This window comes from Triticum urartu, chromosome 3 (assembly GCF_003073215.2).
Source record: "Triticum urartu cultivar G1812 chromosome 3, Tu2.1, whole genome shotgun sequence".
Classification (NCBI taxonomy): domain Eukaryota; kingdom Viridiplantae; phylum Streptophyta; class Magnoliopsida; order Poales; family Poaceae; genus Triticum; species Triticum urartu.
In genome coordinates this window covers 436,257,021-436,329,109 of record NC_053024.1, presented here as the reverse complement: position 1 = coordinate 436,329,109, position 72,089 = coordinate 436,257,021, and positions in this window count along the sequence as shown.

Below are 72,089 nucleotides of genomic sequence, written 5' to 3'. Positions count from 1 at the left end.
GCCGCGTCATACGCTTCTTCCTCCAGTCGGGGTAGCAACCTGCACTTTGGGTAACTCTTGGAGGGGCGCTCGAGTTTATATTCCTCGGCAGCGAGGACTTCAGTCCATCTGTCAGCTAGCAGATCTTGATCAGCTTGAAGCTGCTGCTGCTTTTTCTTCAGGCTATTTGTCGTGGCCATAAGTCCGTGCTTGAAGCGCTCTTGTTCGATGGGATCCTCTGGCATAGCGAATTCGTCCTCACCGAGGCTTGCCTCGTCTTCGGAGGGGGGCATGTAATTATCATCCTTCGCCTTTCCGTCTGCCGCTCTCTCAGGAGGGCTGGCTCCTCCATCCTCCCGCTCTAAATCTTGCTGGAGGGGATTGTCTTCGGCATTGTCCGGGGTGTTATTATCTCCCGTGCAGGTATCACCGTTTTTGCTTTGGCGGGACTTAGAGCGGCGCCGCTGACGCCGATGCTTGGGTTGCTTCTTGGAGGGGCCATCCTCCGCTATTTCGTCGCCATTGCCTTCTTTGGGTGTATCCACCATGTATATATCGTATGATGAGGTGGCTGTCCAGTGCCCTGTGGGCAGTGGTTCCTCTTCATCTCCCGCATCGTCATCCATACCGTCGATGTATTCGGAGTCGAAGTCGAGTCAGTTAAGTCATCGACAGTGGCTACTAAGTTGGTGGTGGGTGGGTCACGAATTTCTTCGTTGTCCGCATCCCAGTCCTGCCAGACATAGTTTGGCCAGGATCCTCCTGACATGGAGAGAGACCTTAACGAGTTCAGTATGTCGCCAAAGGGAGAGTGCTGAAAAATATCCGCGGAGGTAAACTCCATGATCGGCGCCCAATCAGATTCGATAGGAACGGGCGTGGGCGGTTCGGAGTCCGTGGCCGGAGAAGGATCTGGCAGTTTATCAACACGGCTCTCGTGCAAGGTAAGGTCGATATTCGGCTCGATCGCCGCTGAGGGTAGGGCCTCCGTGGCGGGGTCCATCCACCCATCCGCGGAAGGCGCAACTGGCTCCGAATTGAGGGTCGGAGCGGTTGCTGGTGCGATTTCCTGAACACTGTCCGATGGTAGAGCTAAATCGTACTCATCATGACCGCGTGACGCACAAGGCAGAGGCTCGAATCCGTCGAAGATCAAGTCTCCGCGGACATCGGCCGTGTAGTTTAAGCTTCCAAACCTGACCTGATGGCCAGGGGCGTAACTTTTGATCTGCTCTAGATGGCCAAGCGAATTGGCCCGCAGTGCAAAGCCGCCGAACACGAAGATCTGTCTGGGGAGAAAAGTCTCACCCTGGACTGCATCGCTATCGATGATAGTAGGAGCCATCAAGCCTGACGGCGACGACACAGAGGAACTCTCAATGAAAGCACCAATGTCGGTGTCAAAACCGGCGGATCTCGGGTAGGGGGTCCCGAACTGTGCGTCTAGGCCGGACGGTAACAGAAGGCAGTGGACACGATGTTTTACCCAGGTTCGGGCCCTCCTGATGGAGGTAAAACCCTACGTCCTGCTTGATTATATTGATGATATGAGTAGTACAAGAGTAGATCTACCACGAGATCAGAGAGGCTAAACCCTAGAAGCAAGCATATGGTATCATTGTATGTTGTAATTGTTGTGTCCTACGGACTAAAACCCTCCGGTTTATATAGACACCAGAGAGGGTTAGGGTTACACAGGGTCGGTTACAAAGGAGGAGATATCCATATCCGTATTGCCTAGCTTGCCTTCCACGCCAAGTAGAGTCCCATCCGGACACGAGATGAAGTCTTCAATCTTGTATCTTCATAGTCTAACAGTCCGGCCAATGGAGATAGTCCGGCTGTCCGGAGACCCCCTAATCCAGGACTCCCACAGTTAGTCTCACAAGGAACAAACAAGGATATCCATAGACATAGAGTGAAGTACACACAAGATGATGTCCATAAAAGGATTAGGTTACCTTGTCCCTTGTCTTACCAACAAGAGGGTTTGTGACTCCTTGAAATAGCGCAAGATGTGGAAGTTGTTTGCACTTGTCCTTGCCAAAGGTGAACATGAGTGAAATATGTTGGCGGAGTCACCCTCAAGAACTCTCTAGTTCTTCTTCTTCGGGATCCACATCATCTTGATGGGAATCCTTGGAGTTGTAGTCGTACTTGATGAAGTAGAACTTGATGTAGTCTTGGGAACCCACTTGACCAAGGCCTTGGGAGCTTCTTCAAATGCATCAATTTCCTCTTGAAGCTTGTCCTTGCCTTTTTTCTTGTGGTCTTGTGGTGGAAGATCATCTTGAGCTTGTGTCCCCTTGAGGGAAGTAGGATCATACTTCTCTTGTTGAGGAACAAACTTCGTCTTGGGGTATTGATCTTCTTCCCACTCAACTCCATTGGCATTGAACTTTTGTTCAAAACCAACACCTTGATTCTTCCGGTGCCTTCCTTGCTTGCGTACAATTTCCTCAAATTGTTTACTTCCGGCAAGGCTCTTGTAAACACCTTTGTCTATAATTCCCTTCAATAAGCTATTTTCTTGCTCAAGTGTAACTTGGCTAAGAGAATCATTAGTGGAATCAAGTGAACTACTAGAAGCAACAACATTGGATTTAGCATTATTATTGTTACTACTAGAAGAAGAATCTTTCTTACTCTTGTTGCTAGATTTTACTTGTGGCATGTAAGTAGAGAAGAGTAAACGCTTGGGAATATAAGAAGAACTTTTCTTACGAAGATCATCATTGATTGCTTTTAAGAACCCATGCTCTTGCTCTAGGTTGAGCTTTTCAAAGCGTAGCTTCTCATGATTCTTTAAAAGTTCTCGATGATCTTCTAAGGTAGTTTCATGAGCTAACTTAAGAGTTTTTAGTTCTTTAGTTAGACACTAGCTCAATCACCTTCTTATCATCGTCATTCGTTTTATCTTGATTAGCATGATTAATAGCAAGTTCATCATAGTTTTCATCACTAGAGTTTTCAACAAGTAAATCATCATCACCTAGCAAATCATCTTCATCACTATTGAAATCAACATGCTCGGGGTGTGATACCTGTGTGTCTTTAGCCATGAAGCATCTTCCAATTCCTTCATTTGGTGAGTCAAATATGTCATAGGAGTTGGTTGACACAAGTGCTAGACCGGCCACACCTTCATCTTGAGTATATTCAGAGTTGGAGTGATAACTTCTCTAGGAGTGGTGGTCGGAGTCAGAGCCGGATACCCATTCACCACTACAAAAAATAACTTCTGTGATGATACGTGTTTGTCACAGTAGGTGACGTTTTCTGTCATGCATGTACATCCATGACGATTATATGACAGAATCAAGATAGTCATGCCTATGCTGTCGTAGAAGTGTTCCATGACATTACCAAAATTATTATCATGGAAGTGTACACTTCCATGATGATAAATCACGCATCATAGAAGTGCTTTCATCAAGGGTGACCGACACGTGGCATCCACCGCAACGGTCCGCCGTTAAGATATCAGGTTCCAGTTTGGATCCGATAACTCGTTAACAGCCCGGACCAATGGGGATTTTCCACATGTAAAATTATCATTGGCTGGAGGAAACACATGTCGGCTCACCGTTGGGACATATGTCATCCACTCATTGGATAGAATGCGCCAATGATATGTCGACACATGGCACGACCCAACAGAGGCCCATTCCTGTGAAAAGGCCGGCCCATTAGACTTGGTCAAAAGATAGCGGGCCGGCCCACGGAAAGCATGTTCGCACATAGCCCATTTACATCCCGCTAACCCGTGGCCTATTACGGTCTATCCGAATTAGGCCCAGTAGCGTCATCTGGGCCGTCCAATATGATTCCATCCCGTTGTAACTTCCAGCCCATGTCTGGCCCATGATGACTTTCGGTCCATATGAGGCACTTCGTAACTCTTGGCCCATTAACAACCCGTGGTGAAACCGACCCGTAATGAACAATATATCGCCTTATACCCATTAACAGCCCATTATTCCATTGGGACGTTTCAAGCCCATGTTATCTTTCGGCCTTCTCAGGGCCCATTTATTATTGGGCTCATTTCTAGCATTCAGTTACTTATGGCCTTTTACTGGCCTTTTCTGATTGTGGGCCAAATTCAGCCCGTGGTTACAGTCGGCCAGTTTGTTGCCTGTTAATCCGTTGGGCTGTTTTCATAGCGTCATCAAATATGGCCGATTAACGATGGCCCGTTATGGTCGGCCCATGAACGGATGATTCCAACTCTAGCCCTTTTAAGGCCCATAATGCGGTTCGCTGTTGGCCCATGTTTGGCCAATCGATCATACGACCCGTAGAAGGCCCATTGTTTCTACGGCCCGTAGGAGGCCTAGGGTCACTATAGTAAATATGTAGCCCGTGGTTATTGTGTCCTAGTTTCAAAAATAGGTTATTGCGGCCACTAGCAAACCGTGGAAAAAGAACTACACTGACTACAAGCAAACAAATAAACAAGATAACAAAGAAATAAATAAGCAAGCAACTTACGCTAGGCTATCATGACTATTACACATATTACATCCACTGGGCATCAAAGTTCGCCACCAGTGCAAATATAGGTAACAAAGCAGCATACCACATACACTGGTTGTCAAAGTTGGCGACCAGTGCAAATAAACATCGTAGCAAAACAAGTCCAGAACTGAAACCACTTCAGAAGAGCTCAAAAAACAATATCCTGGGTATCCATAATGCTGGCAAGATGCTTAGCAAGCTAAATAACTTTCTCTTGTTTGGCGCTTAAATCCTCCAGCGCTTGCTGTTGCACAAGAAAGTATGCATCTGAATTCTGCAGGGACTTCCTCAGTCCTTCGGCTTCTTGCCGTAGCACAGCTGACCGACACCTTTCATCTTGCAGCTGAGACTGAAGAAGCCGAAGTGATTCAGGCAATGAGTTCGAAGAGCTTGTGCCGGCGGTACTGGCTAGTAACTCGAACACTACATCAACGCAGGACTATGGAGTTTTCTCACTGTTAACAAGATCATTTTTATCACCTTTCTTGGAGACCAATAGGGTTGTCTCACTATATTAAACCTTGTCTGCATTACTTTCTCTACCATTGCATAGTGGGGTGCTCTTCTCCAATATTATGTCCGCATACTACAAAAGAAACAAGCAGACACATCACAGGTTTAGCATGTAGTATACGAAACTCATTTTGGTAAACCGGTTCAGTAGTAAGGTGGACATGATAACAACATGAAACAAACATATATCTATGTACTATGGTCACTGTATTGTCCATATCATTCTAGTTTATGTTGCCAAATCAAGACAGAGACATAGTTCAACTCATAAATTTTAAAGACACAACGGCATAGACAGAATATAAGTGTGAGAAACTACACATCATTGGCAACACTTGTAATGTGCATCACATGAGAATATAACTGTTTATACAACTGAAACTGAAATCAACATAGAGCAATAAGTTAGAACAACAATCCAGTTAAAGAAATAGGTTTAAAGCATACATGTTGCACCATTGGAATGTCAACTGGATCCTTCAAATTCGAAAGTAGTTGGTATGACTAAATACATTGATGCAACAACAAAGGAGTATGGACCATAGCTATGGAATCTGACCTGAGAACAGTTGCTCTTCCGCTTTAAACATGGAGTTTGGGTTAGCTATGGTGGTCTTCGTGCTTTGGGCACTGTAGTTGCTTTATAAACTGCTCATGTGGGGGGTACTCTGTGGACATGGTGCTTTGTCAACTAGAAGTGGGTTACTATCCACTGGGGTTGGGGTTAGATGGGTTGCAGCTGGTTCTCTGCCCAATGGTGCAAGTGTGCAATCTGGAAGAATCTTGATTATGTGTGGTGGGGCTAGTTCGTGGGCTAGCACAACCCTGGTTCTATCTGCATCAACGGGTAGCACTTTCTTTTGTGAAGAACGGGCTTTTACTCCCTTAGATACTGCCATCACCCGTGATACGTCTCCAACGTATCTATAATTTTTGATTGTTCCATGCTATTATATTATCTATTTTGGATGTTAATGGGCTTTATTTTACACTTTTATATTATTTTTGGGACTAACCTACTAACCCAAGGCCCAGTGCAAATTGCTGTTTTTTGCCTATTTCAGTGTTTCGCAGAAAAGGAATATCAAATGGAATCCAAACGGAATGGAACCTTCAGGAGAGTTATTTTTGGAACAAACGTGATCCAGAGGACTTGGAGTGGACCTCAAGCAATCAACGAGGAGTCCATGAGGCAGGGGGCACGCCTACCCCCTGGCAGCGCCCTCCCCCCTCGTGGCTCAACCGACCTACTTCTTCCTCCTATATATACTCATATACCCTGAAAATATCCAGGAGCACCACGAAACCCTATTTCCACCGCCGCAACCTTCTGTACCCAAGAGATCCCGTCAACAAGTTATTTTCTGGCACCATTCATTTTGCAATCTTTACTTTCAATTATATCATAAAAATACCAAAAATATCTATCTTATCATAATTATCTCTATCAGATCTCACTCTCGTAAGTGACCGTGAAGGGATTGCCAACCCCTTTATCACGTTGGTTGCGAGGTCCTTATTTTTTTGTGTTGGTACGAGGGACTTGCGTGCGGCCTCCTACTGGATTGATACCTTGGTTCTCAAAAACTGAGGGAAATACTTACGCTACTTTGCTACATCACACTTTCCTCTTCAAGGGAAAACCAACGCATTGCTCTAGAGGTAGCAAGCCCTCCAATTCAAATGGCTAATAAACAAGAAAAGAAATTGAACGTATAGACATTGTATGATAGACAGATGTGGTAATTCTCATATATGTTGTCTAACAAACAGGACATCATGACACAATTTCACATATATGATGCCTAACTAAACATCATAGCATGATACAGTTTCAGATATATGATGGATAACTTAACATGATATCATGGCATAATTCAACATATGATGAGTATCTAAACATGATGACATGACAAAACTATATGATGTCTTTCTGAAATAGGTTGGGATGAAACAATTCACATACATGTTGTCTAAGTATACATGATGGCATGATATAATTGACATAATTGATTCGTATACTAAGCAGCTGGCACTCGCATGTATGATCTCTAAACTAATCAGATGGAATTCAATATTGTGCACAAGATGTCTAAACTAAGCAATGCAAGACACCATATGCATGATATGAGAAATATAAACATTGGAACTTAGAGCATACACCTAAGGTGGGATATAGGACTGGTCATCTATCTCTGAATCCTCCTCTGAGGAGCTTGATACGTATCCAACGTATCTATAATTTTTGATTGTTCCATGCTATTATATTATCTGTTTTGGATGTTAATGAGCTTTATTTTACACTTTTATATTATTTTTGGGACTAACCTACTAACCCAAGGCCTAGTGCAAATTGCTGTTTTTTTTGCCTATTTCAGTGTTTCACAGAAAAGGAATATCAAACGGAATCCAAACGGAATGAAACCTTCGAGAGAGTTATTTTTGGAACAAACGTGATCCAGAGGACTTGGAGTAGACATCAAGCAACCAACAAGGTGCCCGCGAGGCAGGGGACGTGCCTACCCCCTGGGCACGCCCTCCCCCCTCGTGGCTCAACCGACCTACTTCTTCCTCCTATATTTGTTCATATATGCCGAAAACATCCAGGAGCACCACGAAACCCTATTTCCACCGCCGAAACCTTCTGTACCCAAGAGATCCCATCTTGGGGCCTTTTTCGGAGCTCCGCCGGAGGGGGCATTGATCACGGAGGGCCTCTACATCAGCTCCATGGCCCCTCTGATGATGTGTGAGTAGTTTACTTCAGACCTTCGGGTCCATAGCTATTAGCTAGATGGCTTCTTCTCTCTCTTTGAATCTCAATATTAAGTTCTCCTCGATCTTCTTGGAGATCTATTCGATGTATCTCTTTTTGCGGTGTGTTTGTCGAGTTCCAATGAATTGTGGGTTTATGATCAAGTCTATCTATGAACAATATTTGGTTGTTCTCTGAAATATTTTATGTATGATTGGTTATCTTTGCAAGTCTCTTCGAATTCTTAGCTTGGTTTGGCCTACTCGACTGATCTTTCTTGCAATGGGAGAAGTGCTTAGTTTTGGGTTCAATCTTGCGGTGCCCGATCCCAGTGACAGAAAGGGAAACGACACGTATTGTATTGTTGCCATCGAGGATAAAATGATGGGGTTTATATCATATTGCTTGAGTTTATCCCTCTACATCATGTCATCTTACCTAATGCGTTACTCTGTTCTTATGAACTTAATACTCAAAATGCATGCTGGATAGCGGTCGATGTGTGGAGCAATAGTAGTAGATGCAGGCACGAGTCGGTCTACTTGTCACGGACGTGATGCCTATATACATGATCATGCCTAGATATTCTCATAATTATTCACTTTTCTATAAATTGCTCGACAGTAATTTGTTCACCCACCATAATACTTATGCTATCTTGAGAGAAGCCACTAGTGAAACCTATGGCCCCCGGGTCTATCTTTTATCATATAAGTTTCCAATCTATTTTATTTTGCAATTTGTCGGATTTCAGGTTCCGGCGCACCCCTACCTGGCGCGCCAAATGTCGGATTTCGGTTTCCGGCAGACCCTTGAGGTTCGAACACTGGGGTGCGCGCGGAGATTTCGCCTTCTACCTACCCGCACCCCTCCGCCTCGCTAAGATCTAAGCTATGGAAAGAACAGCACAAGAGACACAGGCTTTATACTGGTTCGGGCCACCATTGTGGTGTAATACCCTACTCCAGTGTGTGGTGTGGTGGATTGCCTCTTGGGCTGATGATGATGAGCAATACAAGGAAGAACAGCCTCGCGAGGGTCTGTTCTTGGCTGGGGGGATGAACTGCTAGGAGGAGTTAAGTCACCCTACTCTCTCTCTCTCTCTGATCGATCTCCTCTCGATCTCTCTCTGATCGATCTCCCACCCCCTCTACCCTGGGGGTGGCTAGTCCTATTTATAGGCAAAGGCCCTGGGCCTCTTCCCAAATATTGAGCGGGAAGGGCGCCAACAATTGGCCATTTTGAAGGGGAACATCTGGTACACTTATCCTGACTAAAGTTGGTCCTCGCCTACCAAAGGCTCTGGTGGTGACGCTGGCTTGGGCTCCACAATGACTTCCTCCCTGCCGTTGGACTGGTCTTGGTCTCGTTGCACGGAAATGGGTGCCTTTGCTTGATGCTCTCGCCTGCGCTTGCCCCCTTTGCACCAAAGAGGAAAGGAGGACACTGCGCGGCTGGCGCCCACCTGGCGCCTTTGGTCGTCATGGCTTGCGTCACGGGCACCTCGTGAGGTACCCCACCTTGATCTCTCCGCCTCCTCGCGAGCCAGCCTGATGAGGCCGTGCCTGAGGAAGCTCCGTGTCGTCCGCCCCGCGAGGCTTGGCCCCTCGCGAGGGTCTTGGGTCTGTGTTGATGAAGATGGGCCGTGCTGGGCCCCCCTTTGAGCCACGCCGCAGGTCGCAGGCAGGCAAGTCTGGGGACCCCCGTTCCTAGAACGCCGACAGTAGCACCCGGGCCCAAGGCGCGCCCGGACTTGGCCTTGCAGGGAGGCGGAAGGGCAAGAGCGAAGCGCCGCGCGCCCTAACAGCCTGCGGCCTTGGGCGCCGCGTGGCGGTTGATTGGACGTGAGCGCCTTAGCAACCGCGTGAGTTGATAAAGGAGCGGCATTTGCCTAAGCTTTGCTTTTTTGCTTTCTCCGGTTGCTGCTCAGATTCCCTTTCTTGCGCCTCTCCTTCCTTCCTCCAAAATTTCCAGATCTACTCCGACCGCGTGACCTAGGAAGCCATGGCGCCTCGTCAGTCCCCGGCCGGAGCTTGGTACTCGTCTTCCCTGGACTCGCCGAACGTGTCGGAGGCGAGCCTCGCCCGGATGCGCCGGATGGCGGTGGCGCGGGGCATCGACGGGGCAAAGGTGTTCAAGGTCGGCTCCGCCACCCCTGAGGGCCAAGGGAGCACCTTCTATCCGTTCTTCGTAAGCGCCATTGCTGCTGGCCTGGTGCCTCCCTTCTCCGAGTTCTTCTCTGTCCTCCGCCATTATAAGCTACAGGCTCTGCATCTCCACCCCAACTCCGTCCTTCTCCTGGCAATCTTCGCCTATTACTGCGAGGCTCACGTAGGGGTGTAGCCCTCAGTGGCCTTGCTGCGCCACTACTTCTACCTCCGGACCTCTCGCGGTCCTCCTTCCGCGTGCGCGAGCTTCATCGCGTACGGTGGCGCCATTGCCATTTCGAACCCCGGGAAAAGGATTGAGGGCTTCAGGAGCAAGTGGGTCTTGGCAGATGCTGGGCGCATCCACCCTCGGCTGATCTTGCCCACGGAGCAACCCACGAGCTCCAGCGATTGGGGTCGAGAGGAGCTCGTGGACCCCCGCGCGAAGCTGGTGTTGGAGAAGATGGACGCGGATCTGAGGCCGGCCAACACGGCGACGGCGAAGCTGACCGGCGCGTCGCTGCTGAGGGAATTCCTGGAGCACCAGCTGGCTCCGCTTCGGCAGTACTCACTTCCGATGTGGAGGCCCCATCCGAGCCCCGCGGCCTTGGCCGACGGAGATCTGGCTGCGGTCCTCCAATCCCTGGTCGGGGGCGATGTGGCGAGGTTGGAGGGCGCTCCTACGCGCTTGTTCCTCCGCGACGATTGGGAGCAGGTAGTGGAGTCCATGCCTGTCTTCAACAGGGATGGGCCCGTGCCCATGGAAACTCCCGAGGAACCGGTGGACGTGCCCTCCGACGACTCCAGCGAAGAGGAGGAAGGAGGGGAGCGGGAAAAAGGGCCTGACTCCGAGGCGACTGACGGAGAGTCGAGGGCTCCTCTCTCCCGGCGCAGGCCCCGCGTTCTCCGCCTCTCTCCGAGCGATGACGACGAGGATGATGACGAGCAGGACGGCGGGAGCTTGCCCCCGATCCCGAAGAAGGACAGGACTGGGCTGATCTCCCGCGGGTCTGCCCCGGCCCCGAGGCGGACCGCAGACGAACCTTCCGCTTCCAAGCTTCCCGAGGTTGACCCTTCCAGCCGGCTTTCGGGCTTCAAATTTGGCCGGAGGCCGCTTGAGCTCACTGGCGACGACCCGTAAGCGCTTGATTCTTGTCTTTATTTCTTGTTCTGCTTCTGAGGCTTGACGTCCCCATCTCTTGGATAGGCTGGCGCCCACAGCAAAGAAGCCGAAGGGAACTCCTGAGGTTCCATCCGTGGCAGCGCCTCTGCCCGCAAAGGAAGATGACCGTGACGCACGGGCTTCTCCTGCCCGGTCGTCCTCGCGAGGCCTGGCTGAGCCGGCTGGGGCGAGCTCAGCCCCCATGGCCCAAGTGACTCCCGAGGTGCCTTTGCTTGCTGCCCCCACTACAGCCGTTGGGGCACAGCAGGCTCCGCCTCGGGATGCTGTGGCCGCGCTGCCGCCTTCTCCTTCTACTCCATCGACTGCTGTCTCTCCGACTCCTCCTGCCGTTCTGGATCGTGCTGCTGCTGAGCTGGACCAGCTGCGGCAGGATCTTCTTGGCGCCGACCCTCGCTTTGTGGCCGGGCGCTTGGAGCTGGCTTCAGGATGGATTCGCTCTGACGCTTCGATTCGGGCGGCGCTGGTCCAGGCCTCGATGGCTTGCAATGAGGAGAAGCAGGTCGTCCTTGAGGCGAAGGCTACTCATGACGCAGCCCTGGGGGAGGTGGTCGACGTCCGTGGTCGCTGCAAGGCGCTGGAGGATGAGCTGCAAGGCCTGCGGGACCAGCTCGCGAAAGAGGTCCGCCTTCGCCAAGAGCAGGAAGAAGGCGTGAAGGCTCGCGAGGCGGCTGTCAAGGAGAGGGAGGTCAAGCTCAGGAAGCGCCGCGACCGCCTAGGCGCGCTGGAGCAGGAGTTGGGGGCGAGGAAGGTCGAGCTGGACGACAAGGCGAAGATGGAGGCGAAGGCTCGCTCCTCGCTGAGGACGCTTTACGGCAGCGGCCTGGAGAGCCCGCTGGCTGGCGCCGAGGATGGCCCCGCCAAGCTGCTTCCCTTCCTGGTTCGCGCTCTTGAAGATGTCGCCCTTGGCCTTGGCCCCACGGCCGAGGCCGAGGCGTGTGTCCTGTCTTCTGTAGCACTGACGCGGGTCCTCACCCACATCTACCTTCGCGATCCCGGCGTCGACCTCGACAGCCTGCTGGAGCCAGTAAGCGGCGAGCATGCCGCTGCCGCTGCCGAGGCCGTGAAGGGTCACGCGGAGGCTCTGCTGGGGAAGTTCCGGGCCTTCAGCACCAAGCCAAAGCAAGGCGCTGCCGACCCCACTGCTCCATGAGGCGAACCCACTCCGCGCTGCTCCACCGCCGACAAGTGACTCCGTTGCGGCTCCTGTCCTGCCTTTAATTCCTGCACATGTATCATGCCTCGGGGAGGCGTTTAAACTTGCGTTTGGCATTGAGATAACAGTGTGGACTGTAATATTTGCTTTTGAATTCCTTGAAATTTATGCTTTTCCTTCCTACTTGCTTATGTTCTACGCCGGCAGAGCCCGGCCCCGTGCATACCTCAGCCGCCGTTAGCCCTGACCGGAAACCAGGACGGGACCAAGGAGTGAGGGGCTACGTGACAAGTTAGGCTCCTGAGTCGCGATGCTCAGGAGTCCCCCTTGGCGCACGAACAGCAAGTAGGGAGGTGTGATGTGGGTGGATCTACCGTTCTACGTCTACAGAGCCTGGCCACGCGCATACCTCAACCGCCGTTAGCCTTTCGGAACTAAGGAGTGAGGGGCTACGTGACCAGTTAGGCTCCTGAGTCGCGATGCTCAGGAGTCCCCCTTGACGCTCAAACGGCCTTCGTACCTTGGCTCCGCTCGGGGAGAGACGCGCGACGAACCAGGCCCGGGGGGCCTGGCTGGGCGGCGTGCGTCTGGGCGTGACCCAGGCGTAGCCCCCGTGCCCAGCCCCCTTGCGCGGCACTCCTGAGGGGAGGCGTTACGATGAGGCTAGACACTGAGCCCTGGGCTCCCTGAGGTTAATGCGGCCCGAGGGCCACCCTCAGTTGTTTATCACCAGCACGGAGCATAGCGCTTCCGTATGTGTACGGGCATAGCCGCTCCTCGGCAGTGTCGTCAGCCAGCGCGGAGCATGGTTCTTCCACTGGTACGTGGGAGGGGGCTCCCCTCCGGGAGGAGCCCCTGGGGGGTGTACAGCCCCGCCCTGACACGTGGCTGGCACGGTAGGGCCTGTCGAGGTGTATCTGGGCACCCGTGAGCCAGCACGGGACTCACGGGGCCCTACCTCTAGGCGGGTTGCGCCTGGCACTGGGCCTTATCTTGTGATGTGTCGTTGCAAATTTGGTTAGATGCCGGCACTCTACGTCCTCCGGTCCCGGCCCTCGAGCTGGTCTCAGCCGTCGCTGGTATGCCAGGTCGCGATGCCGTGGACAAAGCCAAAGGGTGAGGGCTGGAGAGCCAGTAAGAGCCCCGAGTCGCAATGCTCAGGTACCCCCCCCTTTAACGTGCAAGTGGTCGGCATGGAGAAGAAGAGGTGCCGTGGACAGGCATCAAATAATCAAGCATGGTGGGTCGAACGCATAGCCGGAAATAAACGCAAAAGGGATACATGCCGCAGGGTCTAGCTCGAGCGACTTGGGGGATGATGCAGCCCGAGGGGCGCCCCAACAAGATAAGCTAACAACATGAAATAAAAGGGATACATGGCGCAGGGACGGACCCACGCGGCCTGGGAATAATGCAGCCCTGGGGGGGCGCTCCCAGCTGGAAATGAAACTTGAAAGATGTCACCTGATGATGTTGAGGACGAAGGAGTGTTGGTGTAGCAGACTCGGTGGGCTGCGGAAGCCGATCCTCACGAGCCCCCAGGCCTAGGGGCCTCGGGAGGCTCCGGATGCGCTGGTGGCTCCTCACGGACCATCTCCATCTCCGCCAGGGCTGCAGAACTGCCCAATCGGGGCCGTGGAGCTGTCAGGGAGGCGGACCTGCCCAATCGGGACCGTGGAGCTGTCGGTGACTCCGGAGAAAGGCTTGGTTGGCTGAAGCTGGCTGTAGGGCACTTGGAGATTGTTGAATGTTTCCACGGACAAGACATTGAGCCCTGCCCCGCCATCGATGAGGGTCCTGGTAACCACCACGTTGCTGATGATTGGGGAACAAAGCATCGGGAGGACTCTAGCTGTAGCCGCACACTTGAGCTGATCTGCTGAGCTAAACGTGATGGCACACGCCGACCACCTGAGAGGGCGCGTGGCTTCGAGCTTGGGGAGGACTGCATTCGCTTCGCGGGCGAACTGCTTGAAGATGCGTTGAGAGGCTGGGGCTTGAGCCCCGCCCATGATGCAGGCGATCACGCGCGGCTCCTGGAAGCCCCCAGCCCCCTCGTCCTGATGGCGGTCCTCGTTTCTCCTTGGTTGCGGCGGCAGTGGAGGGAGGCCTGCGTTGCCTTGCGGGCGATCCTCGCGAGGCTGATCCCTCCAGTCTCCCTCACGAGGCGGGTCTTGCCAGCGATCCTCGTGAGGTTGATCGCGCCACCCTTGGCGCGGGCCGCGGTCTTCCCAGCGTCCTGCGTTCCTTCCTCCTCCTCGACCATAGCCCCGATCACCACGGTCGGGGCGACGGCCGATCCTTCCTTCTCGAACGGCTTGGAGCTCTTGGCATTCGTTGGTGTTGTGGGTGTGGAGGTCGTGGTACACACAATACCGACTGCCCTTGGAAGGTTCGGGCTGATCTCTGCCCCGCTTGGTGTCTGGTTCTGCCGCGAGCACGGCAGCCCCCTTGCGCTTCACATCCTTGGCCTTGGGCTTCTTCTCTTCTGGGTCTGCGGCAGGTAGCTCGAGGAGGGAGAGACGCCCTTCCTCAGCCCTGGCGCACTTGGTTGCCAAGTTGAACAACTCCAAGGAAGTGCACTGGTCTTCATGCATCGCCAGCTCCTCCTTCATCTTGACATCGCGCACGCCGTCGGAGAAGGCTGAGATGATGGCCTCCTCAGTCAACTTGGGAATCTTGAGGCGTGCGTTGTTGAAGCGCTGGATGTACTTCTGCAGGGCCTCTCCGGGTTGTTGCTTGATGCGGCGCATGTCGCTCATGGCGGGTGGCCGGTCGCGAGTACCTTGGAAGTTGGCGATGAAGTGGGTGCGCATCTCGTCCCAGGAGGAGATCATGCATGGAGCCAGGTTCAGGAGCCAGGTGCGGGCCCCGTCCTTGAGCGCCATGGGAAACCAGTTCGCCATGACCTTCTCATCTCCGTTGGCATCTTCGATGCCCAGCTCATAGAGCTGGAGGAACTCCGCAGGGTCGGCCGTGCCGTCGTAACGAGGAGGCAGGTCTGGCTTGAACTTGCCGGGCCACGCGATGCTGCGTAGCTCGGTGGTGAAGGCGCGGCAGCCTGCTGTGGCCACGGGAGGCCTTGGGTGATGGAGAGATTGGTCTTGCATGTCCCCACGCGCTGCAGCTGGGAGCAGCGTGGGGTCTTGACATGCGGGAGCAGGAGCATGGTCGCGACGTGCTGGAGCAGGGAGTGCCCGGGCAGCTTCTTACGGGCGAGGGACTTCTTGGCAGCTCTGCTCTTGCCACGCTGGCACCTGACGGAGCGGGTTCCGCCCAGGGGCCACGCGCCTTGGAGCCATGGCGCCTTCTTGAGGAGGAGGCAGCCAGGGCGCCGCCGGAGCTTCGTCGCCCGCGCGGGGTGGGGTGCGGTGCAGCGGAACGGACGGAACGGACGAGATCGGCGACGCGGTCGAGCCATTCTTCATAGACGTCGTCGACGTGACGGTAGCGCAGGAGCTCGTTTGCCGCGATGAGCGCAACTCGAGCCTCCATGGGTGCGCGGAGCGCGCGGGACGAAGAACCAGCTGGGGTGAGCGAGGGAGTAGCGGTGCGGCCGTCTTGCCGCACAGACGGATGCTGAGACGACGCTTGCTGCTCGTCCCCCACCGGGCCGGTGGTGGCGTTGACGGCAGGTGACGGGGAACGGCGAGGACACCCGCCGACAGGGGCCGTCTGGGCGACGTGGGAAGCGAGAGCGGCCCGGCGCTCGGCGCGGGCCCGACGAGCGTCAGACATGGACGCGATGGTCGGAGGAGAACGGGGTGGTGGAAGACGAATTCCGGCGCACCCCTACCTGGCGCACCAAATGTCGTATTTCGGGTTCCGGCGCACCCCTACCTGGCGTGCCAAATGTCGGATTTCGGGTTCCGGTGCACCCCTACTTGGCGCGCCAAATGTCGGATTTCGGGTTCCGGCAGACCCTTGAGGTTCGAACACTGGGGTGCGCGTGGAGATTTCGCCTTCTACCTACCTGCACCCCTCTGCCTCGCTAAGATCTAAGCTATGGAAAGAACAGCACAAGAGACACAGGTTTATACTGGTTCGGGCTACCGTTGTGGTGTAATACCCTACTCCAGTGTGTGGTGTGGTGGATTGCCTCTTGGGCTGATGATGATGAGCAATACAAGGAAGAACAGCCTCGCGAGGGTCTGTTCTTGGCTGGGGGGATGAACTGCTAGGAGGAGTTCAGTCACCCTACTCTCTCTCTCTCTCTCTGATCGATCTCCTCTCGATCTCTCTCTGATCGATCTCCCACCCCCTCTACCCTGGGGGTGGCTAGTCCTATTTATAGGCAAAGGCCCTGGGCCTCTTACCAAATATTAAGCGGGAAGGGCGCCAACAATTGGCCATTTTGAAGGGGAACATCTGGTACACTTATCCTGACTAAAGTTGGTCCTCGCCTGCGAAAGGCTCTGGTGGTGACGCTGGCTTGGGCTCCACAATGACTTCCTCCCTACCGTTGGACTGGTCTTGGTCTCGTTGCACCGAAATGGGTGCCTTTGCTTGATGCTCTCGCCTGCGCTTGCCCCCTTTGCATCAAAGAGGAAAGGAGGACACTGCGCGGCTGGCGCCCGCCTGGCGCCTTTGGTCGTCATGGCTTGCGTCACGGGCACCTCGTGAGGTACCCCGCCTTGATCTCTCCGCCTCCTCGCGAGCCAGCCTGATGAGGCCGTGCCTGAGGAAGCTCCGTGTCGTCCGCCCCGCGAGGCTTGGCCCCTCGCGACGGTCTTGGGTCTGTGTTGATGAAGATGGGCCGTGCTGGGCCCCCCTTTGATCCACGCCACAGGACGCAGGCAGGCAAGTCTGGGGACCCCCGTTCCCAAAACGCCGACACAATCTTTACTTTTAATCTTTACATAAAAATACCAAAAATATTATCTTATCATCTCTATCAGATCTCACTCTTGTAAGTGACCGTGAAGGGATTGACAACCCCTTTATCGCATTGGTTGCGAGGTTCTCATTTGTTTGTGTAGGTACGAGGGACTTGCGTGTGGTCTCCTACTGGATTGATACCTTGGTTCTCAAAATCTGGGGGAAATACTTACGCTACTTTGCTGCATCACCCTTTCCTCTTCATGGGAAAACCAACGCATTGCTCAAGAGGTAGAAACCCCCTCCAATTCAAATGGATGATAAACAAGAAAAGAAATTGAACGTACATACATTGTATGATAGACAAATGTGGTAATTCTCATATATGGTGTCTAACCAAACAGGACATCATGACACAATTTCACATATATGATGCATAACTAAACATGATAGCATGACACAGTTTCAGATGTATGATGGATAACTTAACAAGATATAATGGCATAATTCAACATATGATGAGTATCTAAACATGATGACATGACAAAACTATATGATGTCTTTCTAAAATAGGTTGGGATGAAATAATTCACATAAATGTTGTCTAAGTATACAGGATGGCATGATATAATTGACATAATTGATTCGTATACTAAGCAACTGGCACTCGTATGTATGATCTATAAACTAATCAGATGGAATTCAATATTGTGCATATGATGTCTAAAATAAGCAATGCAAGACACCATATGCATGATATGAGAAATATAAACATTGCAACTTAGAGCATACACCTTAGGTGGGATATAGGACTGGTCATCTATCTTTGAATCCTCCTCTGAGGATCTTGATACGTCTCCAACGTATCTATAATTTTTGATTTTTCCATGCTATTATATTATCTGTTAATGGGCTTTATTTTACACTTTTATATTATTTTTGGGACTAACCTACTAACCCAAGGCCCAGTGCAAATTGCTGTTTTTTTGCCTATTTCAGTGTTTCGCAGAAAAGGAATATCAAACGGAATGAAACCTTCGGGAGAGTTATTTTTGGAACAAACGTGATCCAGAGGACTTGGAGTAGACGTCAAGCAACCAACGAGGTGGCCACGAGGAAGGGGGGCGCGCCTACCCCCTGGGCGCGTCCTCCCCCTCATGGGCCCCTCATGGCTCAACCGACCTACTTCTTCCTCCTATATATGTTCATGTACCCCGAAAACATCCAGGAGCACCATGAAACCCTATTTCCACCGCTGCAAGCTTCTGTACCCAAGAGATCCCATCTTGGGGCCTTTTCCGGAGCTCTGCCGGAGGGGGCATCGATCACGGAGGGCCTCTACATCAACTCCATGGCCCCTCTGATGATGTGTGAGTAGTTTACTTCAGACCTTCGGGTCCATAGCTATTAGCTAGATGTCTTCTTCTCTCTCTTTGAATCTCAATACAAAGTTCTCCTCGATCTTCTTGGAGATCTATTCGATGTAACTCTTTTTGCGGTGTGTTTGTCGAGATCCAATGAATTGTGGGTTTATGATCAAGTCTATCTATGAACAATATTTGGTTCTTCTTTGAAATCTTTTATGTATGATTGGTTATCTTTGCAAGTCTCTTAGAATTATCAGTTTTGTTTGGCCTACTAGATTGATCTTTCTTGCAATGGGAGAAGTGCTTAGGTTTGGGTTCAATCTTGCGGTGCTCGATCCCAGTGACAGAAAGGGAAACAACACGTATTGTATTGTTGCCATAGAGGATAAAAAGGTGGGGTTTATATCATGTTGCTTGAGTTTATCCCTCTACATCATGTCATCTTACCTAATGAGTTACTCTGTTCTTATGAACTTAATACTCTAGATGCATGCTGGATATCGGTCGATGTGTGGAGTAATAGTAGTAGATGCAGGCAGGAATCGGTCTACTTGTCATGGACGTGATGCCTATATACATGATCATGCCTAGATATTCTCATAATTCTTCGCTTTTCTATCAATTGCTCGACAATAATTTGTTCACCCACCGTAATACTTATGCTATCTTGAGAGAAGCTACTAGTGAAACCTATGGCCCCCGGGTCTATCTTTTATCATATAAGTTTCCAATATATTTTATTTTGCAATCTTTACTTTTAATATTTATCATAAAAATAACAAAAATATTATCTTATCATCTCTACCAGATCTCACTCTCGTAAGTGATCGTGAAGGGATTGACAACCCCTTTATTGCGTTGGTTGCGAGGTTCTTATTTGTTTGTGTAGGTACGAGGGACTTGCCTGTGGCCTCGTACTGGATTGATACCTTGGTTCTCAAAAACTGAGGGAAATACTTACGCTACTTTGCTGCATCACCCTTTCCTCTTCAAGGGAAAACCAATGTATTTCTCAAGAGGTAGCAACCCCCTCCAATTCAAATGGCTAATAAAAGAGAAAAGAAATTGAACGTACATACATTGTATGATAGACAGATGTGGTAATTCTCATATATGTTGTCTAACCAAACAGGACATCATGACACAATTTCACATATATGATGCCTAACTAAACATGATAGCATGACACAGTTTCAGATATATGATGGATAACGTAACAGGATATAATGGCATAATTCAACATATGATGAGTATCTAAACAGGATGACATGACAAAACTATATGATGTCTTTCTGAAATAGGTTGGGATGAAATAATTCACATACGTGTTGTCTAAGTATACAGGATGGCATGATATAATTGACATAATTGATTCATGTACTAAGAAGATGGCACTCGCATGTATGATCTCTAAACTAATCAGATGGAATTCAATATTGTGCATATGATGTCTAAAGTAAGCAATGCAAGACACCATATGCATGATATGAGAAATATAAACATTAGGTGGTGTAACACCCTGGATGTAACTTTCCCAATTTGTACTCCAACTCTTGCCGTTTCCGGCGTTAAGTTAATCTATTTTCTCGGGTTCGGGTTTTTGTCTCCGTGTGTTGTTATCGTTGTCATGCATCTCATATCATGTCATCATGTGCATTGCATTTGCATACGTGTTCGTCTCATGCATTCGAGCATTTTCCCCGTTGTCCGTTTTGCGTTCCGGCGCTTCGTTCTCCTCCGGTGGTTATTTCTAGCTTTCTTTCGTGTGTGGGGATTAAACATTTCCGGGTTGGACCGAGACTTGCCAAGCGGCCTTGGTTTACTACCGGTAGACCGCCTGTCAAGTTTCGTATCATTTGTACTTCGTTTGATACTCCAACGGTTAACCGAGGGACCGAAAAGGCCTCGTGTGCGTTGCAGCTCAACACCCTTCCAATTTGGCCCAAAACCCACCTAAGCCTTCTCCATCATCTAGAGCGTTCGATCACGATCGCGTGGCCGAAAACCGCACCTCATTTGGACTCTCCTTTCTCCCTCTATGCCTATAAATAGACCCCCCCTTTCCAAATCTCGGATCCCCTCCCCGAAACCCTAGAAAAATCCACCTCGCGCCAGCCAGACACGTCCGTCCCCGGCCGGACACATCCGCCGCCGCCGCCCGCAGCCAACCGCGGCTTGCCACGTCACCGCCGCCAATCCGCCGCTGCCCGAGGCCCGGTCCGGGCCCCCGCGGCCCGTCCCGCCGCCGCCGCCGCACGGGGGCGCCCGCCCGCGGTCGCCTCGCCGCCGCCACCGCGCGCCATCGCCGCTGCCACCACGCGCCGTCGCCGGCCGCCGCGGCCCCGCCGCCCCGCCTCCGCCGCCCTCCGCCGCTGCCTCGCCGTCCTCTCCTCGCTCCGGCCTCCTCCTCCCACTCGCGCCGGCGAGCTCTTCTTCTCCGGCAAGTCCGACGTCGATCCTCGGCTTCCGCGCTGCTGCTACAGTGTTTTACGCCGGATCCAGATCCGGTGAACAGTAAACCCTAGGTCATTTTTTTCTCCAAGTCCCCAAATTCTTAGATCCAAGTGCTCATGTTCATAGCCTTGTAACTTCGCATCCGTAACTCCGTTTTTGGCATATAGCATATCAAAATGTTCATCTCAGAGAGTACATCATTTCATTCCATTGCATCATTTTCATTTGAGTTCATCTTGATGCCCGAAATGCTATTAGAAGAGGGCTACTTGAGATAATTGTCAGATCTGCTACTCCATTTAGCTTTTTGTCATTTTTGCCATGATTATTGTGTGCATGCTATGCCCATGAGCTCTTCATATGTTTTGTTAAGGGTTTTGTCATCTTTCCAGAGGTGCAACCCATGTATTTTTGTGATGTGTGTGGTGACTAGCACGAGCTTGCAAAGTGGTGCACTTAGTAATTTTGATTTCAGGGACTTAGCTTTTCCACTAACTCCTTGATCTGTTCATCTCATATGGCCATATGTTCATGTTGTTTCCTAGTGATCCGTGCCTCTTTTGAGGATGATCAGTAAGGATGTTTTGTTAATCTTGTAGTGCTCTATCCATCCATGTCTTTGTTTGCAATTATGGAGCACCCTAGCTTGAGTCAATCGAGCTCTACTTTTGCTACTTTGTGAATCTGGGCCGATTGTCAACTTGTTTGCAATTTTGCCGATGATGTTGTAGTTGATCCGTGCATGCTATGCTATTGTTCTTGCCATGTATAGCTTGAATTTTGTGTATTCTTGATGGATGTATACTTAGTTTATCATGACTTGCACCGTGGTGAGTGCATCGAGCTCGTAAACATGCCTACTTGATATCTGTTTTCAGCATGTTCCAGTTTTCACTAAGTCTGAAAACTGATTATGTTTTTGCCATGTTCACATGCTTGCAATTGTATTTTTTTGATCCCTTTTGGCTCAAGGTCACTAAGGGACTTTTGTTAAGATCTTTGAGTAGCTCCATGCCATGCTTTACTTTGCCATGTTCAGTTCCTGTAGCATGTAGTTTTGTTGCTCCGAAGAGGGCTACCTGATCTGAAATTCCAGACAAGTGTTAATTTCACTAAGTCTGAGATCTGTTTGCCATATGCATTTTTGCCATGCTTGTTTGTACATGTTAATGGATGAGTTGGTCATAGCTCAGTGCTAGACTTTTGTTAAGCATCTTGAATGCATCCCTGCCATGTATTTTGTTGCCATGTTTGGGTGCTGTAGCATGTTCATATGTTTGCATTTAGATGGCTACTTGCTGTAAATCGCAGACCGGTGTCATATTTGAATCGCTTGCCATTTCCAAACCGTAACTCTGATTCCGGCGTTCTTTATATCGTTTTCAAGGGATTTCATCTCATCTTTCCAGTGGCACACTTGGATTCCCAAGTTGAGGCCAGGTTCTTGCATTCCTTGTCACATCTTGCATATGCATCCCGCATCGCATCCCGCATAGCATATCATCATTGCATCATATTGTTTGATCCTTGCACGTGGTTGATTGTGTCCTTGTTGCTTGTTTGTCTTGTTTTGGGTAGAGCCGGGAGACGAGTTCACTAACGAGGAACCCGTTGAGTTTGCTTTCAAGGATCCAGTCAACTCTGACAACTGTGCAGGCAAGATGATCATACCCTTGAAATCACTACTATCTTTGCTATGCTAGCTTGCTCGCTCTTTTGCTTTGCCAATGCTACGATGCCTACCACTTGCTTTCAAGCCTCCCAAATTGCCATGTTAAACCTCTAACCCACCATGTCCTAGCAAACCGTTGATTGGCTATGTTACCGCTTTGCTCAGCCCCTCTTATAGCGTTGCTAGTTGCAGGTGAAGATTGGAGGCCGTTCCTTGTTGGAAAATTTATTTACTTGTTGGGATATCATTATATTATCTTGTTATCTTAATGCATCTATACACTTGGTAAAGGGTGGAAGGCTCGGCCTCTCGCCTAGTGTTTTGTTCCACTCTTGCCGCCCTAGTTTCCGTCATATCGGTGTTATGTTCCCGGATTTTGCGTTCCTTACGCGGTTGGGTTATAATGGGAACCCCTTGATATTTCGCCTTGAGTAAAGCTTTTCCAGCAATGCCTAACCTTAGTTTTACCATTTTCCACCTAGCCTTTTCTTTCCCTTGGGTTCTGCAGACTCAAGGGTCATCATTATTTTAACCCCCCTAGGCCAGTGCTCCTCTGAGTGTTGGTCCAAACTGTCAGCCGCCGGTGGCTACCAGGGGCAACTCTGGGCTGGCCTACCAGAAGTTTAGACAATCTGAGTGTGCCCTGAGAAAGAGATATGTGCAGCTCCTATCGGGATTTGTCGGCACATTCGGGCAGTGTTGCTGGTCTAGTTTTAACTTGTGGAAGTGTCTTGAAGAACCGAGATACCGAGTCTGATCGGAACGTCTTGGGAGGAGGTCTATTCCTTCGTTGACCGTGAGAGCTTGTCATGGGCTAAGTTGGGACTTCCCTGCAGGGATTTGAACTTTCAAAAGCCGTGCCCGCGGTTATGGGCAGATGGGAATTTGTTAATGTCCGGTTGTAGATAACTTGAACCTTAATTTAATTAAAATGAATCAACTGGGTGTGTTACCGTGATGGCCTCTTCTCGGCGGAGTCCGGGAAGTGGACACGGTGTTGGAGTAATGTTTGCATAAGTTGCTCTCTAGTTTCTCGCTTGCGCTTTGCCTCCTCTTCTCGCTCTCTTTTGCGGATAAGTTAGCCACCATATTTTGCTTGTCGCTTGCTGCAGCTCCACATATTTTACCTTGTCTTACCTATAAGCTTAAATAGTCTTGATCGCGAGGGTGCGAGATTGCTGAGTCCCTGTGGCTCACAGATTACTATTACACCAGATGCAGGGCCCGATGATTCCGCTCCAGGAGACGCGTTTGAGCTCAAGTGGGAGTTCGACGAAGACTCTCAATGTTACTATGTTTCCTTTCCTGATGATCAGTAGTGGTGCCCAGTTGGGGGTGATTGGGACCGTGTCGCAATGTTGGGTTCTCTTTTATTTTGGCGCCGTAGTCGGGCCATGAGTGTTTGGATGATGTAATGTTATTTATGTACTTGATTGATGTGGCGAGTGTAAGCCAACTATGTTATCTCCCCTTTATTATTTATATTACATGGGATGTTGTGAAGATTGCCTAACTTGCGACATATGCCTTCAATGCGATTATGTCTCTAAGTCGTGCCTCGACACGTGGGAGCTATAGTTGCATCGAGGGTGTTACAGGTGGGATATAGGACTGGTCATCTATCTCTGAATCCTCCTTTGAGGAGCTTGATACGTCTCCAACGTATCTATAATTTTTGATTGTTCCATGCTATTATATTATCTATTTGGATGTCAATGGGCTTTATTTTACACTTTTATATTATTTTTGGGACTAACCTACTAACCCAAGGCCCAGTGCAAATTGTTATTTTTTGCCTATTTCAGTGTTTCGCAGAAAAGGAATATCAAACAGAATCCAAACGGAATGAAACATTCGGGAGAGTTATTTTTGGAACAAACGTGATCCAGAGGACTTGGAGTGGACGTCAAGCAATCAATGAGGAGGCCACGAAGCAGGGGGCGCGCCAACCCCCTGGGAGCGCCCTCCCCCCTCGTGGCTCAACCGACCTACTTCTTCCTCCTATATATACTCATATACCCTGAAAACATCGAGGAGCACCACGAAACCGTATTTCCACCGCCGCAACCTTCTGTACCCAAGAGATCCCATCTTGGGGCCTTTTTTGGAGCTCCGTCGGAGGTGGCATCGATCATGGAGGGCCTCTACATCAACTTCATGGCCCCTCCGATGATGTGTGAGTAGTTTACTTCAGACCTTCGGGTCCATAGTTATTAGCTAGATGGCTTCTTCTCTCTCTTTTAATCTCAATACAAAGTTCTCCTCGATCTTCTTGGAGATCTATTCGATGTAACTCTTTTTGCGGTGTGTTTGTTGAGATCCGATGAATTGTGGGTTTATGATCAAGTCTATCTATGAACAATATTTGATTCTTCTCTGAAATCTTTTATGTATGATTGGTTATCTTTGCAAGTCTCTTCGAATTATCAGTTTGGTTTGGCCTACTAGATTGATCTTTCTTGCAATGGGAGAAGTGCTTAGCTTTGGGTTTAATCTTGCGTTGCTCGATCCCAGTGACAGAAAGGGAAATGACACGTATTGTATTGTTGCCATCGAGGATAAAAAGATAGGGTTTATATCATATTGCTTGAGTTTATCCCTCTATATCATGTCATCTTACCTAATGCGTTACTCCGTTCTTATGTACTTAATACTCTAGATGCATGCTGGATAGCGGTCGATGTTAGGAGTAATAGTAGTAGATGCAGGCTGGAGTCGGTCTACTTGTCACGGACGTGATGCCTATATACATGATCATGCCTAGATATTCTCATAATTATTCGCTTTTCTATCAATTGCTCGACAATAATTTGTTCAACCACCGTAATACTTATGCTATCTTGAGAGAAGCCACTAGTGAAACCTATGGCCCGCGGGTCTATTCTCCATTATATTAATCTCCCATCAACAAGATATTTTCTGGCACCGTTTATTTTGCAAGCTTTACTTCGAATCTATATCATAAAAATACCAAAAATATTTATCTTATCATTATTATCTCTATCAGATCTCACTCTCGTAAGTTACCGTGAAGGGATTGACAACCCCTTTATCACGTTGGTTGTGAGGTTCTTATTTTTTTGTGTAGGTACAAGGGACTTGCGTGTAGTCTCCTACTGGATTGATACCTTGGTTCTCAAAAACTGAGGGAAATACTTACGCTACTTTGCTACATCACCCTTTCCTCTTTGTCGGCGTTCTGGGAACGGGGGTCCCCAGACTTGCCTGCCTGCGGCTTGCGGCGTGGCTCAAAGGGGGGCCCAGCACGGCCCATCTTCATCAACACAGACCCAAGACCCTCGCGAGGGGCCAAGCCTCGCGGGGCGGACGACGCGGAGCTTCCTCAGGCACGACCTCATCAGGCTGGCTCGCGAGGAGGCGGAGAGATCAAGGCGGGGTACCTCATGAGGTGCCCGTGACGCAAGCCATGACGACCAAAGGCGCCAGGCGGGCGCCAGCCGCGCAGTGTCCTCCTTTCCTCTTTGGTGCAAAGGGAGCAAGAGCAGGCGAGAGCATCAAGCAAAGGTACCCATTTCGGTGCAACGAGACCAAGACCATTCCAACGGCAGGGAAGAAGTCATTGTGGAGCCCAAGCCAGCGTCACCACCAGAGCCTTTGGCAGGCGAGGACCAACTTTAGTCAGGATAAGTGTACCAGATGTTCCCCTTCAAAATGGCCAATTGTTGGCGCCCTTCCCGCTCAATATTTGGGAAGAGGCCCAGGGCCTTTGCCTATAAATAGGACCAGCCACCCACAGGGTAGAGGGGGTTCGAGATCGATCGGTTGGAGATCGATCGGTGGGAGATCGATCAGAGAGAGAGAGAGAGAGAGAGAGAAGGGTGACTGAACTCCTCCTAGCAGTTCATCTCCCCCAGCAAAGAACAGACCCTCGCGAGGCTGTTCTTCCTTGTATTTCTCATCATCAGCAGCCCAAGAGGCAATCCACCACACCACACACTGGAGTTGGGTATTACACCACAACGGTGGCCCGAACCAGTATAAACCCTGTGTCTCTTGTGCTGTTCTTTCCATAGCTTAGATCTTAGCGAGGCGGAGGGGTGCAGGTAGGTAGGAGGCGAAATCTCCACGCACACCCCAGTGTTCGTACCTCAAGGGTCTGCCGGAACCCAAAATCCGACACTCTTCATGGGAAAACCAACGCAGTGCTCAAGAGGTAGCAGAGCTCCCTGTAACCATCGAGATATATGCTTCAACATGTACCATTGCCTGCTCTGAAGACCATGTTTTCACTCCTGATTTTTGCATTATCGGCTCAAATGGCCGATACACATGAAGAATAGTTCAATAGACACAGATTTTCGACAAATGGAATATGTAATGAAAAAAAGATGGCATGAGATAATTCACATATATGATGCCAGGCTACATGGCGGTGCATAATTCACATATATGATAACTGGCTGAAAAACATGGCATTGCATAATTCACATATCTGATATAGAAAGCAAAAAGGAGGCATTCACACAAAGCATGTCTAATCTAAGAAGATGGCATGGCAATGCAAGACACCATATGCATGATATGAGCAATATAACCCTGCCAAGTTAGAGCATGCACCTCGGGGGGGGGGGGATACGACTAGTCATCTGTCTCTGAATCCTCCTCTGAGGAGCTATCTATAACCAGCGAGAAATCTGCATCGACAGGTAGCATTGACTGCTCAGAAGACCTTGTTTTCACTCTAGATTTTCCCAAGACCGACTCAAATGGCTGATGCACAAGAAGAGTAGATGAATGTATAAAGATTGTTGAAAAATGGAATACATTATGAAAAAATGGCACGATACAATTCACAGATATGATGACTGGCTAGACAGGATGGCATTGCATCATTCACGTATATGATGCCTGGCTAAAGAAGATGGCATTGCATAATTCCCATATGCTCCCTCTATTCCTAAATATTTGTCTTTTTAGAGATTTCAAATGGACTACCACATACAGATGTATATAGACATATTTAGGAGCGGTGGGAGTATGATATAGAAACCAAACAGGTGGCATTCACACAAAGCAAATCTAAACTAAGCTGATAACATATAAGGTGTATAATGTAAGCAATGCGAGGCGCCATATGCATGATATGACCAACATCAGCATGCCAGGTTAGAGCAAACACCTCAGGTAGTAAATAGGAGTGGTCGGCTCCCTCTGAATCCCTATCTAAAAAATTATCTTCCTCTGCAATACAATCTGGAATGGCGGGAGGGGGCCCCCACTTTGCCCACCACGGAGCGGCGTCTACATGACATTATATTCCCATGCAACGGTCTTCTCTTTTTCTCTACATGTTCAATACGATTGTGTACAATAACTGGCTTGCATAATAAAAAAATAGTTAGATTTTGTAAGGCCTAAGGGGTGCATGCAGAAATCAAGACTAATGGTAGCAAACGAGTGGATAGATCCAAAACTAATGATAGTAGTCAGATTATAGCTTCAGTTTAAAAAGATAGACAATGGATCATCTACTGTTTGTTGCCCACCCAACATGAACCACATAGAAGACCCCAGTGAACCAGATAGTAGACAGATACTATTCATTGTTGCCTCAATATGTACCCCATGGGCATTTTAAAACTCAAGTTTGAACGATAAATTAGCAGGTAATAATAACCGATGTATAAATTAAGCAAACACGAAAGAGTGTGACCTCTCTTCTGTAACTGTGTAGTCCTCAGGTTCATCTGCTTAGTCGATGATGGTAATGCAGTTAGCATGGCTGCCGACAACGGGCAAGATGATCTGAGGAAGCGAAAGAAAGTCTGCAGGGGGAATCTCTGCTGCAGTGATCGCTTCTGTCAATGGTGCACCTCAGGTGGGGTGGATAACGGCAGGGCAGGAGCAGGACATAACACATAGAGTTTTCTTTGGTGCCTATATGAAAATGAAGTAAATCTGTAAGGGCTCCTTAGAATTGGAGGATTCTATAAACACAGGGACAGGAAAAACACAGGAATAAGATAGGAATGCACATGCAAAACAGAGCATTTGGAAACATAGGATTTTCGTGAACCTGGGTGTTTGGTTCACATGAATTGGGAGAACACAGGAATGGAGAAACATGGTCAAATTAAAGTCAAACCACATGAAAATGAAAAAAAAATAAGAATCTTATTATGCCAGTAATGCAATTAGTCTTGTTCTTCCTGCATATTAATTTGAAAAGGACGTCCAAGTGGATATTAAAATTCCTATGTTTTTTCTTTGAAAGAGACACCAAAGGAAAAAAATCCTCCAGTTTTGCTTTGCTCCAGTCCTTCTAACCAAATGCACGAATAGTAGTACCATAGTAGTTCCATAGCAAAGGATCCCCAAGGGATCGACATGAATGCAGAGTAACAAAGTGATGTGACGAGTGTAGAACCTCTTTGGCATAGCCTTGTCGACCTCAGCATCATTGGGTTGGATTTGGAGGATGGTGATGCTGGTGTGACTATCGGAGGCGGGGAAGAAGATTTGAGGCCTCTGGAAACGGCGCCGAGGGTACTGCTCCACTGTGATGGACGATTCCATCGTTGGAGCAGCTCCGCTGAGGTGTACGACGGCGAGGCTGAAGCAGGCAAGACAGATAACGTTAATCTGAAGTGGGACACTAATATCATCTGCAATAGATGATGTAAAATACATCACCAAAAAGTGCTAGATGTAAAATGCATGAGCCGCGCCACGACTGCTCCGACAGATGCTGTAAATATTGTTCACTCTGAACTTAACTGAAGAAACTGAACTTTACAGTCGAAACTGAATTTTACTGTCGAAACAGATTGAACTAGTTGCAGACAATTGCAATAGATGTTTAGGGCATTCGAGCACTAGTAGAAGAGAAGCAGTGATCTAAATCAGCAGACACTCGAGCAGGGAACGCACTAGCAGAGAGCAAGTCGTGCAGCAGCACCGCGAGCGAGTGCTAAAGCAACAACTCCTGTAGCTGCTGGAGGTCGTGCAGCAGCAGCAGCGCAAGCGAGAGCAAGAGCAGAGCAGAAGCACGAATGAGAGCAAGAGCGGAGTAGCAACGTGACCGACAAGAATAGCAGAGCAGCAGCACGAACAAAAGCAAGAGCAGTGCAGCAGCGCGACTGACAGCAAGAACAGAGCCGTAGCGCGAGCGAGAGCCGGAGCAGCAACAGCAGTAGCGCGAGCGAGAGACGGAGCAGCTGTAGCTAGTGTTGGTGTGGAAGTCGCCTCTGAGGAAGCAACGGCATGGGGGAGAGATGTCGTGGATGAAGTGGCTGGCGACGACGCCTTTGATGGAGACCCGCCATGGCTGCTCGGTACGAGCACCGGCAGGTGAGGGAGTCCTAGATTATGGGGTCCTCGGGTGTCCGGGCTATGTGACATGGGCCAAACTGATGGGTCGTGAAGGTACAAGGTAGAAGGCCTTCCTCCATGTCCGGATGGGACTCTCCTTTGCGTGGATGGCAAGATTGGCGTCCGAGTATGTACTTTCCTTTCTATGTAAACCGACCCTGTACAACCCTAGGCCCCTCTGGTGTCTATATAAACCGGAGGGATTAGTCCGTAGAGGCTATCCGAATTTATATAGGCTAGGCATCTAGGGTTTAGCCATTACGATCTCGAGGTAGATCTACTCTTGTAACCCCTATACTCATCAAGATCAATCAAGCAGGAAGTAGGGTATTACCTCCATTAAGACGGCCCGAACCTGGGTAAACATCGTGTCCCCTTTGTCACTTGTTACCTTCGATCCTCAGACACACAGTTCGGGACCCCCTACCCGAGATCGGCCAGTTTTGACACCAACATTGGTGCTTTCATTGAGAGTTCCACTGTGTCATCAGCAGAAGGTTCAATGGCTCGTACAATCATCAACAACGATGCTGTTTCCGGGGAAACCTTCCCCCGGTCAACTTTTTGTGTTCGGCGGCTTCTCTCTGCGCGCCAATTCGATTGGTCACCTCGAACAGGTCGACAGCTACGCCCCTGGTCATCAGATCAGATTCGGGAGCCTGAATTACATCGCCGATGTCCGAGGAGACTTGATCTTCGAAGGGTTCATGGCCTTGACCATTGTTCCAGTGTTCCAAGAGGGAAACCCATTGGACTCGTGATCAGGCACCGCTCAAGGACCAACTATTATCCCTGCCCTGGCCTTAGATCCAAGGCAAACTACTTCTTCTGAAGTTGGGTGTCTAAAACCCACCGGACCCTCTCCTATTGTGAAACTTTTCTCCGGAGACCCGGAGGCAGCTATGTCTTCGGTGAGCCTGCAGTCAAACAGGACTCTACTGATCATCGGACAGCCGAACCTGCCTCAAGATGCAAACTCCGAACTCTCGAGGCCCGCATCTGGTGAGCACAACCTGGAATCTGCTGTGCCTAGCCCTGCAGGTCTTCGGTCCCCCGTCCGACCTTCGCTGTTAATTGAGGCCTTGGACTTAATGCAATCCCTCGCCATTACGGAAGCGTCACCTTCGAACTACGCCCAACCCGGACTAGGCGCTGAGAGCGGGGAATTTTACATCCCACCCACCACCCACTTAATAGCCACTGTCGAGGATTTGACCGACATGCTAGATTACGCCTCCGAAGACATTGACGGTATGGACGACGATGCCGGATACAAACAAAGCCAAGACCCGCCATTCACCGGACGCTGGATGGCTACCTCCACATATGATGTATATATGGTGGACACAGCCAAAGAGGATGACAACGAAGGCAGTAAAGATCCGAGTGAGGACAGCCCGTGGATGCACCACCAAAACATCAACGTCAGCGACGCCGCTCAAAATCGCGTCGCGAAAAGGATAGTAATACCGGCACCGAAGATAGTAACACTCCGAACAATGCCGAGGATCCCAAAGACCCTGTCGAGCCTACGTCCGAACAAGATGATTGGGAGGAGGGACAAGTCAACCCCGACGAGCCAGTCGGGAATGAGGATTCAGAAGGTAGTAACTATCTACCGATCTTCGAGGATGATGTCAGCCTCGGCAACGAAGACTTCATCGTGCCAGAGGAACCCCTCAAGCAAGAGCGCTTTAAGCGTCAGCTAATCGCTACTGCGCGAAGCCTAAAGAAGAATCAGCAACAGCTCAAAGCCGAACAGGATACCCTCAACGATAGATGGACCCAAGTCCTAGCTGCCGAAGAATATGGCCTCGAGCGCCCAACAAAGAGTTATCCGAAGCGTCGGCTACTACCAAAATTTGACGACGAGGCCCTTGAGCCAATACCGTCGAGATATGCTTGCGCTGATGAACCAGACCAACCACCATGTGGGCGAGATAAAGCGGCTGCTTATGCCGAACACCAGCCCGTACCACCTCACCGTCGAGGCAAAGAGGTAGCAGCTCTAGGCTATTGTCGGTGTCAAAACCGGCGGATCTTGGGTAGGGGGTCCCGAACTGCGCGTCTAGGCCGGATGGTAACAGGAGGCAAGGGACACGAAGTTTACCCAGGTTCGCCAGTTTTGACACCGACATTGGTGCTTTCATTGAGAGTTCCTCTGTGTCGTCGCCGCTAGGCTTGATGGCTCCTACGATCATCAATAGCGATGCAGTCCAGGGTGAGACCTTCCTCCCCGGACAGATCTTCGTCTTCGGCGGCTTCGCACTGCGGGCCAATTCACTTGGCCATCTGGAGCAGATCGAAAGCTATGCCCCTGGCCGTCAGGTCAGATTTGGAAGTTTAAACTACACAGCTGACATCCGCGGGGACTTGATCCTCGACGGATTCGAGCCACTACCGAGCGCGCCGCATTGCCATGACGAGCGTGATCTAGCTCCGTCGCCGAACAGTGTCCTGGAGGCCGCACCTGCATCGGCTTCGACCCTTAATTCAGAGCCAACTACGCCGATCGAGGATGGGTGGTTGGACGCCGCTTCGGGGGCTGCGATCCCAACGGCGATCGAGCCGAACACCAGCCCCACACTCCGCGAGACTCGTGACTCCAAGGAGCCGGACTCCTCTCCGGACTCCGAACCCTCCGCGCCCCTGCCGATCGAATCCGATTGGGCGCCGATCATGAAGTTTACTGCCGCGGACGTCTTTCAGCACTCGCCTTTCGGCGATATTCTGAAGACACTAAAGTCTCTCTCTTTATCAGGAGAGCCCTGGCCGGACTACGGTCAGCAAGGTTGGAATACGGACAATGAAGAAATTCAAAGCCCACCCACCACCCACTTCGTAGCCACTGTCGACGATTTAACCGACATGCTCGACTTCAACTCCGAAGACATCGATGGTATGGACGCCGATGAAAGAGACAATGAAGAACCAGCGCCTATTGGGACGAGGAAAGCCACCTCGTCATATGACGTATATATGGTGGACGCACCAAGAGATGACAACGAGGAGCAGAAGGACGCACCGAAGGCTTGTTCCCTCGAGAAGCAGTCAAAGCGGCGACGCAAGCGCCGCCCCAAATCCCGCCTCGACAGAAATAACGATCACACAGACCCAGCGCTGGAGCAGGGCGAACCGCTGCCGGACAACGGCTATTCGGATAATCAAACCAAAAAAACAAATTCTATCAAGGATAATAGTCCGGATGACATAACGCCGGACAGGCACCTGGAGCAGCAGAATGCCCGTAAAAGGCTTGTTGGCACCGCGAGGAGTCTTAAAAAGCAGAAGCAAAGGCTCAAGGCTGCGCAAGACACACTCCAAATCAGATGGAGTAAAATACTCAACACAACAGCGAGGTACGGCAACAATCGCCCCTCCAAGAGCTACCCAAAGCGGAAGCTCCTACCTAAATTTGATGAGGAGGCCTCAGACCCCCCACAACCAAATATCAAAGCAGCCACCTGGCCGGATAGACGACCCCTCTACCAACACAGAGCGGCATACAACGCCACTCAAAATACAACATGCGACCCATGCGAGGGCTCGCACCCAAAGGACGGCGCAACAAGATCCATCTATGGACCACGCAAGGGCGCCCCAGCATACAATGCAACACAACAAACATCCGAACAACGCGGTACACCCAGCTACAGGGGTGCCGCACACCCCCTATGTTTCACCGATGAGGTGCTGGACCATGAATTTCCAGAGGGATTCAAACCCGTAAACATAGAGGCATACGACGGAACAACAGACCCTGGGGTCTGGATTGAGGACTACGTCCTTCATATCCATATGGCTCGAGGAGATGATCTCCACGCCATCAAGTACTTACCCCTCAAACTCAAAGGGCCAGCTCGTCACTGGCTTAAAGGCCTCCCCGAAAGCTCCATTGGAAGTTGGGAAGAGCTCGAAGACGCCTTTCGGGCAAATTTTCAAGGGACTTATGTCCGACCTCCGGATGCGGACGATTTGAGTCATATAACTCAAAAGCCCGGAGAGTCAGCCCGAAAGCTTTGGAACAGGAATCTTACTAAAAAGAACCAGATTGTCGACTGTCCGGACGCCGAAGCCTTGGCAGCTTTTAAGCATAGCGTCCGTGACGAATGGCTCGCCAGACACCTCGGCCAAAATAAGCCGAGAACGATGGCCGCATTAAGAAACCTCATGACCCACTTTTGCGCGGGTGAGGATAGCTGGCTAGCCATATGCAGCACTAGCGACCCCAGTACATCTGAAATTAGAGATGGAAATGGGAAATCACGGCACAACAACAATAACAAACGCCGGAATAAAGAAGACAGCACGAAGGGCACGGCAGTAAATGCCGGATTCAAAAGCTCTCGGCCAGGTCCACAAAAGCCGCCCTCTAAAGGAACCAGGGATGAATTGTCCAGCCTCAACAAAATTCTGGACCAAGTATGTCAGATCCATAGTACCCCTGGTAAACCGGCTAATCATACCCACAGAGAATGTTGGGTCTTCAAGCAGTCCGGCAAGCTCAACGCCGTACACAAGGGGAAGGATACACCAAGTGAAGACAAGGACGAGCCTCCCAAGAAAAACATTGGGGAACAAAAGAAATTTCCACTAGAAGTCAAAACAGTAAACCTACAGATTATTACAGACTGTTCTGTTTTTGACAGATTCTGTTTTTCGTGTGTTGTTTGCTTATTTTAATGAATCTATGGCTAGTATCGGAGGTTATGAACCATAGAGAAGTTGGAATACAGTACTTTTAACACCAAAATAAATAAAGAATTATTTCATTACAGTAGCTTAAGTGGTGGTTTGTTTTCTTATACTAACGGAGCTCATGAGATTTTCTGTTTAAGTTTTGTGTTGTGAAGTTTTCAAGTTTTGGGTAAAGATTTGATGGATTATGGAATAAGGATTGGCAAGAGCCTAAGCTTGGGGATTCCCAAGGCACCCCAAGGTAAAATTCAAGGACAACCAAAAGCCTAAGCTTGGGGATGCCCCGAAAGGCATCCCCTCTTTCGTCTTCTTCTATCGGTAACTTTACTTGAGGCTATATTTTTATTCACCACATGATATGTGTTTTGCTTGGAGCGTCTTGTATGATTTGAGTCTTTGCTTTTTAGTTTACCACAATCATCCTTGCTGTACACACCTTTTGGGAGAGACACACATGAATTGTAATTTATTAGAATACTCTATGTGCTTCAGTTATATCTTTTGAGCTAGATAATTTTGCTCTAGTGCTTCACTTATATCTTTTAGAGCACGGTGGTGGTTTTTTTTATAGAAATTATTGATCTCTCATGCTTCACTTATACTATTTTGAGAGTCCTTTAGAACAGCATGGTAATTTTCTTTGGTTATAAAATTAGTCCTAATATGATAGGCATCCAAGATGCGTATAATAAAAACTATCATAAAAAGTGCATTGAATACTATGAGAAGTTTGATACTTGATGATTGTTTTGAGATATGAAGATGGTGATATTAGAGTCATTCTAGTTGAGTAGTTGTGAATTTGAGAAATACTTGTTCTAAAGTTTGTGATTCCCGTGGCATGCACGTATGGTGAACCGTTATGTGATGAAGTCGGAGCAAGATTTATTTATTGATTGTCTTCCTTATGAGTGGCGGTCGGGGACGAGCGATGGTATTCTCCTACCAATCTATCCCCCTAGGAGCATGTGCGTAGTACTTTGTTTCGATAACTAATAAATTTTTGCAATAAGTATGTGAGGTCTTTATGACTAATGTCGAGTCCATGGATTATATGTACTCTCACCCTTCCACCATTGCTAGCCTCTCTAGTACCGCGCAACTTTTGCCGGTACCTTAAACCCACCATATACCTTCCTCAAAACAGCCACCATACCTACCTATTAGGGCATTTCCATAGCCATTCTGAGATATATTGCCATGCAACTTTCCACCGTTCTGTTATTATGACACACTTCATCATTGTCGTATTGCTTTGCATGATCATGTAGTTGACATCGTATTTGTGGCAAAGCCACCGTTCATAATTCTTTCATACATGTCACTCTTGATTCATTGAATATCCCGGTACACCGCCGGAGGCATTCACATAGAGTCATATTTTGTTCTAAGTATCGAGTTGTAATCTTTGAGTTGTAAGTAAATAAAAGTGTGATGATCATCATTATTAGAGCATTCTCCCAAGTGTGGAAATGATGATGGAGACTATGATTACCCCACAAGTCGGGATGAGACCCCGGACGAAGAAAATAGGCCAAAACAAGGAAGAAGAAGTCCCAAATAAAAAAAATTAAAATTAAAAAAATGAGAGAAAAAGAGAGAAGGGACAATGTTACTATCCTTTTTCCACACTTGTGCTTCAAAGTAGCACCATGATCTTCATGATAGAGAGTCTTCTATGTTGTCACCTTCATATACTAGTGGGAATTTTACATTATAGAACTTGGCTTGTATATTCCAATGATGGGCTTCCTTAAAATGCCCTAGGTCTTCGTGAGCAAGCGAGTTGGATGCACACCCACTTAGTTTCTTTTGTTGAGCTTTCATACACTTATAGATCCAGTGCATCCGTTGCATGGCAATCCCTACTCACTCACGTTGATATCTATTGATGGGCATCTCCATAGCCTGTTGATACATCTAGTTGATGTGAGACTATCTTCTCCTTTTTTGTCTTCTCCACAACCACCATTCTATTCCACCTATAGTGCTATGTCCATGGCTCACGCTCATGTATTGCGTGAATATTGAAAAAGTTTGAGAACACCAAAAGTGTGAAACAATTGCTTGGCTTGTCATCGGGGTTGTGCATGATTAAATACTTTGTGTGATGAAGATAGAGCATAGCCAGACTATCTGATTTTGTAGGGATAACTTTCTTTGGCCATGTTATTTTGAGAAGACATGATTGCTTTGTTAGTATGCTTGAAGTATTATTATTTTTATGTCAATATTAAACTTTTGTCTTGAATCTTTCGGATCTGAACATTCATGCCACAATAAAGAAAATTACATTGAGAAATATGCTAGGTAGCATTCCACATGAAAAATTCTATTTTTATCATTTACCTACTCGAGGACGAGCACGAATTAGGCTTGGGGATGCTTGATACGTCTCCAACATATCTATAATTTTTGATTGTTCCATGCTATTATATTATTTGTTTTGGATGTTTAATGGGCTTTACTAAGCACTTCTATATTATTTTTGGGAATAACCTACTAACCTAAGGCCCGGTGCAAATTGCTGTTTTTTTGCCTATTTCAGTGTTTCGCAGAAAAGGAATACCAAACGGAATCCAAATGGAATGAAAACTTCGGGAGAGTTATTTTTGGAACAAACGTGACCCCGGGGACCTAGAGTGGACGTCAAGAAACAAACGAGGCGGCCACGAGGCAGGGGCACGCCCTCCACCCTCGTGGGCCCCTCATAGGTCCACCAACCTACTTATTCCTCCTATATATACCCATATACCCCGAAAACATCCAGGAGCACCATGAAACCCTATTTCCACCGCCGCAACCTTCTGTACCCAAGAGATCCCATCTTGGGGCCTTTTCCAGAGCTCCGCCGGAGGGGGAATCAATCACGGAGGGCTTCTACATCAACACCATAGCCTCTCCGATGATGTGTGAGTAGTTTACCTCAGACCTTCAGGTCCATAGTTATTAGCTAGATGGCTTATTCTCTTTCTATGTTGGGGATCGTAGCAGAAATTTAAAATTTTCTACGCATCACCAAGATCAATCTATGGAGTAATTTAGCAACGAGGGGAAGGAGAGTGCATCTACATACCCTTGTAGATTGCTAAGCGGAACCGTCCAAGTGAACGGGGTTTATGGAGTCGTACTCGTCGTGATCCAAATCACCGATGATCCTAGCGCCGAACGGACGGCACCTCCGCGTTCAACACACGTACAGTTGGGAGACGTCTCCTCCTTCTTGATCCAGCAAGGTGAGAGGAGAAGTTGAGGGAAAACTCCGACAGCACGACGGCGTGGTGGTGATGGAGCTCGTGGTTCTCCGGCAGGGCTTCGCCAAGCACTACGGAGGAGGATGAGGTGTTGGAGGAGGAAGAGGGCTGCGCCAGCGGAAGGGTGCGGCTGCCCTCTCTCTCCCTCACTATATATAGGGGGAAGGGAGGAGGGGGAGGCACCCTAGGGTTCCCTAGGGGAGGGGCGGCGGGCACAGGGGAAACCCTAGATGGGTTTGGGCGCCCCCACCCCTAGGAAACTTGCTCCCCAAGCCGGGAGGGGCGGCTGCCCTAGGGGTGGCGCCCCACCTCTCCTGGTTACGTGAGATGGGGTGGGAGGGGCGCTCAGCCCCTTAGTGGGCTGATGTGCCCTCTCCCCTTGGCCCATAAGGCCCACCAACACTTGTCGGGGCCTCCGAAACCCCTTTCGGACACGCTGGTCATCACCTGATACCCCCGGAACAATTCCGGACTCCAATACCCTTCGTCCAATATACCGATCTTCACCTCCGGACCATTCCGGAGCTCCTCGTCATGTCCGGGATCTCATCCGGGACTCCGAACAACCTTCGGTAACCACATACTATTTGAAGGAAATATGCCCTAGAGGCAATAATAAAGTTATTATTTATTTCCTTATATCATGATAAATGTTTATTATTCATGCTAGAATTGTATTAACCGGAAACATAATACATGTGTGAATACATAGACAAACAGAGTGTCACTAGTATGCCTCTACTTGACTAGCTCGTTAATCAAAGATGGTTATGTTTCCTAACCATGAACAAAGAGTTGTTATTTGATTAACGGGATCACATCATTAGGTGAATGATCTGATTGACATGACCCATTCCATTAGCTTAGCACCCGGATCGTTTAGTATGTTGCTATTGCTTTCTTCATACTTATACATGTTCCTATGACTATGAGATTATGCAACTCCCGTTTACCAGAGGAACACTTTGTGTGCTACCAATCGTCACAATGTAACTGGGTGATTATAAAGGAGCTCTACAGGTGTCTCCAAAGGTATATGCTGGGTAGGCATATTTCGAGATTAGGATTTGTCACTCCGATTGTCGGAGAGGTATCTCTGGGCCCTCTCGGTAACGCACATCACTTAAGCCTTGCAAGCATTACAACTAATGAGTTAGTTGCGGGATGATGTATTACAAAACGAGTAAAGAGACTTACCGGTAACGAGATTGAACTAGGTATTGGAATACCGACGATCGAATCTCGGGCAAGTAACATACCGATGACAAAGGGAACACGTATGTTGTTATGCGGTCTGACCGATAAAGATCTTTGTAGAATATGTAGGAGCCAATATGAGCATCCAGGTTCCACTATTGGTTATTGACCGGAGACATGTCTCGGTCATGTCTACATTGTTCTCGAACCCGTAGGGTCCGCACGCTTAAGGTTACGATGACAATTATATTATGAGTTTATGCATTTTGATGTACCGAAGTTTGTTCGGAGTCCCGGATGTGATCACGGACATGACGAGGAGTCTCGAAATGGTCGAGACATAAAGATTGATATATTGGAAGCCTATGTTTGGATATCGGAAGTGTTCCGGGTGAAATCGGGATTTTACCGGAGTACCGGGAGGTTACCGGAACCCCCCGGGAGCTATATGGGCCTAGTGGGCCTTAGTGGAAAAGAGAAGGGGCAGCCCTAGATGGGCCGCGCGCCCCTCCCCTCCCTTGGTCCGAATAGGACAAGGAGATGGGGCTGGCCCCCCTCTCACTTTTCCCCCCTCCGCGAATCCTATTCCAACTAGGATTGGGGGGGAATCCTACTCCCAGAGGGAGTAGGACTCTCCTGGCGCACCTCTCCTAGGCCGGCCGCACCCCCCCTTTAGTCCTTTATATACGGAGGCAGGGGCACCCCAGAAACACACAAGTTGATCCACGTGATTTATTCTTAGCCGTGTGCGGTGCCCCCAGCCACCATAGTCCTCGATAATATTGTGGCGGTGCTTAGGCGAAGACCTGCAGCAGTAGTGTGTGGCAGGGCACAGGAAGTTATTCCTGTGGAACCTACACCAATTGAAGTGGAAGATTATGATAGTGATCATGAAACTTCAGATCAAGTCACTAACAAACCTTGTGGGATGACAAGGATGCGTACTACTTCAGAGTGGTACGTAATCCTGTCTTGGAAGTCATGTTGCTAGACAACAATGAACCTACGAGCTATGGAGAAGCGATGGTGGGCCCGGATTCCGATAAATGGCTCGAGGCCATAAAATCCTAGAGAGGATCCATGTATGAAAACAAAGTGTAGACTTTGGCGGAACAGCTCGATGGTCGTAAGGCTGTTGAGTACAGATGGATTTTAAAAGGAAGAAGGACAATGATGGCAAGTATCACCATTAAAGAAAGCTCTACATGTCGTTAAGATGTTTTCCGACAAGTTCAAGGAGTTGACTATGATGAGACTTTCTCACTCGTAGCGATGCTAAGAGTCTGTTGGAATTATATTAGCAATTACTGCATTATTTATGAAATCTTGCAGATAGGATGTCAAAAACATTGTTTCCTCGACGATTTTCTTGAGGAAAGGTTGTATGTGATACAACCGGAAGGTTTTGTCAATCCTGAAAGATGCTAATAAGTATGCAAAGGTCCAGCAATCCTTCTAAGGACTGGAGTAAGCATCTCGGAGTTGGAATGTATGCTTTGATGAGATGATCAAAGATTTTGGGTGTATACAAAGTTTATGAGAAACTTGTATTTCCAAAGAAGTGAGTGGGAGCACTATAGAATTTCTGATAAGTATATGTTGTTGACATACTAATGGATCAGAAATGACGTAGGATTTCTGTAAAGCATATAGGGTTATTTGAAAGTGTTTTTCAATGGAAAACCTGGATTGAGCTACTTGAACATTAAGCATCAAAGATCTATAAGGATAGATCAAAAAGCTTAATGGTACTTTCAAATGAGCACATACCTTGACATGATCTTGAAGGTGTTCAAGATGGATCGGCCAAAGAAGGAGTTCTTGCCTGAGTTGTAAGGTATGAAGTTAGACTTAAAGCTCGACCAGGCAGAAGAAAGAGAGGACGAATGTCGTCCCTATGCTTTTTGTCATAGGCTCTATAACGGTATGCCATGCTGAGGTACCGCACCTGATGTGTGCCTTGCCACATGTCTGGCAAGAGGGTACAAAGGTGATCCAGGAGTGGATCACTAGACAGCGGTCAAAGTTATCCTTAGTAACTAGTGGACTAAGGAATTTTCTCGATTATGGAGGTGGTAAAAGAGTTCGTCGTAAAGGGTTACGCCGATGCAAACTTTGACACTAATCCAGATTATTCTGAGTAGTGAACTGGATTCGTATAGTAGAACAGTTATTTGGAATAGCTCCAAATGTAGCGTAGTAGTTGCATCTACAAGATGACATAAGAAATTTGCGAAGTACATACGGATCTGAAAGATTCAGACCCGTTGACTATAACATCTCTCACAAGCATAACATGATCAAACCCAGAACTCATCGAGTGTTAATCACATGGTAATGTGAACTAGATTATTGACTCTAGTAAACTCTTTGGGTGTTAGTCACATGGGGATGTGACCTTGAGTGTTAGTCACATAGCGATGTGAACTGGATTATTGACTCGAGTGCAAGTGGGAGACTGTTGGAAATATGCCCTAGAGGCAATAATAAATTGGTTATTATTATATTTCCTTGTTCATGATAATCGTTTATTATCCATGCTAGAATTGTATTGATAGGAAACTCAGATACATGTGTGGATACATAGACAACACCATGTCCCTAGTAAGCCTCTAGTTGACTAGCTCGTTGATCAATAGATGGTTACGGTTTCCTGACCATGGACATTGGATGTCATTGATAACGGGATCACATCATTACAAGAATGATGTGATGGACAAGACCCAATCCTAAGCCTAGCACAAGATCATGTAGTTCGTATGTTAAAGCTTTTCTAATGTCAAGTATCATTTCCTTAGACCATGAGATTGTGCAACTCCGGATACCGTAGGAAGTTGCTTTGGGTGTGCCAAACGTCACAACGTAACTGGGTGGCTATAAAGGTACACTACAGGTATCTCCGAAAAGTGTCTGTTGGGTTGGCACGAATTGAGACTGGGATTTGTCACTCCATGTAAACAGAGAGGATCTCTGGGCCCACTCGGTAGGACATCATCATAATGTGCACAATGTGATCAAGGAGTTGATCACGGGATGATGTGTTACAGAACGAGTAAAGAGACTTGCCGGTAACGAGATTGAACAAGGTATCGGGATACCAACGATCGAATCTCGGGCAAGTATCGTATCGATAGACAAAGGGAATTGCATACGGGATTGATTAAGTCCTTGACATCGTGGTTCATCCGATGAGATCATCATGGAACATGTGGGAGCCAACATGGGTATCCAGATCCCGCTGTTGGTTATTGGCCGGAGAGTCGTCTCGGTCATGTCTACGTGTCTCCCGAACCCGTAGGGTCTACCACACTTAAGTTTGGTGACGCTAGGGTTATAGAGATATTAGTATGCGGGTAACCCGAAGTTGTTCGGAGTCCCGAATGAGATCCCGGACGTCACGAGGAGTTCCGGAATGGTCCGGAGGTAAAGATTTATATATGGGAAGTCTTGTTTTGGTCTCCGGAAAAGTTTCGTGCATTATCGGTTTTGTACCGGGAGTGCCGAAAGGGGTCTGGGGGTCCACCAAGGGGGTCGACCAACCCCGGGGGGCACATGGGCTGTAGGGGTGTGCGCCTTGGCCTATATGGGCCAAGGGCACCAGCCCCAAGAGGCCCATGCGCCAAGAGATAAGGGAAAGGAAGAGTCCTTGGGGAGGATGGACACTTTGCTGGATCGGAGTCCGGGGATCGTCATCGAGCTAAACGTGTGCTAAAACTCGGAGGTGCCGTAGTTTTGGTGCTTGCCGGTCGGGCCATGAAGACGTACGACTACATCAACCAAACGCTTCCGTTGTCGATCTACAAGGGTACGTAGATCACACTCTCCCCCTCTCGTTGCTATGCATCACCATGATCTTGTGTGTGCGTAGGAATTTTTTTGAAATTACTACGTTCCCCAACACTATTTCCCATAACAACTCTAGTGTCACCGAACCTTAAGTTTGTAGACCCTACAGGTTCGGGAAACCATGCAGACATGACCGAGATAACTCTTCGGCCAATAACCAACAACGGGATCTGGATAACCATGATGGCTCCCACATGTTCCACGATGATCTCATCGGATGAACCACGATGTCGAGGATTCAATCAATCGTATACAATCCCCTTTGTCCATCGGTATTGTACTTGCCCGAGATTCGATCGTCGGTATCCGATACCTTGTCCAATCTCGTTACGGCAAGTCTCTTTACTCGTTCCATAACACATCATCCCGTGATCAACTCCTTGGTCACATTGTGCACATTATGATGATGTCCTAACGAGTGGGCCCAGAGATACCTCTCCATTTACACGGAGTGACAAATCCCAGTCTCGATTCGTGCCAACCCAACAGACACTTTCAGAGATACCTGTAGTGTACCTTTATAGCCATCCAGCTACGTTGTGACGTTTGGCACACCCAAAGCACTCCTACGGTATTCGGGAGTTGCACAATCTCATGGTGTAAGGAAATGATACTTGACATTAGAAAAGCTTTAGCAAACGAACTACACGATCTTGTGCTAGGCTTAGGATTGGGTCTTGTCCATCACATCATTATCCTAATGATGTGATCCCGTTATCAATGACATCCAATGTCCATGGTCAGGAAACCGTAACCATCTTATTGATCAACGAGCTAGTCAACTAGAGGCTAACTAGGGACATGGTGTTGTCTATGTATCCACACATGTATTTGAGTTTCCTATCAATACAATTCTAGCATGGATAATAACGATTATCATGAACAAGGAAATATAATAATAACCAATTTATTATTGCCTCTAGGGCATATTTCCAATAGTCTCCCACTTGCACTAGAGTCAATAATCTAGTTCACATCGCCATGTGATTAACACTCACAGGTCACATCGCCATGTGCCAACATCCAAAGAGTTTACTAGAGTCACTAATCTATTTCACATCACTATGTGATTAATAGTCAATGAGTTATGGGTTTGATCATGTTATGCTTGTGAGAGAGGTTGTAGTCAACGGGTCTTGCCATATTCAGATCCCTATGTATTTTGCAAAACTTTATATCGTAGATGCTGCTGCCACGTTCCACTTGGAGCTATTCCAAATTGTTGCTCCTTTATAGGTATCCAGTATCTCTACTCAGAGCTATCCGGATAGGTGTTAAGCTTGCATCGATGTAACTCTTTACGTTGAACTCTTTATCATCTCCATAACCGAGAAACATTTCCTTATTCCTCTAAGGATAATTTTGACTACTATCTGGTGATCCAGTCCTAGATCACCTTTGTACCTTCTTGCCAGACATGTGGCAAGGCACACATCAGGTGCGGTACTCAGCATGGCAATACCGTATAGAGCCTATGACAAGAGCATAGGGGACGACCTTCGTCCTTCCTCTTTCTTCTGTCGTGGTCAATCTTTGAGTCTTACTCAACTTCACACCTTACAACTCAGGCAAGAACCCCTTCTTTGACTGATCTATTTTGAACTCCTTCAAAAACATGTCAAGGTGTGCGTTCTTTGAAAGTATCATCAGGCGTCTTGATCTATCTCTATAGATCTTGATGCCCAATTTGTAAGCAGCTTTATCCAGGTCTTCCTTTGAAAAACACTCTTCAAACAACCGTTTATGCTTTCCAGAAATTCTACATTATTTCGGATCTACAATATGTCATCCACATATACTTATCAGAAATGTTGTAGTGCTCCCACTCACTTTCTTGTAAATACAAGTTTCTAGCAAACATTGTATAAACCTAAAAGCTTTGATCACTCCATCAAAACATATATTCCGATTCCGAGATGCCTGCTCTAGTCCATAGAAGGATTGCTGGAGCTAGCATACCTTTTAGCATCCTTAGAATCGTCAAAACCTTTTATTGTATCACATACAACTTTTCTTATGAAAACTGGTAAGAAAACTTGTTTTGACATCCATCTGTAAGATTTCATAATCGAAAAATACAGCTAATGCTAACATGATTCCGACGGACTTAAGCATCGCTATGGGTGAGAAATTCTCATCGTAGTCAACTCCTTGAACTTGTGAAAAGTTTCTTTCCCACAAGTTGAGCTTCATAGACGGTAACATTACCGCCCACGTCCGTCTTCTTCTTAAAGATCCATTTATCTCAATGGCTTTCCAATCAACGGGCAAGTTCACCAAAGTCCATACTTTGTTCTGATATATGGATCCTATCTTGGATTTCATGGCTTCTAACCATTTGTCGGAATACGGGCCCACCATCGCTTCTCCATAGCTCGTAGGTTCATTGTTGTCTAACAACATGATATCTAAGACAGGATTACCGTACCACTCAGGAGTAGTACATATCCTTGTCGACCTACGAGGTTCGATAGCAACTCGATCCAAAGCTTCATGATCACTATCATTTACTTCCTCTTCAACAGACATAGGCGCCACAGAAAACATCTTTCTGTGTTGCATCACTCTCTGGTTGAAGTAAAGGTTCGACAACCTCATCAAGTTCAATCTTCCTCCCACTCAATTCTTTCGAGAGAACTCCTTCTCGAGAAAGGACCCGTTCTTAGCGACAAACAATTTGCCCTCGGAACTGAGATATAAGGTATACCCAACTGTCACCCTTGGGTATACTATGAAGATGTGTTTGTCCGCTTTGGGTTCGAGCTTCTCCGGCTGAAGCCCTAAGCATCACATCCCCAAACATTAAGAAACGACAACTTTGGTTTCTTGCCAAACCAATGTTCATATGACATCGTCTCAACAGACTTAGATGGTGTCCTATCTAAAGTGAATGCAGCTGTCTCTAACGCATAACCTCAAAATGAAAATGGTAGATTGGTAAGAGACATCATAGATCGCACCATATCTCATAGGGTTCGATTACGACGTCCGGACACACCATTACCTTGTGGTGTTCTAGGTGGCTTCAACTGTGAAACAATTCCACAATGTCTTAAGTGATTGCCAAACTCATAACTCAGAAAATCCCCTTTTGATCAGATCATAGGAACATGATCTTATTGTTATTATGATTCTTAACTTCACTCTGAAATCGCTTGAACTTTTCAAATGTTTCAGACTTGTGCTTCATTAAGTAGATATACCTATATCTACCCAAATCGTCAGTGAAGATGAGAAAATAGCGATATCCACCGCACGCTTCAATTCTCATTGGATCACACGCATCGATATGCATGATTTCCAACAAGTCACTTGCCCGTTTCATTGTACCTGAAAACGGGGTCTTAGTCATCCTGCCCATGAGGCATGGCTCGCATGTGTCAAGTGATTCAAAATCAAGTGACTCCAAACATCCATCAACATGGAGTTTCTTCATGCATCTTACGCCAATATGACCTAAGTGGCAGTGCCACGAGAAAGTGGTACTATCATTATTAACTCTACATCTTTTGGCGTGAACATGTGTATTACCACGACCGAGATTCAATGAACCATTCACATAGGGTGCATGACCATGAAAGGTATTATTCATGTAAACAGAATAACTAGTATTCTCTAACTTAAATGAATAACCGTATTGCAATGAACATGATCTAATCATATTCATGCTCAACGTAGACACCTGATAACATTTATCTATGTTCAATACTAATCCCGAAGGCAGATGGAGCGTGTGAGGGTGATCTCATCAACTTTGGAAACACTTCCAACACACACCGTCACCTCGCCCTTAGCCAGTCTCCGTTTAGTCTGTAGCTTTTGCTTCAAGTCACCAATAATAGTAACTGAACCGGTATCCAATACCCAGGTGCTACCAGGAGTACTAGTGAGATACACATTAATGACACGTATAAATTTTGTTGAAGTTGCCAGCCTTCTTATCTACCATGCATTTGGGGTAATTCCTCTACCAGTGACCGTTCCCTTTACAATAGAAGCACTTAGTCTCGGGTTTGGGTTCAACCTTGGGTTCCTTCACTTGAGCGGCTACTGGTTTGCCATCCATGAAGTTTCCCTTCTATCCCTTGCCCTTCTTGAAACCAGTGGTCTTGTTAAACCATCAACACTTGATGCTCCTTCTTGATTTCTACCTTTTGCGGTTATAAGCACCGCGAACAACTCCGGGATCAACTCCATCCCTTGCATGTCATAGTTCATCACGAAGATCTAGTAGCTTAGTGATAGTGGCTAGAGAACTCTATCAATCACTATCTTATCTGGAAGTTTAACTCCCACTGCTTTAAGTGATTGTAGCACCAAGACATTCTGAGCACATGCTCACTAGCTGAGCTATTCTCCTCCATCTTGCTGGCAAAAGAACTTGTCAGAGGTCTCACACCTCTCAACACGGGCATGAGACTGAAATCCAATTTCAGCTCTTGGAACATCTCATATGTCTTATGGCATTCAAAACTTCATTGGAATCTCGATTCTAAGCCGTAAAGTATGGTGCACTAAACTATCAAGTAGTCATCAGGATGTGTCTGTCAGGTGTTCACAACATCCACAGATGACGTTGTAGGGGTTTGCACATCGAGTGGTGCATCAAAGACGTAAGCCTTCTGTGTAGCAGTGAGGACACTCCTCGGACTACGGACCCAGTCCGCATCATTGCTTACAATATCTTTCAACTTGGTTTTTCTCTAGGAACGTATTGAAACAGGGAGCTACAACGTGAGCCATTTATCTACAACATATTTGCAAAGACAATTTAGACTATGTTCATGATAATTAAGTTCATCTAATCAAATTATTTAATGAACTCCCACTCAGATAGACATCCCTCTAGTCATCTAAGTGATACATGATCCGAATCAACTAGGCCGTGTCCGATCATCACGTGAGATGGACTAGTCATCAACGGTGAACGTCTCATGTTGATCGTATCTTCTATACGACTCATGTTCGACCTTTCGGTCTTCCGTGTTTCGAGGCCATGTCTGTACATGCTAGGCTCGTCAACTCAACCTAAGTGTTTCGCATGTGTCCCGAGGCCATGTCTGTACATGCTAGGCTCGTCAACACCCATTGTATTTGAACGTTAGAATCTATCACACTCGATCATCACGTGGTACTTCGAAACAACGAACCTTCGCAATGGTGCACAGTTAGGGGGGAACACTTTTCTTGAAATTTTAGTGAGGGATCATCTTATTTAAGCTACCGTCTTTCTAAGAAAATAAGATGTAAAACATGATAAACATCACATGCAATCAAATAGTGACATGATATGGCCAATATCATTTTGCTCCTTATGCAACTAGTGCATGTCAGTCGGTGGAACCAGTCTCACGTAAGAGTACGTGTAAGGTCGGTCCGGGCCGCTTCATCCCACGATGCCGCCGAATCAAGATAAGACTAGTAACGGCAAGTAAATTGACAATATCGACGCCCACAACAACTTGTGTTCTACTTGTGCATAGAAACTACGCATAGACCTAGCTCGTGATGCCGCTGTTGGGGATCGTAGCAGAAATTTAAAATTTTCTACGCATCACCAAGATCAATCTATGGAGTAATATAGCAATGAGGGGAAGGAGAGTGCATCTACATACCCTTGTAGATTGCTAAGCGGAAGCGTTCAAGTGAACGGGGTTGATGGAGTCGTACTCGTCGTGATCCAAATCACCGATGATCCTAGCGCCGAACGGACGGCACCTCCGTGTTCAACACACGTACGGTTGGGAGACGTCTCCTCCTTCTTGATCCAGCAAGGTGAGAGGAGAAGTTGAGGGAAAACTCCGACAGCACGACGGCGTGGTGGTGATGGAGCTCGTGGTTCTCCGGCAGGGCTTCGCCAAGCACTACGGAGGAGGATGAGGTGTTGGAGGAGGAAGAGGGTTGCGCCAACGGAAGGGTGCGGCTGTCCTCTCTCTCCCTCACTATATATAGGGGGAAGGGAGGAGGGGGAGGCGCCCTAGGGTTCCCTAGGGGAGGGGCGGCGGGCACAGGGGAAACCCTAGATGGGTTTGGGCGCCCCCACCCCCTAGGAAACTTGCCCCCCAAGCCGGGAGGGGCGGCTGCCCTAGGGGTGGCGCCCCCACCTCTCCTGGTTACGTGAGATGGGGTGGGAGGGGTGCTCAGACACTTAGTGGGCTGATGTACCCTCTCCCCTTGGCCCATAAGGCCCCCCAACGCTTGTCGGGGCCTCCGAAACCCCTTTTAGACACGCTGGTCATCACCTAGTACCCCCGGAACAATTCTGAACTCCGATACCCTTCGTCCAATATATCAATCTTCACCTCCGGACCATTACGGAGCTCCTCGTCATGTATGGGATCTCATCCGGGACTCCGAACAACCTTCGGTAACCACATACTATTTCCCATAACAACTCTAGCGTCACCGAACCTTAAGTGTGTAGACCCTACGGTTCAGGAACCATGCAGACATGACCGAGACAACTCTCCGGCCAATAACCAATAGTGGGATCTGGATACCCATGATGGCTTCCACATGTTCCACGATGATCTCATCGGATGAACCACGATGTCGAGGATTCAATCAATCCCGTATACAATTCCCTTTGTCCAGCGGTATTGTACTTGCCCGAGATTCGATCGTCGGTATCCGATACCTTGTCCAATCTCGTTAACGGCAAGTCTCTTTACTCGTTCCATAACACATCATCCCGTGATCAACTCCTTGGTCACATTGTGCACATTATGATGATGTCCTAACGAGTGGGCCCAGAGATACCTCTCCATTTACACGGAGTGACAAATCCCAGTCTCGATTCGTGCTAACCCAACAGACACTTTCAGAGATACCTGTAGTGTACCTTTATAGCCATCCAGCTACGTTGTGACGTTTGGCACACCCAAAGCACTCCTACGGTATTCGGGAGTTGCACAATCTCATGGTGTAAGGAAATGATACTTGACATTAGAAAAGCTTTAGCAAACGAACTACACGATCTTGTGCTAGGCTTAGGATTGGGTCTTGTCCATCACATCATTATCCTAATGATGTGATCCCGTTATCAATGACATCCAGTGTCCATGGTCAGGAAACCGTAACCATCTTATTGATCAACGAGCTAGTCAACTAGAGGCTTACTAGGGACATGGTGTTGTCTATGTATCCACACATGTATCTGAGTTTCCTATCAATACAATTCTAGAATGGATAATAAACAATTATCATGAACAAGGAAATATAATAATAACCAATTTATTATTGCCTCTAGGGCATATTTCCAATAATCTATTCGATGTAACTCTTTTTGCATTGTGTTTGTCGAGATCCGATGAGTTGTGGGTTTATGATCAAGATTATCTATGAACAATATTTGGTTCTTCTCTGAATTCTTATATGTATGATTTAATTATCTTTCCAAGTATCTTCAAATTATCAGTTTGGTTTGGCCTACTAGATTGATCTTTCTTGCAATGGGAAAAGTGCTTAGCTTTTGGTCCAATCTTGCGGTGTCCTTTCCCAATGACAACAGGGGCAGCAAGGCACGTATTGTATTGTTGCCATCGAGGATAAAAAGATGGGTTTTATATCGTATTGCTTGAGTTTATCCCTCTACATCATGTCATCTTGCTTAATGCATTACTATGTTCTTATGAACTTAATACTCTAGATGCATGGTGGATAGCGGTCGATGTGTGGAGTAATAGTAGTAGATGCAGAATCGTTTCAGTATACTTGTCGCAGACGTGATGCCTATATACATGACCATGCCTAGATATTCTCATAATTATGCACTTTTCTATCAATTGCTCGACATTAATTTGTTCACCCACCGTAATATTTATGCTATCTTGAGAGAAGCCACTAGTGAAACCTATGGCCCCGGGTCTATGTTTTATCATATAAGTTTCTAATTTATTTTATTTCGCAATCTTTACTTTCAATCTATATCATAAAAATACCAAAAATATTTATTTTGTTATTATTATCTCTATCAGATCTCACTCTCGTAAGTGACCGTGAAGGGATTGACAACCCCTTTATCGCGTTGGTTGCGAGGTTCTTATTTGTTTGTGTAGGTACGAGGGACTTGCTTGTAGTCTCCTACTGGATTGATACCTTGGTTCTCAAAAACTGAGGGAAATACTTACGCTACTTTACTGCATCACCCTTTCCTCTTCAAGGGAAAACCAACATAGTGCTCAAGAGGTAGCATTGGGTTGCCCGGCTCTCGTGGTTGCTACCTTACGTTCTGCTTGTTCGGCTAAGGTGGTAAAGGGAGAACTACTGCAATTGTGTTTCTGGCTCGTCTGGTCAAGCACCTCAGTAGAGAAAGCCGAAAACTGACTGTCATGATACGGCGAGAGCTGGTCAGCGATTCGGTGATTTACCATAAATCTCTTGCGATTTCTTCCTTACTATATGAAGGACTGGCCTTCATCCAGTCACGTGCCTAAGGCATCCATGTTCGGATAGCCGCACATGCACCAGGGGCTAGTTCCTAGTCCCATTGTCAAACTCCTATGACTAAGTGGGAGTGATAAAGTCATAGTCCGATTGCCTAGTTCGCTGCGCAGACACGTCCTTTACGGACCAAGACATTGGGTAAAGTGTGGTCATGCGCTATACCGAACACCCTCGTAGAATCTACGTGGGGGCTGAAGCAGACGACTGGAACCTTTGAAGATTAATAAACGACCGTACATTAGGAAATTGATTTCAGATAAAAGGCACAAATATATTACACAACCTTGGTTCATAGAACAACGTATGGGCAGCCCGGATACATTCACTCAAATATGATATTCTTCGAGCACTGACCCTCTATTAAACGGGCACACTCTAGGACATCCTCGAAATACCTCTCCGGCTTGCGGTGGTCCTTGCCTTTCGGTGGACCCTCGACCACCATGATGGCAGCCTTGATCTTCTCCCAGTGCATCTTGACACGGGCAAAGGCCATCCGCGCACCCTCTATGCACACTGAGTGCTTCACAGCTTCAACACGGGGCAGGGCGTTGCCAAGCCGCTTGACCAGGCCAAAGTAGGTGCTAGGAATGGGTCCGGCTGGCCACAGTCGGACTATAATGTCCTTCATGGCCAAACCAGACATCCTATGCAGCTCCGCCAGCTGCATCATCTGGTTGTTCAGCAGCCGGATGCTATGGCGCCAGGTACTGTGACTAGAAGAGCTTTTCCGTCGTGTTCCCATCTTGGGCCCGAAAATACTGTGTGGCGTCGGCAGCTCTCTTCGAAAGATCTGCAAAGACTTCTAAGCATCGGTACGAGTGAGAAAATCTCATCGTTGTCAACACCTTGAACTTGTCGAAAACCATTTGCGACAACTCGAGCTTTGTATATAGTAACAGTACTATCAAGGTCCGTCTTCCTCTTGAAGATCCATTTATTCTCAATCGCTCACTGACCATCGGGCAAGTCAATCAAAGTCCATACTTTGTTCTCATACATGGATCCCATCTCAGATTTCATGGCCTCAAGCCATTTCGCGAAATCTGGGTTCATCATCGCTTCCTCACACTTCGTAGGTTCATCATGGTCTAGTAATATGACTTCCAGAACAGGATTACCGTACCACTCTGGTGCAGACCATACTCTGGTTGACCTACGAGGTTCAGTAGTAACTTGATCTGAAGTTTCATGATCATCATCATTAGCTTCCTAACTAATTGGTGTAGGAATCAATGGAACTAATTTCTGTGATGAACTACTTTCCAATTCGGGAGAAGGTACAATTACCTCATCAAGTTCTACTTTCCTCCCACTCACTTCTTTCGAGAGAAACTCCTTCTCTAGAAAGGATCCATTCTTAGCAACAAATATTTTGCCTTCGGATCTGTGATAGAAGGTGTACCCAACAGTTTCTTTTGGGTATCCTATGAATACGCACTTCTCCGATTTGGGTTTTGAGCTTATCAAGCTGAAACTTTTTCACATAAGCATCACAACTCCAAACTTTAAGAAATGACAGCTTAGGTTTCTTGAACCACAGTTCATACGGTGTCATCTCAACGGATTTTAGACGGTGCCCTATTAACGTGAATGCATCTGTCCCTAATGCATAACCCCAAAATGATAGTGGTAAATTGGTAAGAGACATCATAGATCGCACCATATCTAATAGTACGATTACGACGTTCGGACACACCATTACGCTATGGTGTTCCAGGTGGCATGAGTTGCGAAAACTATTCCACATTGTTTCGAATGAAGGCCAAACTCGTAACTCAAATATTCGCCTCTGCGATCAGATCGTAGAAACTTTATTTTCTTGTTACGATGATTCTGAACTTCACTCTGAAATTCTTTGAAATTTTCAAATGTTTCAGACTTGTGCTTCATTAAGTAGATATACCCATATGTGCTCAAATCATCTGTGAAGGTCAGAAAATAACGATACCCGCTACGAGCCTCGACACTTATCGGATCGCATACATCAGTATGTATTATTTCATATAAGTCAGTTGCTCGCTCCATTGTTCCAGAGAACGAAGTCTTAGTCATCTTGCCCATGAGGCATGGTTCGCAAGCATCAAGTGATTCATAATCAAGCGATTCCTAAAGCCCATTAGCATGGAGTTTCTTCATGCGCTTTACACCAATGTGACCTAAACGACAGTGCCACATATAAGTTGCACTATCATTATTAACTTTGCATGTTTTAGCTTCAATATTATGAATATGTGTATCACTAAGATCGAGATTCAATAAACCATTTAAATTGAGTGTATGACCATAGAAGGTTTTTATTCATGCAAATAGAACAACAATTATTCTTCGACTTAAATGAATAACCGTATTGCAATAACATGATCCAATCATATTTATGCTCAACGCAAACACCAAATAACATTTATTTTAGGTTCAACACTAATCCCGAAGGTAAAGGGAGTGTGTGATTGTGATATTACCAACCTTGGAATTACTTCCAACTCACATCATCACCTCGCCCATAACTAGTCTCTGTTTATTTTGAAACTCCGGTTTCGAGTTACTACTCTTAGCAACCGAACCAGTATCAAATACTGTGGGGTTGCTATAAACACTAGTGAAGTACACATCAATATCATGTATATCAAATATACCTTTGTTCACTTTGCCATCCTTCTTATCCGCCAAGTATCTAGGGGAGTTCCACTTCTAGTGACCATTTCCTTTGCAGTAGAAGCACTCAGTTTCAGGCTTGGGTCTAGCTTTGAGCTTCTTCATGGGAGTGGTAACTTACTTGCCATTCTTCATGAAGTTCCCTTTCTTTCCCTTGCCCTTTTAATTGAAACTAGTGGTCTTGTCAACCATCAACACTTGATGCTTTTCTTGATTTCTACCTTCGCTGATTTCAGCATCGCGTAGAGCTCGGGAATCATTTTCATCATCCCTTATATACTATAGTTCATCACGAAGTTCCAGTAACTTGGTGATAGTGACTAGAGAACTCTGTCAATCATTATTTTATCTGGAAGGTTAACTCTCACTTGATTCAAGCGATTGTAGTACTCAGACATTCTGAGCACATGCTCACTGGTTGAGCTATTCTCCTCCATCTTGTAGGCAAAAATACTTGTTAGAGGTCTCATACCTCTTGACTCGGGCATGAGTCTGAAATACCAATTTCAACTCTTGGAACATCTTATATGTTCCGCGGTGTTCAAAACATTTTTGAAGTCCCGGTTCTAAGCCGTAAAGCATGGTGCACTAAACTATCAAGTAGTCATCATACCGAGCGTTGCCAAACATTCATAATGTATCCATCTAGTCCTGCAATAGGTCCGTCACCTAGCGGTGCATCAAGGACATAATTCTTCTGTGCAGCAATGAAGATAATCCCCAGATCACGGACCTAGTCCGCATCATTGCTACTATCATCTTTCAACTTAGTTTTCTCTAGGAACATATCAAAAATAAACGGGGAGTTACATTGCGAGCTATTGATCTACAACATAGATATGCAAACACTATCAGGACTAAGTTCATGATAAATTTAATGTTCAATTAATCATATTACTTAAGAACTCCCACTTAGATAGACATCCCTCTAATCATCTAAGTGATCATGTGATCCAAATCAACTAAACCATGTCCGATCATCACGTGAGATGGAGTAGTTTTCAATGGTGAACATCACTATGTTGATCATATCTACTATATGATTCATGCTCGACCTTTCGGTCTCAGTGTTCCGAGGCCATATCTGCATATGCTAGACTCGTCAAGTTTAACTCGAGTATTCTGCGTGTGCAAAACTGGCTTTCACCCGTTGTATGTGAACGTAGAGCTTATCACACCCAATCATCACGTGGTGTCTCGGCACGACGAACTGTAGCAATGGTGCATACTCAAGGAGAACACTTGTACCCTAAAATTTAGTGAGAGATCATCTTATAATGCTACCCGTTGTGTGCGAGGTTTTGGTTAATCTGTGGGCTGCACACGGCACCAACATGACACGAGCTTCGTCTTCCTGGTGCGCAGTCGGGTGAGTTGTCCAAGTATAGACACAACCAGGCCCTCCTTGGTATCTGCGCCTTGACTTATGCGCAGAGAAATTAGGATCGAAGGGAATACTACTAGTAGTAGTACTACTTTGATGTGGCGCGTCAACTCGCACAAGTATGCAACACTTCCTAAACAAACAAGCATATAAGTTGTTATACTTCTTACCCAAAGGATCTTTATATCCAATAGACACAAAATATCCGTTCAACTGTTGGAAATTACTTTAACTGCTGATCTGATGTCGAAGTAATTGCTGCATCGCCACGAAAACCCACCATCTATTATACTAAATTAGACCGAGCTGACCCCTATATTAGCATATTATTAAGATAAACAGAAGGCACTATAGAATCATTTAGGAGGTGAGCTTGTCAGTCTGAATGTGGAGGGACACCGTGCTCGACAACCCAGCCCCGGCCAGCAGCTTGGGCGGAACTGTGACGAAGGTCAGCTCCTGCACGACGACGTCGCCAAGATCCTTGCTGGTTTTCATCTCCATTTCCACCTTGACGGTGTCGGTCCTGCCTTTGGGCTCCCCTGGCGGGTCGTTCGCTCATAGCTTGTGAAAGTGCGTTATATCGACTAGAGGGGGTGTGAATAGGCAATTCTTATGAAAGTCTTCAAAACGTGGAAGTTATGAAGACAAACGATAGAAATAAACCTATTACCCTGCAGCAGAAGGTAGACTACACTAGGCAAGCCATAGTCAAGTATTCAATAGAGTGAAAGCACAATGACTAATAGCAGCAATGTAGTAAGGATCAGGTAGGAAGATATTGTGAATCCACACAGAACATGCAGTCACTCAGTGAAGACAAAAGATAGTTCGAACATACAATGACTTCACAAGGAGTAATAGTAAGTAAAGGGAGGGAAGATGAAACCAGTGACTCGCTGAAGACAATGATTTGTTGGACCAGTTCCAGTTGCTGTGACAACTGTATGTCTGGTTAGGGCGGCTAGCTATTTAAACCTTAGGACACCCAGTCCTGAACACGCAGCTCAGGACACCCAGTCCTCAACATATTCCCCTTGAGCTAAGGTCACACAGACCTCGCCCAATCACTCTGGTAAGTCTTCAAGGTAGACTCCCAAACCTTCACAGACTTCGTTCACCGGCAATCCACAATGTCTCTTGGATGCTCAGAACGCGACGCCTAACCGGCTGGAGGATGCACAGTCCTCAAGTGTAATAAGTCTTCAGATCATACAGACAAGAAGACTTAAGTGATGCCTAATTCTCTTTGGCTCTGGGTGGTTAGGGCTTTATCCTCGCAAGGAATTCTCTCTCAAAGGCTTCGAGGTGGGTTGCTCTCAAACGACAAAAGCCGTACTCTGAATCTGAGCAGCCAACTGTTTATGGTTGTAGGGGGTGGGCTATTTATAGCCACTTGGCCACCCGACCTGATTTGTCCGAAATGACCCTGGGTCACTAAGGAACTGACACGTGTTCCAATGGTCAGATTTCAAACTCACACGGCAACTTTACATGGGCTACAAGCAAAGCTGACTTGTCCGACTCTGGACAAGATTCACTCTCATAGTCTTCACTCGAAGACATAGGTTTTGTTTAAGCATCACTTCAGTCATTCTGACTGGTTCTCTTGGACCCCACTTAACAGTACGGTGGTTCCTATGACTCAACAAAGAAGAAAAAGAACTACGAAAGATCTAAGTCTTCGAGCTCCATAGGCTTCATGTGATGTCTTCTCTTGTCATAGTCTTCAATGTGAATATCTTCATATACCACCTTTGACTTCAATGTCTTCATACATTTTTAGGGGTCATCTCTGGTAGGAAAACCGAATCAATGAGGGACTTCTACCTGTGTTATCCTGCAATTCTCACAAACACATTAGTCCCTCAACTAGGTTTGTTGCCAATACTTCAAAACCAACTAGGGTTGGCACTAGATGCACTTACAATCTCCCCCTTTTTTGTGATGGATGACAAACTAGTTGAAGTTTTCAACGGGGAATATAATCTGTGAAATTGTAAAGGATAAGGAATTTTCTTCATAAGTTGCAAGGGCTCCCCCTGAAGATGTGCATATAAGTAATTTGCTTTTGGAATGCAAATGCACATGGCAGGTTGTACTTGTGGAGATCCACTTCAACTTATGATGACAATCCACTATGCATGTGAAAGTATATGAAGATAATGACATGCATAATGGAAAATGGATGTCTGCAGAATGATCTAAGTGCGGAATTTATCATCGCACATGCGGAATTTATCATCGCAACACAAGGTGGCAGATAAGTAGCAGATGACCATCCAGTTTAAGTGTTACAACTCAAAGAACCAAATGTAGCAAAACGAGAGTTGTAAGCACGAAGCAAAATATAAAGCACCCGCCCATATGGACCCGCTTGAAGACTATCAACCTCATATGCTTCTCCCCCTTTTGTCAGTAAGGACCAAAAAGGTTTGAAGACATAGAGCATCTACTCATTCCCATGAGGAGTAGGTGAAGCAACAGGGTCGTTGGTGGTGTTTGGCGGTGCTGAAGAGCTTGGAGCAGAGTCGAAGCATGCTGAAGGAGGTGGCGGTGAAGTAGCATCGTCTTCATCCTCGATCACTCTGGCAGTCACAGTTGCAGCAGAGGAAGAGAACTCAGAGTCTTCAAGGGATGGAGTTCGTCGCAGCACTGCCCTTCGAGGAGGTGTGGAGTCAAACTTGAATCACTCAGTGAAGCCATCCTCTTGAAGATCATCTTTAGAACACATCAGCGTTAGCCCTTTCCATGTGCGGCGAGAGGTTTCATGGGCAACAAAAGCATTCTTGGTGGCAAGATTGCGAATGCGATTAACATCCACCAAGAGGCATTGCATCTGATGCTTCAGCCAGTCATGATGCCTATCCTGTTTCTGATGAAGAGCCACAAGAAGCTCTCGGTCATTGAGAACACGAGTGCGCTTCTTGGGTCGTGGAGCAGTTGTACTGTCGGTGGCTTCAGTGAGAGCAGGATGCGGTGCACGTGTAGTGCCAGCCAAAGGATACACACGAGCGACTGCTTCAACTCCTTCAATGTTCTGAGAAAAACTCTGATCCTCTGCATTCTGAAGACTTAGGGGTTCCTTGGCAGGCTCAGGATAGATGGCTTCAATCGACATATCCACATCAGGAAGAAAAATCCGATGATTGCGAGCAGAGGGCTGATATGAGATAGTGGAGTGAAGTTTGATCAGCCGCATGACCCATGGGGCGTAGAACTTCAAGCCAAACAGATCAGAGCCTGATGCAGCAAGTTGGCAAATGAAGAAGTCCTGTGCATTAAAGCATTTTCCATGAAGAATATAGAAGACCAAAGTCTTCATTGCACCTTCAAGCTTGGCATGTGGAGAGTGTCCTTTGATTGGCCAGAGAGTTCGCCTTATGATGTGATAAATGGTTCTTGGCAGATACTCAAGGTCTTCAACGAAGAACTCCGTGGGATAAGCAACATCTTGGGGCAATGGCTTCATCATACTGAGCATCTGACTCATATTAGGTTCAGTCTTCTGAAAGATGCTCTCAATAGCTTCACTATGAAGCCGACAGCCATGCTCGTAGAGATCGCCAGGAGTGGGCAAACCAGTGAGCTCAATGATGTCAAAGGCTTTGGCGTCGTGATGAACGTTTCCTGTCATCCACTCTAGGACCCAAGTCTTCGGATCTCTGCTATACCCGCGGATGTGAAGTGTGGCATAGAATTGGAGCAGCAACTCTTCATTCCAATGCTCTTGGTCAGTGACGAATGGCAGCAATCCAACTTCTTTGAAGCAATCCAGAGCTTCTTCCAGACAGGGCAGACCAGCTATAGCTTCAATGTCAAGGCGCTTGTGTGGGAAGATGCGACCTTGGTTGTAAAGAACGCATGAGTAATAGCTTCGCTGCGGATAACTCCAGAACCGATCAGATGATATCCTATCCCTTGAGTAAGGGTTCCTGGAGCTATTGAAGAATGTGTTGTCTGCTCTGAAGCCATTGATATTGAAGGAGCCAGGTGCTGATGCAGGACCTGGGAACCTTGGCAATCTTGGGATTGGCTTCTGTACCTGAGGCCTGTGCTCAACATGATAGTCGAACTGGAGACCGGCAGCAGACTCAGGAACAGAAGTGGCGGGATCAGTGGCTTCGCTGACTTCTGGTGCTTTTGTTGGTGTGGGCTCCACATTAGCTTTAGCCATGACAGCGTCAGTGGCTTTAGTGGTGTTGGTGGTGGCAGCCTCAAGATGTTCAACCTCCACTTGATGAGCTGGAGGGTCGGTCACAGTCACGTTCTCCTCGAGAACAGCTTCTTGGTGAGACGGGGGTGTAGCAGCGTTTGGGGTTTCTTCTTCATCGGCTGATGCAGCCGGAATGTCTTCAGCAGATTCAGCTTCAGACGCAGAGACTGGAGGCCTTGGTCCTTTGTGAAGCCTGCGCAACGCAAGCGACGCCTGTGTAGTTGGAGTTGGCTGGGCCTCAAAGTCTTCTTCCTCTTGTGGGCGATCAGCCCATGAAGCATCCTGAGCGATTGGCGTCTGAGGACGCCCAATGCTGATGAGTTCGCTGTGCTCGAGCTGAGGAAGGACTGCACCATCTTCCACATGGTCATGTTGACCAATGTCTTCAGCAGCGATGGGATCAGCTGCTGGAAAGTCTTCAGCTTCACGAGCCTCTGTGAAAGCAGGCTCATGGATTGTCAGCTGGCGTTCAGCGTCAGGACGAACCATGGAAATGGGTTCAACTATCAAAGGCTCTGTGGGAGCAGCCCGATCTTTCTTGGTCTTCCTCTTCTTCTTGGAGGGGGCAATAGGAGAGGCTTCAGGATGTTTCCACTTCCTAGCTTCAGCCTCAGCAGTCCTCGTCTTCTTGACCTCTGAAGCGGTTGACCGGCTTTTTGGCTTCGAGCCAGTCATTCTAGTTGGGAAGACAATGGGATCTGCTTCCTGCCTTGGTGCGTCAGGTTCAGCCGTAGCGGGCTTCTTCATCTTCTTTGCAGCCATCCTGGGGTCGATGCCAGGATGCCCAAGGGCCTTGCGCTTCTCAGCCTCATTGTAGGCTTGCACACATCTGTCAGCCAGAACCTTCATGCGCTCACGCGAACCCTGAGCTTCTGCATGTTTCTTGAGAAAGGCTTCCTTGAGCTCGTGCAGCATAATCTTGAAGTTCTTCACCTCTTGCACGCTGAGCTTGGCCATATGCTTCTTGAACTGAGATTTCTCAAAGTCAATCTTCTGCTTCAGTTCAACAATGCGCTGGGCGATAGCTAGCTCTGAAGCAATGGCGCCATGGAAGACGACACTGAGGCCAATGGGTAGCTGCAGATCTTCGAAGCTGATGTTTGGCGTGTCAAACCACTCATCAATGAAGTTGTGGATGATTGTCACATCAAAGAGAGGCAGATCATTGAAGATTTCTGCTTCTTCTTTGCTCTTGATGAGTTTCTCAAGAGGGTCATCCGCAAGATCTTCATCACTTGACAGATCAATGTCATCATTGCGCAGAATGGCAGCAGCTGTTAGCTCTTGGCCGGTGTGTGGCAGAGGCATCTTGACCTTCTGGGGCTTGGAGATGCGTGATAAATCTTCGGACTGCACACTGTCTTCAGGAGGTGCAGTTGCCAGTGGCTTCGCCCATGAGATTTTTGGTGAAGGGGCAGGCTTTGAAGCTTTAGGCTTGTTCAACTTCTTTGGCTTCGGCGCTGCAGGCGCTTCATCTGATTCAGCGTCAGCTGCAGGCTCATTCACTGCAATCCCTTGAACAAAGATACGGGTGATGAGGCCTTCAAGGTTGTAGAAAGGACCGATGACATTGGGTTCTGCATCTCGTGTGCCATCAGCCCTTGGAGCTGAGGGACCAGGGTTGAAGTCTAGTCCCAATGTCTTCTTGTTTTGCTTCGCTGAGTTCTGGGCAAACTGGAAGTTGCGCTTGAACAGAATGTCGTCACGACACCATAGTAGTGACGATGGGTGTGCATCAATAGGCTGTGGCCCACGGACCATGCAGGGATAGAAGCCTTGTTCAATGGTTTCATCTATGGACCTGGGTTGAAGATTCTTGTATAGGATGTCTCCCCATGGTCTCTTGATGGCATTTTTCTCAGCATATTCCTGGGTTACAAATCGGTATTTGAACCATTGTTCTGCCCAATATCTTCGAATCCATTGGATTCAGGTCTTGCGCTGATTGTAATCCTCTTCAGGATCTGTCTTGTACAGTTCTGAGAGGTCATCTGGCAGATCTCTAGATGTTTCTCCATGACGCTTTCTGCCACCCTTCCTTGCTGATTTCTCTGAAGCCATGAACTTTAAACTGAAAGGCATCAACACGTTCAAAGGCTTCAAAGGTTTTCTCTTGCTGGACAAACAGGAACTGGCTTCGGGAGAATTTATGTGATGCTGTAAGAATTCTGCAAATGAATGCAGACTATGAGAACCAAAGGATTCTCCCACGGACATGTACCTGTGATAGCATTAAGGTGCGAGGGAAGGGGAAGAGGTCATATGCATTCTCAGAAGATTTTGAAGATAAATCAGTTTAGAAGAAATTGACCTCATCGTGCGAAGACATTCACTCATAGATAAGGAGTTGGTTCCAGATTTGTACGAATCCAGAGATCAGTACAAGTGAGGAATCTAACTACTTAGTGAAGCATAAGTGAATATACTAGGCATGTTATGAGATGCAGTATGAGAGAGATCTAACTTGTGTGAATAGAAACTGCTTGTGGTAGAAAGTGACAAAGCCATAGGATCAACAGTGCCGTAAAAAGGAAGTTTTATTTACCACACTAAGAACTGCTAGACGGAGTGGAAGATGAGGCCGAGCAGTTCGATCTTCCGTGCCCTAACTTGGCAACGGAGGACACCTACGGCGACGGCGGAGAGGACGATGTCCGCGGTCGGCGTGAAGACGGCGTCGGAGAGGTTGCGGCAGCGAAGCGCTTCGTCGCCGGCATCGTCGAGGGCTAGCGGTGGCGCTAGGGTTCGTGCGAGAGTGGAAGAAAAGATAATGACCGCCGTGAAGTGTGTATTTATAGGTACAGGGGCGGCACTGCATTATTACGCAGGTGCCCTTGGCGATTCGCATCTGAGGAACACGTGGCCATTATGCGGAATTTTGGGGTTTGTTCCACGTCCCACGCACGCCTGGATTGTCGGGTGGTCGTTCCTACTTCTCCGGGTTTCATGTGGAGGAATGAGCATTGAAAACGGACTTAATGGTTGTCTCTGGTTCTTCTGCTGACAAGGACGCAGGGAAGACATTCGACAGTTTCAATAGAATGCATATGATTTGGAGAGATAGAATTTGAGATAGAAAGCATAGAGAGGTTAGGGTCCGATCACATTCACTTAGTTCAAAAGATTCAACAAGAAAACATAGCTATAAGTGAATGCTGTAGAGGACAGAACACTAGTATATATATAAACAACATAGTGAAGATAATCATGAAGACATGTTGAGATTGAAGCCAAACCAAATGTGAAGACATAGAAAGGTAACACCATGACTGAAACACTTCAAACAGAACATTTGGTGGTGGCGTTACCCACCGTATAGGAAGTAATAGACCCAGACACGGTGCACAATTATCGTGGCGCTCCGAAGTCAAATTCCACATTAATGTATTCACACTTAGAATGTATGTCTTCATTGATTGAAGATATACTTTACTTCGTGTGTTGCACATCTAAGTCATCAATATGCATAAGGGTTAGGATGTGTGCCTGATCACAGGACATTTGAGGATTCCAGGATATTTAGCTCACACCGTAACTTGCAAAATCTCTTCTCATCCAAGGGATTGGTGAAGATATCTGCCAATTGCTCTTCAGTGTTGACGTGTATGATATCAATATCTTCCTTCACAACATGATCTCTGAGAAAGTGATGACGAATTTCAATGTGCTTTGTCTTCGAGTGCTGAACTGGGTTGTTGGCAATCTTGATGGCGCTTTCGTTGTCGCAGTAGAGTGGCACTTGCCTCAGATGAATGCCATAGTCTTTGAGCGTTTGCTTCATCCACAGAAGCTGAGCGCAGCAAGATTCAGCAGCAATGTATTCAGATTCAGCAGTGGAGAGAGATACACAGTTCTGCTTCTTTGAAGACCAACATACAAGTGATCGTCCCAGAAAGTGACATGTGCCTGATGTAGACTTGCGATCAAATTTGTCACCAGCATAATCAGCATCCGAGAATCCAACCAGATCAAACTCTGAGCCCTTTGGATACCATAATCCTAGAGTTGGGGTGTGAGCCAAAAATCGAAGAATTCGCTTCACAGCTAAGTGATGCGACTCCTTTGGTGCCGCTTGAAATCGAGCACACATGCAAACACTAAGCATAATATCTGGCCTAGATGCACATAGATAAAGCAAAGAACCAATCATGGAGCGGTATACCTTTTGGTCGAACTCTTTACCATTGTCATCCGGACCCAGATGATGCTTGGCTGGCATTGGCGTCGTGAAGCCTTTGCAGTCTTGCATACCGAACTTCTTCAGGCAATCTTTGAGATACTTCTCTTGAGATAAGAAGATGTCGTTGCGTTGCTGTCGTATTTGAGGACCGAGAAAGAACTTCAGCTCTCCCATCATAGACATTTGATATTGCTCTTGCATTATATATCCAAACTCTTCACTGTACTTCTGATTGGTGCAGCCGAAGATAATGTCATCCACATATATTTGGCACATAAACAGTTCACCATCATATGTCTTCGTGAAGAGAGTGGGGTCGAGAGAACCAGGTATGAAGCCTTTGCTCTTCAGGAAGTATTTGAGTGTGTCATACCAGGCCCGAGGGGCTTGTTTGAGGCCATACAGTGCCTTGTTGAGCTTGTATACCATGTCAGGATGTTTTGGATCTTCAAAGCCAGGAGGTTGTGAAACATACACTTCTTCTTCAATCTTGCCATTGAGGAAGGCACTCTTCACATCCATTTGATAAAGAAGTATGTTGTGATGATTTACATAGGCCAGCAGTATGCGTATGGCTTCAAGTCTAGCCACAGGAGCAAATGTTTCATCGAAGTCAATGCCTTCCACTTGAGTATATCCTTGAGCAACGAGACGAGCTTTGTTTCTGACAACTTGACCATGCTCATCTTGCTTGTTGCGGTATATCCATTTGGTGCCTATTATGTTGTGCTTCCGAGGATCGGGACGCTTGACCAGTTCCCATACATTATTCAGCTCAAACTGTTGAAGCTCGTCTTGCATAGCTTGAATCCATTCAGGTTCCATGAAGGCTTCTTCAACTTTCTCGGGCTCTGTTATTGAGATGAATGCGAAGTGCCCACAGAAATTTGCTAGCTGAGTCGCCCTTGAACGAGTGAGTGGACCGGGTGCATTGATGTTATCAATTATTCTTTCAATCTGCACTTCATTGGCAACGCGAGGATGTACAGGGCGAAGATTTTGCTCTTGCTGATCATTGTCATTGTTAGAAGGAATGTCTTCAAGCTGAGATGATAAGTTCTTCTTTAGGATGAGCTTCAGAAGGTATAATTTCTCCAGTTCCCATTAGCTTGACTGATTCACTGGATGGAACTTCATCTAGCACATTTGGCAGTTGCTCTCTTTGTGAATCGTTGGTCTCATCGAACCGCACATCCACTGTTTCAACCACTTTGTAATGAAAGAGATTGAAGACTCTGTAGGAGTGCGAATCCTTTCCATATCCAAGCATAAAACCCTCATGTGCTTTTGGTGCAAACTTTGAGGTGTGATGTGGGTCCTTGATCCAGCACCTGGCGCCAAATACTCTGAAGTAACTGACATTTGGCTTCTTGCCAGTAAGGAGCTCATAAGATGTCTTGTTCAGAAGCTTGTGAAGATAAACACGATTGATTGTATGGCATGCAGTATCAATGGCTTCAGGCCAGAATTTTCTTGGAGTCTTGTATTCATCTAGCATCGTTCTGGCCATCTCAATGAGTGTTCTGTTCTTGCGTTCGACGACCCCATTCTGCTGTGGCGTGTACGGGGATGAGAATTCATGTGTGATGCCCAAGGTATCAAGATATGTACAAGGCCAGTGTTCTTGAATTCAGTGCCATTGTCACTTCTGATATGCTTTATCTTGGCGCCATAGTTGTTCATTGCTCGATTGGCGAAGCGTCTGAAGACAGCCTGCACTTCAGTCTTGTAAAGGATTATGTGCACCCAAGTATATCTAGAATAATCATCAACAATGACAAAGCCATAGAGACAAGCAGTAGTAGTAAGAGTTGAGTAATGAGTGGGACCGAAAAGATCCATGTGAAGCAGTTCGAAGGGTCGAGTAGTGGTCATGATTGTCTTCGAGGGATGTTTGGCCCTCGTCATCTTTCCTGCCTCACAGGCACCACATAAGTGATCTTTCTTGAACTTGACGCCCTCGATGCCTATGACATGCTTCTTCTTTGCCAGGGTGTGGAGGTTCCTCATGCCAGCATGCCCAAGCCTCCGATGCCAGAGCCAGCATTCTGAAGCTTTTGCTAGAAGACATACGGCAAGCTGTGGTCCTGCTGAGAAATCTACCACGTAAAAATCATCTTTTCGATACCCTTCAAATACTAGAGACTTGTCAGATTCCATTAGAACGAGGCAACGATATTTTCCAAATATTACGATCATGTTTAAATCGCAAAGCATTGAGACCGACATTAAGTTGAAGCCAAGGGATTAAACAAGCATGACTTTATCCATGTGTTGATCCCTTGAGATTGCAACTCTACCTAGACCCAATACCTTACTTTTACCAGTGTCAGCAAATGTGATGTGGCTCTTGTCGGATGGACGTAAGGTTGAGTCCATAAGAAGGCTTATTTTGCCAGTCATGTGATTTGTACACCCACTATCAATAATCCATTCTGAAGACGCTGGTGTTGTACCCTACAGTGCAGTTAGGGGGATAGGCTTCACGAAGAGCATTGTGAAGCAAAAACATTTGACGAACCAGTGGGTTATGAAAGCTTATATCCAGATTAGGACTAATAGGGAGAGTAGCAAGCGATTCAGGAACCAAGTACATAGTAAGACCATTCGGGCATTTGATCTTGCGCCCTACAAGATGTTTAAGGTCCCCAGCAATAGCGTCAGACGATTTTGGTTTTCTGCTGGAGACCTTTCCCTGCAAAAGAGAGTTAAGCTTTCTAAGCCACCCATATCTTCAAGGGTGGCTTAGAAGCAATAAGTCTAAGTGCAGCATCTGAGAACTTTTGCTTTGGAGCCCTAGCAAACAGTCTTGCAGGCGGACAATAGTACTCATAAGAATACGCAGAATAGTTCTTGGTCTTATGAACATGGCGGTTTGATAAACTGCTCTCATATTCATATGCCTGAGTATGGTTTCCCTGCAAAACGTTTGCATTAGTGCGACTCAGGTGAGTCCTCTGTCTGTATGAAGCCTTTGGACCGTATGAAGCTCATTTGTGATGTCAGTGAGTCGGTCAAATGTGAGCTGGACATTCTCATTGTCATTTCGCTTGAAGCGGTTGAAGAGGTTGCGAAGGACACTGATTCTCTGATCTCTCTGGGTTGAGACGCCTTCATTGACCTTGGAGAGCCAGTCCCAGACTAGCTTAGATGTTTCCAAAGCACTCACACGGCCATACTGTCCTTTGGTCAGATGACCACAGATGATATTCTTGGCAGTAGAGTCCAGTTGAACGAACTTCTTGACATCAGCAGCAGTGACACCTTCTCCAGCCTTGGGAACGCCGTTCATGACGACATACCATAGGTCGACGTCAATGGCTTCAAGATGCATGCGCATCTTATTCTTCCAGTAGGGATATTCAGTTCCATCGAAGACGGGGCACGCAGTGGAGACTTTAATTATCCCTGCAGTCGACATAGCTAAAACTCCAGGTGGTTAAACCGAATCACACAGAAGAAGGGAGCACCTTGCTCTGATACCAATTAAAAGTGCGTTATATCGACTAGAGGGGGGGTGAATAGGCGATTTTTATGAAAGTCTTCAATACGTGGAAGTTATGAAGACAAACAATAGAAATAAACCTATTAGCCTGCAGCGGAAGGTAGACTACACTAGGCAAGCCATAGTCAAGTATTCAATAGAGTGAAAGCACAATGACTAATAGCAGCAATGTAGTAAGGATCAGGTAGGAAGATATTGTGAAGCCACACAGAACATGCAGTCACTCAGTGAAGACAAAAGATAGTTCGAACATACAATGACTTCACAAGGAGTAATAGTAAGTAAAGGGAAGGGAAGATGAAACCAGTGACTCGCCGAAGACAATGATTTGTTGGACCAGTTCCAGGTGCTATGACAACTGTACGTCTGGTTAGGGCGGCTAGGTATTTAAACCTTAGGACACACAGTCCCGGACACCCAGTCCTGAACACGCAGCTCAGGACACCCAGTCCTCACCGTATCCCCCTTGAGCTAAGGTCACACAGACCTCGCCCAATCACTCTGGTAAGTCTTCAAGGTAGACTCCCAAACCTTCATAGACTTTGTTCACTGGCAATCCACAATGTCTCTTGGATGCTCAGAACGCGACGCCTAACCGGCTGGAGGATGCACAGTCCTCAAGTGTAATAAGTCTTCAGATCACACAGACAAGAAGACTTAAGTGATGCTTAATTCTCTTTGGCTCTGGGTGGTTAGGGCTTTATCCTCGCAAGGAATTCTCTCTCAAAGGCTTTGAGGTGGGTTGCTCTCAAATGACAAAAGCCGTACTCTGAATCTGAGCAGCCAACCGTTTATGGTTCTAGGGGGTGGGCTATTTATAGCCACTTGGCAACCCGACCTGATCTGTCCGAAATGACCCTGGGTCACTAAGGAACTAACACGTGTTCCAACGGTCAGATTTCAAACTCACACAGCAACTTTACTTGGGCTACAAGCAAAGCTGACTTGTCCGACTCTGGACAAGATTCGCTCTCATAGTCTTCACTCGAAGACATAGGTTTTGTTTAAGCATCACTTCAGTCATTCTGACTGGTTCTCTTGGACCCCACATAACAGTACGGTGGTTCCTATGACTCAACAAAGAAGAAAAAGAACTACGAGAGATCTAAGTCTTCGAGCTCCATAGGCTTCATGTGATGTCTTCTCTTGTCATAGTCTTTAATGTGAATATCTTCATATACCACCTTTGACTTCAATGTCTTCATACATTTTTAGGGGTCATCTCTGGTAGGAAAACCGAATCAATGAGGGACTTCTACCTGTGTTATCCTGCAATTCTCACAAACACATTAGTCCCTCAACTAGGTTTGTCGTCAATACTCCAAAACCAACTAGGGGTGGCACTAGGTGCACTTACAGCTTGGCCACGTAGTGTGGCAGTGGGGATGCCCCCGCTCTGATGTAGACGACCAATACGGCGATAGGCGCGACGAAATCGAGCATGCCGCCGACCAAGAAAAACGTGCAACCGTGCTCCTCCGCGAACAGCAAGAGCCATGGCTCCGAAAATGGCACTTGCAACTGGAGCACCTTGTCGTACTGGATCCCGTGGATGGGCATGGGATGCACGGTGCTGATGTGGTGGGAGAGCATCGATGACGGGCCTTCATATCTGCAGACGGGCACGGGGCATTTGCAGGGCGCGAGCGGACACACGCTCTGGTGATCGGCGAGCTTGTGGTAAGTGACGTAGAGCCCACAGCCTTCGTGCGGGCACTCCACCCTCACCGAGGAGAGGACGGTGTCCACCGTCGTGTTCCGCACGTCAAAGCCACCATCACGCTCGCACTTCTGGCACTGCCACTGGTTCCCGGGTGCTCGACGCGGCAGTCCACACAGGCTAGTTGCCTTCCCTTGCACTGCACAAATCAATTGAACATCACATAAATCAAGAAACCTACACCTTGCTCAATCAGCCAAACGGACGAGGTGTATTCAAACCTCATACACTAGAGGCTTCAAGGGGCGGAGGAACAAGGGGCAGTGGAGCAAGGTGAGGTCCATCGAGACCATAGAGAGCTCCATCGTCGGGTCATGTTCCGTCGACATGATCTCGCCCTCCTCGTGCACAACCATCTCTCGCTTTAGGGTCGGGGCATTACAAAGCTTTACCATCACATATTTATACTACTTCAAGGTGCATTAAATGAACACATGCAAGTATCAAAAGGAAAGTCATGGCATGCATGCATGCGTTGTTGTTGGCGTTCTGGGAACGGGGGTCCCCAGACTTGCCTGCCTGCGGCCTGCGGCGTGGCTCAAAAGGGGGCCCAGTGCGGCCCATCTTCATCAACGCAGACCCAAGACCCTCGCGAGGGGCCAAGCCTCACGGGGCGGATGACACAGAGCTTCCTCAGGCACGGCCTCATCAGGCTGGCTCGCAAGGAGGCAGAGAGATCAAGGCGGGGTACCTCACGAGGTGCCCGTGACGCAAGCCATGACGACCAAAGGCGCCAGGCGGGCGCCAGCCGCGCAGTGTCCTCCTTTCCTCTTTGGTGCAAAGGGAGCAAGCGCAGGCGAGAGCATCAAGCAAAGGTACCCATTTCGGTGCAACGAGACCAAGACTAGTCCAATGGTAGGGAAGAAGTCATTGTGGAGCCCAAGCCAGCGTCATCACCAAAGTCTTTGGCAGGCGAGGACCAACTTTAGTCAGGATAAGTGTACCAGATGTTCCCCTTCAAAATGGCCAATTGTTGGCGCCCTTCCCGCTCAATATTTGGGAAGAGGCCCAGGGCCTTTGCCTATAAATAGGACTAGCCACCCCCCAGGGTAGGGGGTTCGAGACCGGGGGTTCGAGATCGATCGGTGGGAGATCCATCAGAGAGAGAATCGAGAAGAGAGAGAGAAGGGTGACTGAAGTCCTCCTAGCAGTTCGTCCCCCCAGCCAAGAACAGACCCTCGCGAGGCTATTCTTCCTTGTATTGCTCATCATCATCAGCCGAAGAGGCAATCCACCCCACCACACACTAGAGTAGGGTATTACACCAAAACGGTGGCCCGAACCAGTATAAACCTTGTGTCTCTTGTGTTGTTCTTTCCATAGCTTAGATCTTAGCGAGGCGGAGGGGTGCAGGTAGGTAGGAGACGAAATCTCCGCGCGTACCCCAGTGTTCGAACCTCAAGGGTCTGCCGGAACCAGAAATCCGACAGTTGTAATTAATCCATCGATAAACACAAATTATTAAAATATATCGAGTGCAGTGCTTTGATGTGTCGTGTCAACTTGTACAAGAACGAGAAGTTTGATTATAACGCCCTCTCCCTTGCAGACTGAGCTCCGGTGCCTTAACTGCACCTGCCTTTGGCTGTATGACAGGTGGGCCACCCACCTGTTGGGCCTACCTGTCATAGACGCAAAGGAAGGAGAAGTAAGTCAATGAAGTTGCGTCCCTCCCTCGCCAATGAGCGTGGTGGCTGGCAGGAATAGGAGAAGCTTTCGCTACACGCTCTCCCTCCCGCTCGTGGTGGACATGCAATAGTTCATTCGGTGTCAGATGGCCAGAAGCATACTGTAGTAGTACTCCACTGCAGTAGTACTCCATCATTATTCGACTTGCCGAAGAGGCGAAGAGCCAAGCGCAGCCCGGACGCTCGTGTGGCAGTTTCATGTGTAGAGTAGTCTATGATAGCATGTACCATGCCTGTAAGCTTAAAATCGTTGGGGTCAGCTCCATGCTATGAGGCCGTCTCGAAGCATTTTTTGATTAAAATAATCTTCTGGCCCTACCTGTCATCCTGGTGATTGTAGTTTGCATGCTCATCTGGACAAGACAGGAATATATATTTTAATTTGTGGTGGGTTAAATGTTAGAGGTTGCAGCAAATATATTGTACATTGCGGGTCTTTTAGCCAAGTTTAGAGGAAAGCATGTGGGGCCAGTGCTATTATGTGTCACATCAACTCGTACAACGAGGAGAAGCTTGATTTTACTACTACATGCCTTCTTCCTCGCCCATGCCCATGGTGGCTCCCAAACAAGGACAAGCTTTTGCTTATACTACAACAAGCTATCCCTCCCGCACGCGATGGACGGACATGCAGCAATGGATTCGATACTGTAGAAGTAGTAGTAGTAACATCATTGTTCGTCTTCTCGAAGAGGTGAAGAGCCAAGCGCAACCCGAACATGGCAGTTGCGAACGCCCGCGTGGCAGTCTTTGTGTAGGGGTGGGGCGTGGTGCAGAGCCTTGGAGCATGCATATAGTCAGGCTCTTGCATGAGACAAAATTGCTATGTGAGCTCACTATTTTAGTACTACTTGCTAGTATAGCCCTGTAAAACGGAAGGAGTACAATATTTGCCTTTCTAGAGATTTCAACAAGTGACTAGACTACACCCTAAATGAGTACATATGGTGCAAAATGAGTGAATCTGTCAGATTTCGGGTTTCGGCAGACCCTTGAGGTTCGAACACTGGGGTGCGCGTGGAGACTTCGCCTCCTACCTACCTGCGCCCCTTCGCCTCGCTAAGATCTGAGCTACGGAAAGAATAACACGAGGGACACAAGGTTTATACTGGTTCAGGCCACGGTTGTGGTGTAATACCCTACTCCAGTGTGTGGTGTGGTGGATTGCCTCTTGGGCTGACGATGATGAACAATACAAGGAAGAACAGCCTCGCGAGGGTCTGTTCTTGGCTGGGGGGATGAACTGCTGGGAGGAGTTCAGCCACCCTTCTCTCTCTCTCTCTCTCTCTCTCTCTCTCTCCTTTTCTTGCCTCCACCTCTCGTGGGTGGCTGGTCCTATTTATAGAGGCCCTGGTCCTCTTCCCAAATATCGAGCGAGAAGGGAGCCAACAATGGCGGGCTAATTTG